Genomic DNA, 72,089 nt, shown 5'->3' with positions numbered 1-72,089 from the left:
CAATTTACTGTCTAGCAAATGAGAACCCTTCTAAAAGAGAAAGAGACGTGCATGTAAAGAGACCCAATCCAAGATATGTCTGTGTATGCCTGCTGTGTTTCTTGAAGGGAGGGGGTATGCAGGTCGAAAATCATTTCTCTGCGGCCAAAATTAGCTCAGATTTAATAGTATTCATCTCTGTTACACAAACAGCAGTGTGAACTGTATCAAAGCTCAACCACTCAAACTGAGTAGCTGTGGTCAACCCAATGAAATGTACAAAAGCAAAGCCAGAAAGGGGGACATCAGTGTTCTCAGATTGTGGATTGGCCAGTATGATTTACATTTACCTGACCTATATTAATATGAATAATAATAACTCATATATATTAATGTGTACATGATGAGTACTTCCTAGTTTTGACAAACGCCCAGGGCGAAGCACTTTGCAGCTCTTCTAAACCCTGCCTGGAGTTGGACTGGACATACTGTGCAAACTAATTCTCTTTTTTTCTTTCAGTGAAAGTCAAACTCAAAGCAATGTCAGCAGCCGGTTCAGATGTGTGTGCTTGTGTCCAGGCTGGACTTCTTTTTACACAATTGTAGACTAAAACTGGATATGGCAGTTTATTTTGTTACTGCCTCCCAGTGACTGTATGATATGGTTAAGATGGTACCATACAAGCAGACACAGCACAAGCCTGGGTTTATGCCTTTCTTGACTGGTACTGTTCTCCACTGATAAATGTCCAGGGTCCAAAATATATCCAACACCTCGCAAAGCCCAAACTTTATGCTTTCCAGGTGAACATTGTCGCCCAAATTCTACATTCTCATACACAAATAGGCTACATGAGCTTAAAATAGATGATCATTATGATATTCTAGGAAACAAACGACGTGAAGTTCAAGCAAGTAGAAAAGAAGAAAAGTTAACTCCAAGTTTATTTTTTTTAATATAGGTATGAATTAACTGTAGCATTAATTACAGTATAGGCTATCATTCCTGTTGATTTTCAGCATCCACATGCAAATGAATGGAAATTGCAAACCCAGTAGATGGTTTCTGAAGTAGAAATATGCATAATTTCACTTCCAAGAGAAACTAATAAGTGTATCAACCCCCATACATTCCCTGAGAATATCTCATTATCATGTGATTGGTGTGGAGGATGATTTCCTGGATGGCGGGCCGGGCGGGGAGTCTATTTATACTGGCAACATGATATTCAGATGCCAGGAGGCGCTTTAAGTTGAGCAGATGCAGAGTTTTTCGTGTGTGTTGTTGTGTGGCTCCCGGGAGGGGGATTTAGCTGTTGCTTGATGTTCGAGCAGACAGCTCTGCAACACCCCCCTCCCCAAAATAGAAACACAGCAATACGTCGTTTGACTCTCAGTCTTGGCCAAGGTCACGGCTATCGAGAGCCAGTCCATCAGGGTGCTGCTGTCCAAAAAGGCCATTTGAGGCCCATTTTGGTCTGGGCCATATGCCACAGGCCGCATCTCTGCGGGCGACTCAATCTACCCTGCTTATTTATTTAACAACCCCAATGTGAAAGAGTCACGAGTTCCCCCATTCTAAAAATGTGACAACCAAAAGACTGCATCTGATGTTTGCCATTAAAGGAACAGCTCATCCTAAAATCCAAAATACATATTTTCCCTCTCACCTGCACTGCTATTTCTCCATCTATATCATTTTGTGTTAGTTGCCTGAGTTTTGGAGCTATCGGCCGCAGAGTTTCTGCCTTCTCTCCAGTACAATGGAACTGGATGGCACTCGGCTTGTGGTGCTCAAAGTGCCAAAGAAATACATTTGATAAACTCAACAGCAATGTCTCTTTCCAGAAAGCATGACCCCGTTACTCAAGATAATCCACAGACCTTGTTATGAGCAGTTTCATGGAGGAACTATTTTCTTTTGACCGAACTACAGCTGCTAGCTGCAGCTAGCTAGTTGCTACATGAGACTGCGAAAGAAAATAGTCCCTATACATGAAACTGCTCACGACAAATTCTGTGCATTATATTGAGTAACCGGGTCATGATTTCTGGAAAGAGACAATGCTGTTGAGTTTTTCAAATGTATTTTTTGGTGCTTCGAGCACTACAATCCGAGTGCCATCCAGTTCCATTGTATTGGAGAGAAGGCAGCCATCTCTGCGGCTGATATCTCCAAAACTCAGGCAACTATCCCAAAACGATATAGATGGATAAATAGCACTACAGGTGAGAGGAAAAATATGTATTTTGGATTTTAGGGTGAGCTGTCCCTTTAAAACTTGCTTTCTGGCTGCTTCCTAAAAGAGGACTCAGTACTGGCACCTGTACAGTAGCTATAGGCTAGTACTGAACCTATATAATGTGTGTTCACTTCAGGGGACAGCAGATTGTTTGCAGGTAGATGTATTACCAAGGTGATTTGGGTAATTATGGAGGTAAATAGGTGCTGAGGTACCAGCCTGTACTGTAATTCTGCTCCACTTCCAGTTCATTTGCGTGAGGCCTGGATATGCCACGGTGAAATAATTGAACGCTCAGTTGTTGTTTCACCTTGAAGTGGAGAGCCAGCCACTCTCCAAATGATTTGGCTCGTGCGTCTCTACCTGCCTCAAGGACAGCAGGTTGCAGAGATTCGATGGGGGCAGCAGGCGGCCGAGGCAGGTGCCGATGTGAGAGAGACGATGTGATCTGATGAAAACAGCACAGCCAGGGCTGGCTGGCTGCTCCCATTTGTCAGCATTGCTCCCAGATTTCTGCAGGTGAGTGTGGGTTTCACTTTTCATTATTTTCTCCATCTGCTGTGTGATATTATGTTTTTGTCTGTCTGGGTAGTTTTCCAGAGGGCTTTCTGTCACGGTATCTCGGTAAAGCCTTGTGATCTTGTGTTTCTGTCTGTCTCTGTCTGGGTAGTTTTCTTTTCAAGCTTCTGGCATACTCTTCGCGCACGCGCTGGAGGCGGGGCTCCACGGAGGGCGCGCGCACTCTGCGCCGACCAAAACAGAACATAGTGAGTGCTCCGTTGTTAGCGCTCTCAGTAGCTGTAGAAATAAGGCTCGTTCCGAACCCACGACCGCAAAAGCGGCTGAGGTCTCAATATTGCCAGGCAGCAAGCTTACTCTCTGTGCCAGCAAGTCAGACTGATTTAATTAGGTTTTCTCAGGGCTTTAAATGACTCTTTCCTCTGGCTGTCGACATTCAAAACTGACTGAGGATCGAACCCACAACCTCAAAAGTCACTGGGGCTCAAACCCACAAAGCTCCAAACTGCTAGACAGCAATCCAACTCTCTGAGCTAGTGGGTCATAGTGATTAATGCTAGAAGATTAAAGTATAGTCTTTATGCATCTTAAATTATGTTTTGAAGGGACCTTTTAAGTTGAATAGTATTTGAATTATATTAATATGACGCCTTGCACAGAACACCTTTTACTTTTATACTTGAGTACATTTCAGAGCCTGTACTTTTTTCCTTTTACTTGAGTAATTAAGTTGAATCAGTACTTCTGCTTTACCAGTCTTTTTTTACACAAATAACTGTAGCCTACTTCTACTTAATCAGACTGATAGAGAATAGAATTCCTTAACCATTCTACATCCGCTAAATGTATATATAACAGCTGATAGCGTAAACCAAAATGAATTTGAAGCCAGGAGTCCAGGAAGATGTCTTAATGAAAGTATGTTTATTTACCATAACATTCTCCTATACACTGTGTTATAGGAGAGACTGAATCTCAATGTACCATCTGATCAATGTACAGAGTCCAAATATTCAGCCCCGATGTCACAATTTGAGATATGCTTTATAGGCAAAGGAAGAGGAAAGGCAGAGAGGAGGGGTGATGACTTGACTTGGAGCCTACAGGGCTGCCTGTCTATCAGCAAGTGTTCCTGTCTCATGGCCATTGTCATGCTGAGTTTCTGAAGGCCAGAGCAAAGGGGAGAAATCTCCTGCTTGATAAGCTAGTTATGTGTCATTATGTGTATGCAATTATAGCTTATAGCTTATTGATTAGGAAATGCCAATGGAACTTATATTTTTCTCCAACACAGACCAACACAATGTGATTACATTTGGAATGACAAGAAAAAAGTACATGTCTGTGCAATAGGCTAAGTAGGCCGAAATAACTCGGATATAGGGTTTGCTATTGTAACGTTCCATATAATGAAGTATCTCATGCTTGTTGATTTAATGATTGTTTTGCACCTGCTGCTCACGTTTGAGATACTTCTGGCTCGCCTGGAAAGAAGGTGGGAGGGGAGCAGTCGAGTACAGTCAGCCAATCAGAGGCAGAGAGGGGCGGGTCATGCCTTCGCCATCATGGGGGGAAAAAATATCGCGCACCCGAACGACACGGCTGTAGAGCAGAATGGCTCTGCTGTAAAATACTCATAGATGTTTTTTTTTGTCAAGTTAAAACAGTCTATTACAACGGAAGCGGAAGAAGCACCCATCAGGCATCAATGGCAGCTAGAAATAAGGTGGATAGATTTCATAAAGGAACTTTTTAACCTTTTTTCATTGAGAGAGTTGCCTTGGATTTGTTTGTTATAGACTAAATGTGTTTGAGGAAATCTGGAAATAAAGGTAACATTCTTATCACTTCTTGACAATAATAAAGCTAAATGATAAGTATCACCTTTACTTTACCACTGAATGTAGGCAAACTGTATTTTTCTTGTGTGTGTGTGTGTGTGTGTGTGTGTGTGTGTGTGTGTGTGTGTGTGTGTGTGTGTGTGTGTGTGTGTGCGTGTGTGTGTGTGTGTGTGTTTCTTTTCTTTGTGTATGTCACCCATCTGTCCCTTTGTTAGCAGGGTTTTCAGGGATTTCGGGCCAAATGAAAGGATATGATTGGGCCCCACCGATGAAAATGTTGGCCATTTGAAGCCCGATTTACAGGCATATCTAATTTTAAATGAATATACAGATTAATCTATGGTAATGTCATTGGTATGGTAATGTCAACATGAAATATTTTGCAAATGATGTTTTTTAATTGTAATTTGAGAAAATACTACTTGCATGGAATATTATGCAGCTATAGTATTAAAAACTCAAATTGGACGAGCAGACCACGAAACGACTATGAACAACTTGTAGACATCAATGTGTGGCCTATCAACACATCTCTTGAACAGTTGATGGTGAAAATGAAGTGCTAGAAACACTAAACTGGGTCCTGGTATTCCAGCGATGAATAATTCTCAAAACACAGCTGTGCCTAATCAAAGGCATGTTTTCCAAATCGAGTGCATTCACCCACCCATCCATTAAATCAAATCATCATGGGCTGTATTAAAAATGCTGTCATCATTATGATAAGCTATGCTCCCCACATTAGACATTAGTGCATCTCATTATTGTTCACCTAGAAGTGAACGGATTCAAAATGGACTAATTGTTAATTACAGGCTGTTCTCCAAAAATCGGATGGTGTTTTCACTCACTTCCATCGAATGAGACACACTGTAATCATTGTATAGAATATGCTGCTATCACATCATTGCCAGAGGAATTGTGATCAAATTGCAATGCATTCACTCATTTCCTAAAGAGGTGATAACTGACAGGGTAACTGACTTCCACCGATCAATTCTTATCTTACAATTGCGATGGTGCAGTGGGACATCAGACAGGCTTAATAACACAAAAGGGGACTGTGATAAGTAGCCTCGATCCAAAACCCTTTTGTTGTAAAATAGTTTCAGAAAGTAGTTTGAATGCCTTAGCGAAGACTTTCTCTCTGCCAAACCCCGGGGATGAGCAGCACGGTAATAGAACAATGGCCAGGCACCAGCTAGCTCAGCCATATCACAAGTCAACAGTCCCACACTGCAGGAACCCACACAAGAGTTTTCTCATTTGGCGCGACAGAACCGCTTGAATTTGCTCCGCTTTCAATTATTGACAGTAAAAGGAGTCACGGGGAGGAAGACATGGCTGAGAAAATCCTGTTTCACAAAATGACACTGTGGAGAGAGCCTCTTGAGATGCCTGCGTTGTCTTACAAAATAATGCATAAAGAGTCCGTTGAAGTCTTTCTTTCTTTCTGAATTTCAATCATTGCTTGAGTAGAGGATAACTTTTTTTTTATAGTATCAAAACCACATTAATACCACTGCCCATGTATCATGTTAAAGGCATATTCATTAGCGAAAGGCAGACATAAAAAAAACACTGTCTTTGTCTGTATTTCTATGATATAAAATGATGATCAATTATTGCTTCAGTGTGAGCATTTTGCAATGACTGAAGTCTGCCATCAATACTAAGATACCCCACATTTCCCCCCACAAGTATAAACAACAGAGACTTGCTGTGGGCGGGGTATGGAAAAAGAGAAAAGTGACTTGACCAATCAGAACAACACGTGGAAACTTAAAATCTTCAGGCAACCAATAACTTGTTTTTGTGGGTTAGTGTGCTTTGTCACTTTTAACAGCGATATAGTACGGTCGAGGAAACGGGATAAAATAAAATAAAATTGGAATGTCATCATCACTGAGTAGAATCTAAAGATCTATTACAGTTTGACAGATGTGTGTTTGTGTGTGTGTGTGTTTGTGTGTGTGTGTGTTTGTATGTACAGTATGTGTGTGTACTGTGTGTGTGTGTGTGTGTGTGTGAAGGAAATCATTCAATAAATTGTAACCAATTTTGAAGCAACCCTTACAACATGATTTATGCGACTCCAATAGTAGAAATGCATTACTTTCCATAGAGCACATATCGGCTATACATTACTGTGACAGCTATAAAAAATGATAATGAACTCATAATAGACCCTTTTCACGGGGGCCATTTTGTGTCGAAAAGGCAGAATAAACACAGGTGCAAGCAAAACACTAATGAGGGTTTCCAAATTCCAATCATGGAAGTTTGAAACCCTCATAGTGTTTTGCTTTCACCTGTGTTTGCCCTGCCTTTTTGACACAAAATGGCCCCCGTGAGAAGGGTCTATACTTAACAAACATGGACCAATAGAGACAGAGCACAATGCGTCTTGACTCCTGAACAATTCCCTACAGGGGGGATTCTCTATTCTAGTGTGAGCAGATGCCCTCCTCTCTCACCACAAGAAGAGGGGCATCTTACCACAGAGTCAAGCAGGGCCAGGCTCAGAAGAGAGTTTGTCTTTTCATATCTTTCTTTCTTTGGGGGGCTGGGGTGGAATCTAAGCTCGAGTTTGAGGTAGTGAGCACAAAAAACTTAAATGTACAATATGGATGCTTGGATAGTTTCTGTGGATGTACAATCACAGAGCCAAGTAACTGTGTGCCCCAGGATTTACATTTATACCCATGCCGTAAAAGTTGAATTGTGGTTTCTAGTAAAGCACAAGGGTACACAAAAGCAGCTCGTTCTCCATGCTGCGCACACGCACGCTATGCTACAAGCCGCTCACCAGTGCTTTGACCCTTGGCTCTCTGACTCAACTGAATGGAATATATCTTTTCCTGTATACCCTTGCTTTCATCTTGGATTTCCATTTGGCTTCCACCGAAATAGGGTTGCTTCCAGAAAAGAATGAATGTCCCCTTTTTCTATTCCACATAATTGACATTTTGCAGAGGTTTTGCACCTTGGGAAAGGACAACACCGAGTGTAGAACAAGCTACACACACATTTTGGCACGTTCCCTCATGCACAGAATTTGCATCCATATTGCTTGTGACCTGGGTGGATTTTGTGGCAGAGATATGCATGTAGCCTTCTACACTTGCAAATGCAAATTGTTGATTTAACCATTATAAATGTGCCTAAAGTAGAGCTACTCAAGCTCTTCCTCTTATTCAGCAACACCCTGCAGATTCATTGAGTTGCCAGCGATGCCTGTCAGCCACCCGGTACAACCAGTCATATACTGGTCATAATCAAACCAGCAACAGGTGTGTCTCCAGTAAACTGCTCTGTTTAGGTCACTGTTCCCTCTATGAGGCCATTTACACCTGGCGTTAACATGCATTTTCTGTGATCAGATTGCAATCAGATTGTGTTTTATCACTTGAAAGTACAGGTGTAAACACCCCCCAAAACGCATTGAAGAAGGATTGCAATCTGATCGGCCAAACCACCTCCGGAGGTGGTCAGGGATGCATTGTGTACACATTGAACACAAGTGTAAATGCAATGTGTCCTCTCAATCTGGATACACCAACTGTATGCGGATTGAGAGGACAACCATTTCTGCAATCTGATTGCAATCTGATGGCAGAAACCACATGTTAACGCCAGGTGTAAATGGAATCTATGTCTTTATATTGGACTTGAGGCTGGAAGAAGTAGCTGGTGCTATAACCCAGAATCATGAAAAGCCTAATTGCTAGAGCTTTGGATTTGTTACAGTTGCTTATAGCGACACAGTAGCTCACTTTCCTCATGGGGCTTATTTGGGACGGGAGTCTAATCATTAGAGAAACAGATTTTTGATTAGATGGTTTGAATAATTACCACAAGAGCGTCATGACAAGGTGCAACCAGCTTTTCCAGTTCAGTCGGTGGCTTCTATCAGTGATTCTGAACTCCTGGCACATTGATTTGAGGCTATACTGCTGGCACCTTCTGCTCAGTCTACTAGCTGTCACCTTCTGGTCATACTGCTGTCACCTTTCTGCTCAGTCGCTTGGCCGATATGCTCTCGTCTGACCAGATTCTCATTGGTCACAACAATCGCTAGTGTTACTTTCATAAGAGAAAATCAATTTCATCAGAGAAAAGTGCTCCGGGACAGAAGTAATGCACCGCGAAAGAAACACAGACCTTCTCTCGAAGCACACACAGGTGCAGAAGTGACCTGATGAAGTCAGGCTGCAGGTTACTGTACCACCACATCATATATATATATATATATATATATATATATATATATATATATATATATATATATATATATATATATGTATATGTATTTGTATATATACATATATATATATATATATATATATATGTATATATATATATATATATATATATATATATATATATATATATATATATATAATGTGTGCGTGCGTGCATGTATGTGTGTGTATATATATGTATATATGTATATGTATTTGTATATATACATATATATATATATATATATATATATACATATATATATATATATATATTGAGGACATGGGATCTTGAAGACATCAGACTGCAGAGACGAGTGCTCATGGGCAGAGGTTTCTTGAAGACTCTGAACATATAGAACGATACACTGAAAAGAGACTCAAAACACCATGATTGGGTTCTGAAACAACGAAAAAAGTACAGCCAAGCAGAGAGTTCATGTTTGCAGCCGTTTAAGGTCATGCCAAATGCAGGTGTGTTGGTCCACTACAGTGCTACTAACATAAGATGCAGGTGTGTTGGTACACTACAGTGCTACTAACATAAGATGCAGGTGTGTTGGTACACTACAGTGCTACTAACATAAGATGCAGGTGTGTTGGTACACTACAGTGCTACTAACATAAGATGCAGGTGTGTTGGTACACTACAGTGCTACTAACATAAGATGCAGGTGTGTTGGTACACTACAGTGCTACTAACATAAGATGCAGGTGTGTTGGTACACTACAGTGCTACTAACATAAGATACAGGTGTGTTGGTCCACTACAGTGCTACTAACATAAGATGCAGGTGTGTTGGTCCACTACAGTGCTACTAACATAAGATACAGGTGTGTTGGTCCACTACAGTGCTACTAACATAAGATACAGGTGTGTTGGTCCACTACAGTGCTACTAACATAAGATACAGGTGTGTTGGTCCACTACAGTGCTACTAACATAAGATGCAGGTGTGTTGGTCCACTACAGTGCTACTAACATAAGATACAGGTGTGTTGGTCCACTACAGTGCTACTAACATAAGATACAGGTGTGTTGGTCCACTACAGTGCTACTAACATAAGATACAGGTGTGTTGGTCCACTACAGTGCTACTAACATAAGATGCAGGTGTGTTGGTCCACTACAGTGCTACTAACATAAGATGCAGGTGTGTTGGTACACTACAGTGCTACTAACATAAGATGCAGGTGTGTTGGTACACTACAGTGCTACTAACATAAGATGCAGGTGTGTTGGTACACTACAGTGCTACTAACATAAGCAGGTGTGTTGGTACACTACAGTGCTACTAACATAAGATGCAGGTGTGTTGGTCCACTACAGTGCTACTAACATAAGATGCAGGTGTGTTGGTACACTACAGTGCTACTAACATAAGATGCAGGTGTGTTGGTACACTACAGTGCTACTAACATAAGATGCAGGTGTGTTGGTCCACTACAGTGCTACTAACATAAGATGCAGGTGTGTTGGTACACTACAGTGCTACTAACATAAGATGCAGGTGTGTTGGTACACTACAGTGCTACTAACATAAGATGCAGGTGTGTTGGTCCACTACAGTGCTACTAACATAAGATGCAGGTGTGTTGGTACACTACAGTGCTACTAACATAAGATGCAGGTGTGTTGGTCCACTACAGTGCTACTAACATAAGATGCAGGTGTGTTGGTACACTACAGTGCTACTAACATAAGATGCAGGTGTGTTGGTACACTACAGTGCTACTAACATAAGATGCAGGTGTGTTGGTACACTACAGTGCTACTAACATAAGATGCAGGTGTGTTGGTACACTACAGTGCTACTAACATAAGATGCAGGTGTGTTGGTACACTACAGTGCTACTAATATAAGATGCAGGTGTGTTGGTACACTACAGTGCTACTAACATAAGATGCAGGTGTGTTGGTACACTACAGTGCTACTAACATAAGCGTAGCCTGCTTGAGGCACAGTGCAAAAACAAATGCTGCCAAAGTTAGTCCCAAGCATGCAATATATTACTCAGACTTGGCAAGCATAGGTATGAGCGCACAAGCAGAGCATTCATCAGAATTCCGGTCCTGCCAATAAAACTGTATGCCAATATAACGGGAACAAAATCAAAAGCTGCCACGAGCAATATCTGCACATGCTACTGCCAGGGGTCCGCTGTAGCACGAGCCATCGCTCAGGGGTCCGCTGTAGAACGAGCCATCACTCAGGGGTCCGCTGTAGAACGAGCCATCACTCAGGGGTCTGCTGTAGAACCAGCCATCACTCAGGGGTCTGCTGTAGAACCAGCCATCACTCAGGGGTCTGCTGTAGAACCAGCCATCACTCAGGGGTCCTGCTGTAGAACGAGCCATCACTCAGGGGTCCGCTGTAGCACGAGCCATCGCTCAGGGGTCTGCTGTAGAACGAGCCATCACTCAGGGGTCTGCTGTAGAACCAGCCATCACTCAGGGGTCTGCTGTAGAACGAGCCATCACTCAGGGGTCCGCTGTAGCACGAGCCATCACTCAGGGGTCTGCTGTAGAACGAGCCATCACTCAGGGGTCCGCTGTAGCACGAGCCATCACTCAGGGGTCCGCTGTAGAACGAGCCATCACTCAGGAATCCGCTGTAGCATGAGCCATCACTCAGGGGTCCACTGTAGAACGAGCCATCACTCAGGGGTCCGCTGTAGAACGAGCCATCACTCAGGGGTCCGCTGTAGAACGAGCCATCACTCAGGGGTCTGCTGTAGAACGAGCCATCACTCAGGGGTCCGCTGTAGAACGAGCCATCACTCAGGGGTCTGCTGTAGAACGAGCCATCACTCAGGAATCCGCTGTAGCACGAGCCATCACTCAGGGGTCTGCTGTAGAACGAGCCATCACTCAGGGGTCCGCTGTAGAACGAGCCATCACTCAGGGGTCTGCTGTAGAACCAGCCATCACTCAGGGGTCCGCTGTAGCACGAGCCATCACTCAGGGGTCTGCTGTAGCACGAGCCATCACTCAGGGGACCGCTGTAGAACGAGCCATCACTCAGGGGTCTGCTGTAGAACGAGCCATCACTCAGGGGTCCGCTGTAGAACGAGCCATCACTCAGGGGTCTGCTGTAGAACGAGCCATCACTCAGGGGTCCGCTGTAGAACGAGCCATCACTCAGGAATCCGCTGTAGCACGAGCCATCACTCAGGGGTCCGCTGTAGCACGAGCCATCACTCAGGGGTCCACTGTAGAACGAGCCATCACTCAGGGGTCTGCTGTAGCACGAGCCATCGCTCAGGGGTCCTCTGTAGGACGAGCTATTACTCAGGGGTCCGCTGTAGAACCAGCCATCACTCAGGGGTCTGCTGTAGAACGAGCCATCACTCAGGGGTCTGCTGTAGAACGAGCCATCACTCAGGGGTCTGCTGTAGAACGAGCCATCACTCAGGGGTCTGCTGTAGAACCAGCCATCACTCAGGGGTCTGCTGTAGAATGAGCCATCACTCAGGGGTCCGCTGTAGCACGAGCCATCGCTCAGGGGTCCTCTGTAGGACGAGCTATTACTCAGGGGTCCGCTGTAGAACCAGCCATCACTCAGGGGTCTGCTGTAGAACGAGCCATCGCTCAGGGGTCTGCTGTAGCACGAGCCATCGCTCAGGGGTCCTCTGTAGCACGAGCCATCGCTCAGGGGTCTGCTGTAGAACGAGCCATCACTCAGGGGTCCGCTGTAGGATGAGCCATCACTCAGGGGTCCGCTGTAGGATGAGCCATCACTCAGGGGTCCGCTGTAGGATGAGCCATCACTCAGGGGTCCACTGTAGAGCGAGCCATCACTCAGGGGTCCGCTGTAGAACGAGCCATCACTCAGGGGTCCGCTGTAGAACGAGCCATCACTCAGGGGTCTGCTGTAGCACGAGCCATCGCTCAGGGGTCCTCTGTAGGACGAGCTATCACTCAGGGGTCCGCTGTAGGACAAGCCATCACTCAGGGGTCCTCTGTAGAACGAGCCATCACTCAGGGGTCCTCTGTAGAACGAGCCATCACTCAGGGGTCTGCTGTAGCACGAGCCATCGCTCAGGGGTCCACTGTAGCACGAGCCATCACTCAGGGGTCTGCTGTAGCACGAGCCATCGCTCAGGGGTCCACTGTAGCACGAGCCATCGCTCAGGGGTCTGCTGTAGCACGAGCCATCGCTCAGGGGTCCACTGTAGCACGAGCCATCGCTCAGGGGTCCTCTGTAGAACGAGCCATCGCTCAGGGGTCCGCTGTAGCACGAGCCATCGCTCAGGGGTCCGCTGTAGAACCAGCCATCGCTTGTGAGGTCTCATGTTTAAGTGAATTGCTTTGCGTTTTGAGTAGTCTGTGCCCGTTCTCTTTTAAAAACTATTGACATGTTGCGTTGTTCTTGGCGTGTGCAAAACACACTTTGTAAATGCCATTCTTAAAATGAATAAACAGCTGTTTGATACACTCTGGAGCGCACATGAAGAAATTATTTAGGTGATTTATGTGAAAATCATTAGGTGAAAATGTTTAATAATATATATATATATATTATAAATATATAATTTATAATACAAAAATAAGTATACGAGGAATCAGCGTGACGTCACGACACCGCAAATCCCCCGGAAATGCAACAGTTAACTAAGTATGAGTTGTGCCAAACAAATGTTCATATCTCAAAAACTATACATGACATCGATTATGTTTTTGAGAGCAGAAGTAGCTCAAGAGTTTGATGTATAATATATGCATGTTGTGTTAAAGTTGTGTGAACTGTCACAGTTTTTAAGATGTAAACAACATACCCGGGGCTAGAGTGAGCACTCAAGACTGGCTCCATAGGGTCCCATTGCCGTTTCCCCCCAGAAACAAGGTTTGTTTACCAAAATGCTGCTCGGTTGATCCCTCGTATAATATAAATGCATAAATATATAATATAAAAGGATTTAAAAAAATTACAAACGTAGGTAACTGTTTTTGCAAATTAACTCTTCAAATATACATATATTATTATTATTAATGGCCTTTTTAAGGGAGAACTTTTAACTGCACTGTCCTAAGCTTGTGTGTAGCATGTAGATCTGGTCAGATATCACAGAAGGATAACACATCAGAGGACTTTCTTGACACACAATGGACACTAGCAGATAGAGAGATGGATGGATGGATGTAAATGTCATCATCATCATCTTCAACCACTTAGCAGGGATCAGATTGCGGAGGTAGCAGTTCCAGCAGGGAACCCCAAACTTTCACACATTAGTCAGCTCTGACTGGGTGACCCCCAGGCCAGTGTGGAGATAATCATCTCTCCACCTAGCCCTCGGTCTGCCTCGTGGTCTCCTCCCAGTTGGACGTGCCTGGAACATCTCCCTAGAGAGGCCAGCGAGTGGCATCCTTACCAGAGTCCCGAACCACCTCAACCGGCTCCTTTCTATGCAAAGGAGCAGCAGCTCTACTGAGAGTCCCTCACGGATGACTGAGCTTCTCACCTAAGGGAGATGCCAGCCACCCTCCTGAGAAAACCCATTTCGGCCGCTTGTATCCGCAATCTTGTTCTTTATGACCCATCCTTCATGACCATAGGTGAGGGTAGGAACGAAGATCGACCGGTAGATCGAGAGCTTTTGCCTTCTGGCTCAGCTCATCACAACCGTGCGGCAAAGCGAACGCAATACCACTCCCGCTGCTCCGATTCTCCAGCTCCATCTCGCGCTCCACTGTCCCCTCACTCGAGAACAAGCCCCCGAGATAATTGAACTCCTTCACTTGGCGTAAGAACTCATTCCCTACCTGGAGTAGACAATCCACCGCTTTCCTGCTGAGAACCATGGCCTCAGATTTAGAGGTAAATGATGTGTAAATGTAAATGATGTGATGATAAATGTGTGGTTCTGAATTGACTAAATTAATAAATATAATAAGTAAAGGTATAATTAAGTGGTTACCGTTGCTGTAATACAACGGTGCACATGAGGTAGCACAGCATGCATTAACAATGACAACTATTTCTCAGCTGACAAGCTTATTGAGCATGAACACATTGGCCGAGTTTTCCTGGTCGCTCAGCTCTATAGGGAAGGAATGGGCTTCTGGTCACCTGTTCCTGGCAGTCTGCGCAGACCGTCAGGCTACTGGCATGTGGAGTAGTGCAGTCTGACACTTCATTAAGAATTGTTATACACTATTAGGCTCATCCCTGACCCCCTCTGGACAACATAGGTGAGATGAGAGGGAGGTGAGTGGGCTTGGTGGTGTTTTCTCTGATGTTTTTTTGTTTTGTTTTTTGTTCTCACAGTCAAAAAATCCCGGCCCTAACATGTATATTTAGTACAATCGGAAATATCTCATTCCTCGCCATTGACATGACACTGACACGTCAATCCGTGTTTTCACCGTCATGTGATAGATGGCGCTCTTGGCCACCTTATGAAATGCTATTGAACTTCATAAGATGCACAGAAGCAATGGTTACTGTCCACCAAAACCAGCAAGCAGAGAAAAGCAACAATCTACAGGTAAAAAGCTCCATAAAACAGCTCCAGCCTGGTGCCTCAAAGCGCTGCAACGAGCAGCTTTGCCCGGGCTCGACGCGCTGTCAGACGGACTCGTGACAGTCACTCAAAGCTGAAGGATTTTTTTTCACCAGACGCTGGTAAACGTACACAAATCACTTCTCCTATCAGGTAGATTAGTAATTAGTTTGTGAGCCCTCACATCATGTCAATTTCAGCCATCACTGCCAATGTCGATATTTCCCTCCCTCCCTATGTTGGGCTCCGCTCCAGCCTGAGAACATCCACAAAGTCATATGTGACTGAGGGCATTTGGAGAGCGCAGATCTCCGCCAATTGGCCGAATGTTTTTTCCTGAGTTGGATCCGGATCTGCTGCAACATTTCATGGGTTCTTCCTTCTTGGTCCATGCTGCAGCCTTCAGCCAAGTAAGGCTGTGCAATAAAATCGATACGGCAATATATCGCAATATTTTTTCCAGCAATACTGTATCGATATTTCAGAAAATATCAGTGACACAATAAGAATACTTTTTATTTCAGTGCGTTCAGTATAGTTTTGACTCAATTTGTCCACTAAGTTATCAATATAAAGTGATGTACATATTATTACACTACCTGGGTGGTACACAGCAAATTACATTTTCAGTAAATTATGTAGAGTATTGCAGTATATCGCAATATGTATTGTATCACAATGTATCATGATATAATCATATCGTGACCCATGTATCATGGTCCTTGCCAATACCCAGCCCTACAGCCAAGTTCCATGAAAATTTGGCCAGTAGTTTTTCCCTAATCTTGCTCACAGACAGACAATCAAAATACATAAGCACTAAATACATAACCACCTTGGTGGAAGGAATAAGGCAGAGGCACAAATACCCCATGTGCTGCTAGTCGATTTTTGTGTGTCCATTCATCCTGCCCTGTTTTACTGCCACTAGCCCAAACCTTTAATAATCTGAGCCTTAATATGGCTCACGAGATCATAAAACACCTTGATATGCCCATCATACTTTTTGCCCAGAATGTCATTGAAGATGGAATTGGACCAGCACAGCGACTGTGAGTGTTTAACCTTTTATTGTGGTGTCTCTCCAAAGTACAGTGATCTTGGCTCTATCATGTCATAGAATCACCCTACGGAGAAAGATATGGAACAGTTCTGCACACGTTATTAAAAGTGAGATTATTTGTGGCTTTATAAGTGGTATAAATAGGAGCCCCATGAGTGTAGACTGCAGACACCTGCAAAGGAAATCATCTTCTATAAAAATGAGAGATCTGGATCTACGAGTCTCATTGTACCATTTATGCTCGACTGTATATCTCAAAGACATCAGCAACAATATTGGTACACCCTGTGGCAATAATGCTTTCCTGAAGAATTCTGTTCTTCACGCAGATACTCCAGAGTCTGGCTCAGTACATGTGAAACCATACCCAACCCTATACTATATAAATGGTAAATATTGCTCTCATCATGTGCTAAGCTTCATTATTTAGGTTTTCTTTTATACTTAGCTTGTACAGCACAACAAACGCATTTCAGCGGGTAGCCTTCATCAGCGTTGTGCCGAGACTATTGACAGGAAGCACATCGTGCCTTACTTAATTTAATTATTTCTAATTGTAAATTCTACTAGAAGAATATAATATTATGCTATGTACATTTTCTGTATATTCTGTAATTTCTCCTGATGTCCTTATCTGTGTACGATTACCTGGTAACTGATTTGATTATTGAATGTAGTTCCGGTTTCCCTGTATATATACGCCATGTACGCTTGTCTCGTCACAACGCTGATGAAGGTTACTCGCTGAAACGCGTTCGTTGTTGCTGCTGTACAAGCTAAGTATTAAAAACACCTAAAGGACTTTTTTGAACGCCTTGACTGACTTCAATTTTGAAGTGTGCTCGCTACTGCTGTTGTTTTACAAGCTTCATTATTTACCAGCAAACCTAGTAGCACTCTGTGCCTTCAATATCATTTGTTCATGGATTTGTGGATTGGTTTGAGCATTTTAATGACTACTAGGCATCTTGCGCGCTACACGCGCTCGATTCCGCGCCCACCCTGCAGCTCACTGAGCTGGCCGTGCAGCTCGCATACGCAGCTCGCCCGCTGCGCGGCCTTGCCCTGGCTGCTCCTTGATGGCATACTTCAGGGATGCTGGATCAGCTGTCCTGGAGCTGGCCACATACAGCTGTCCATGGCTGAAGACAGGGGTCTTCAGCCATCCACAGGATCGATTCCAATCCTTAACGATCAATTATCGATTTTCGATAATTGATGAACATCCCTAGTATAAGTACAACTGCATGAATGTCATTGAACAAAATTTTGCCAGGTTCATACGTACAGAACAATATACAGGTTCATACGTACAGAACAATACACAGGTTCATACGTACAGAACAATACACACCAAAAGAGGCAACTGATATCCAGAACAGCTGTTTGTCTCCAAAAAAAAGAAAAAAAAGATGGCCAACACAACAAGAAATGTATCAGGTAATGTCTTGGTGCAGGGCAACATGCAGTAACCATGGTAACAGCAACAAGTTAAACTATGAGCGAACACCTTCCACAGATGTTTGTCATAAGACATGCATTGTTTTCTCCTGCGAGATCTTCTGTGCTTTGTGAAGATGGAATGCTAAATTTTCTATTAACAGTATCTCTAATCTCTAGGTGTTGTTTGTGTAAAGAGAGCTGTTGAGATCATGTCATCCTTAAATGACAAAGTCACTGAATATAAGCCCGTGCACAGATGTATACAGTAGATTCAATGCTTATAATTGCAAGAAAAACATGTTTGTATCTTTACTGTACATGTAGTTGTTTGCTATTTGTGTTTAGCCAGCTTTCTTCCCCGACACACCCTTACATCTGTTGTAGATTTATGATGTGATTTCTGAAAACGCATTGGCTCACTCTTGAAGGTGTGTGTGTGGTTATTAAACATTCCACCTAGCCTAATTGAAGTTGATTAGAATTAATGATTATTTTTTTTTTACTCAATGGAACTTACTTTCTCTACAGTTTTATCAAATAATACCACGCCAAAACCCCATTCTGTGTATTTCCATAAATGACAAAAGACAGTTACTAGCTTTAAGCACCACCTCCTACCCAGGCCCAACAGTATAATGAATTTATGAGGAATGGCCCTTGTTTCACAGGCAGATATGCAGGGCCTGACTTTGCCATTAAAGATAATTAAACTTGCTCAAAGAAATGACTTGCAGGGAGCTGCTGCTAAAGGTCTGATTGCTTAGACCCCATATTATATAAGTTTAATTGGAAACTAATCTGTGCAAGGTAAATGCATTTGCTCTAAACTTGAGGGCAAAGACAAAATGCTGCTTTCTACCATCAATTATACCTCGTCCACCAACAAGGCCTCTACAATAAGACAGAGGGAAATGTAAAATTGCAGCATATTGTTCACACTAAATGGTATGGAATATAAAGGACACACAAAGCATCCAGTGGATTATATTGGGATCTATAGTCATTATTGTTTGTCATTACCTTTGGTAATACGGTACGGTGGTGCAGTGGTAAGCGCTGTCGCCTCACAGCTCGAAGGTCCTGGGTTCGATTCCCACCTGGGACGCTGTGGGCGCTGGAGTTGTGACCCCCCCATATCTTCAGTGCCTACTGCCCAGGTGGGCTATCTCGTCGAAAGGGCCTTTCTGTGTGGAGTTTGCATGTTCTCCCCGTACCCCCCAGGGGGTTCCTCCGTACATAACCCCCCACTAAAAACATGCAGAAGATCGTCATCCGACCAGTGACGACAACATCTGAAGTTGGTCCAATGATGGTCCAATGAAGGTCCCCGGGCCTTGAAAGAAATCCCCGGGCCTGGAAAGAAATAGCGACCACTGCTCCTGGCCTGCCCCCTGGAGGAAAGGACAAGCCTGGATGGGTCAAATGCAGAGGACATATTTCACCGGCCACCATCAGCATGAGTGTGTGTAGTGGCCGCATGCATGTGTTGTAGTGTGTTCGTGTGACAATAAAGACGGGCTGCCGTCTGAAATCGTGTTTAATAATGGAAGCATTCTTCCAACACAAGACTACTACACTATACACTCAGTGACAGGTGCAACAGTCAGAGATAGTCTATCACTGTGTGTGTCGTTCGTATAATGCTATCTGACAATACATGAACCATTTATTGATAAAATGAGATGAAACAGGATTAAAGGTCCTATGTGTAAGTTCTAACTATTACTCACACCGGTGGCCGTTAGAGTAACTGCAGGCAGCGTGTGAACGAGCTGACGCGCGGGCACCATGCTCGCACGCAGTCGATTCATTATCATTATCCAGTATCCACACAAGACGGCAACGTTATTAGTGGAGCTGGGTGGTAATTTCTATAAATGTAAATCTATATTAGTTAGCCGTGTTTAGCATCAAGCTAACGTTATAATATTAGGCAGTCTCACCGCAGCTAACTGCAGTCAGTCAAACAATGTTCCATGACCATAAGCCTAACGGTAGTAATGTTAGGCATATTTGCGACTGTTGCATTACTCCACACAAGACGGTAAAGTTATTAGTGGAGCCGGTGGTAATCTATAGGCCTATATAGCGAGCGGACCCCTATTAGTTAGCATTAGCATCAAGCTGTGTTATAACCCGCAGTCTCACCCCAGCTAACTGCAGTCAGTCAAACAATGATCCATGACCATAAGCATAACGCTAGCAACGTTGGCCATATTTGCGACTGTTGCATTAGGCTACTTCACACAAGACGGTAATGTTATTAGCGGAGTTTCTGACCAGGTGCTAAATCCATTGGAAGCGGCTAACGTTATCTGGCCAAAACAACATTACAGCAGCTACAAGCACCAAGGTCCCTCCATGAACCGAAAACACACAGCCCCGACTCTAGTTGGCCCCCGATGTCGGTCACATTGCTGCTGTCTGGCCAGACGGGCTTGACTAGATAAATATTTATTTATTTTTCTGTGTGGACTTTTTACTGGAGTCTGTGTTGTTTTTGCTGCCATTAGCTAGCTACGAACATAATGTTAGCCACTGCCTGTTAGCCTTCTTCTTCGTTGGTATATTTCCGGCCGGAGCCAGGAGGACAAGAGGCAGGCTCGTGACCGGGCAGAACGTCACATCCGCCAAATTTTCCCGGGAAAGTATGACCTGTGACCAGCAGAAAATCCTGCAATATCTTTGCAATGGGTGAACACAGAGAGACGCGGCTGGGCTAATTTTTTAAGGTACGGAATGGCACATTCACTCATTGGTAATAGAAAACACTTTGTTGCACGTTTATTTTCCGCCAGAACCTAGATAGTACCTTTAAGTGAAGTGTATTATGATCTAGTGTTGTCGACACACACAGCACATCCATCCAATCTGGAAACAATTCAACACAATTGCCATCTTGTCAGCAATACAGAACATCTGTAAATGCAAACAGTGCACACACCATGCCGAAAATAAACACATAAGCACATATGGGCAATTGTGTGTGTAATTCTCACACACACACACACACACACACACACACACACGCGCACACACACGCACATCTGCAGCCAGCACCTATGCATAATTCAATCATGCAGAGACCACACAAGATTAACCTTGACCTGTCCTAGAACAATGCATCACTCTATTGCACAGATTCCATATTGGTTTGTTGCCACTGTGGGTTTTGGAGGACGTCTGTTTGATTTGTATTTTAGCGAGGCTCTATACCTTAACACCAACACATCAAGTACATCTCCAGACTGTGTGCAAAGGAAGTGGCAGAAGGAGTGTGTGTAGGTGGTTGTTTACATAAGAGATGCATGAGTAGGCCACATTGTAGATGGATGAGCCTCAGTACATGCCTTGTGTATAGGGGGAGTCAATGGGTGAGCTCAACACAGGAAATTGGAAATGGACAAGAACGATGAATAGCGTTGACTCTTGCAGTGGGAGATAGAGATCTCCATCACATTCAGCCATTTCTGTTTGAGGAATTACCCACTTCTAAATCCCCCCCGGATTTCATATGGATCAAATTAAATCAATAAAGTTTATGTAGAACACGACGAGGCGTTATTAGCTTTTAAGGACAGGCATTCACAGGGTATACTTGGAATAAACCCCAAGTGAATAAACACCCAAGGAGCCAATGTTTTTGTTCTCCAGTATTTTACTTTTAATTCCACAATTATTTTTGATTGCTTTCCAAATTGCTGCTTTAAACTTTGCCGTGTTGAGCATCTTTACTGTAGGGAGCCGTGTCGAGGATATCACATTATAAATTCTGATCTTGATTTATGTATTATGAATACAGTTGCGCTTGATTTTCAAATTATATTCGAACATTATTTTTTAAAGTTGAATTATATTTCATCTAATTTGCTGTGCCCATCATGAGAATTACTATGGAAATAAGTGTCTGGCTTGGTTTAGCCATCCTCACTGGTGGTGTAATTTATGCTTACAATAATATGTTTTTAAAGGGTTTAAATCAGTCAAAAGTAAAGAATCGCCATACTATCTTCGTTAATGAAGACAGGTCGTGAACCAACCACCATATACACACACACGTACATCCAGATGCTGTTCATAGACTAAAGCTCTGCTTTTAACACCATCATCCCCTCCAAGCTAATCACCCCTCTCAATCTCCTCGCCCTTGGACTCCCTCCCTTTGTAACTGGATCCTTGCCTTCCTAACCAACAGAGCCCAGTCTGTTAGGTAATTATGTAACCTCACCTCCTCCATCCTGGTCCTCAACACAGGTGCCCCTCAAGGCTGTGTCCTCCTCTACTCCCTTTTTACCCATGACTGCCTGCCAATCCACCACTCAAACCTCAGCGTAACGTTTGCTGACGACACCACAGTAGTTGGCCAAATCAGCAACGATGACGAGACGGCCTACAGGGAGGAGATCTTGCTCCTGACATACTGGTGCACCTCCAACAATCTTGTCCTGAATGTGCAGAATAGAAATGCACATGCCCACATTGTTGCTGTGATTGACAGGTGGGTCAAAATTCGCATCGCAATTTCGTGCTGTATATTCGCATCACTCTTGGTGTGTAACGACACTTACTCTCACACACACACACCACCCCTACAAACGGAGCCCCTCTTATTGCCTCCTAGCCTGGTAAACCAACCAGTCACGTGAACTCACATTTCATCTCGTTCTACCAGACCCTAAGCTTTCACGCAGTGGGCGGAAGTTGAGCGGGTGTACTTGCCTTGACAGAAGACTCCTTCAGCCAATCAGCATTGGATCCAGTCAAACCCAAATCCACTCAGGAGAACGGCAAAAACATATTTTCCGCTGAGAAACTCTGCGGTTGCGGCGATACTCCTGTACTTGTCTAATTGTTGTTATTGACTCTATTTCTGCAATAACTGCACTTTATGGCTGCTTAAACTCGACGAACGTTGATACTCCTCGAGGTGATGGACAAGCAAGGAGGAAGCCAGCCATTATTGTTTTGCTAGTGGCGTTCCTGATTGGCCGGTTACGATGTCACCTACGATTGGCTCGTACGCTTTGCAATTTCTGCAAATCCCCTCCCAGGGCTTGAGGCCAGGCGGTCTGGTAGAACAAAATGAAATGTGAGTTCACGTGACTGGCTGGTTTACCAGGCTAATTGCCTCCTCATTGACTTGATTGCACGTATGTATTTGCATCATTGTTGCAGCCCCCTGCTACTGTATGTGCCGCGCAATGCTTAATATGTGCTTAGCATTTGCACTTCCTCAGATAAGCTACTGGACCTCAGAAATGCTAAGCCTGTAAATATGCTGATGTTGTTGGTGAAACTACTGTCTTCTCCTATTATTATTGTTATTATTGCCGTGTCGGAGCCCTTGTCCCTTTTCATTACCATGTGCCTGCAGATGTTAATGACAATAACATTTGATTGCATTAATATGTTTCCAAGCCAAATGATCAATCATTACTCTCTGAGAGATCTCGCAAATGTTTATATTAAACTATGAAACTGACTTTATTTTCAACACTATTAAGTTGTTATTATTTGAAGCCCTGGCGGTAGTGTATGCTTCTTGCCTTCCACTCGGTTTCTCAGTCTGCAAAGGAGCCGTTGGCTTACTCGGAACTTCCTCAAACAGTCTCTCTTGGCGTTAGTTATAAAATGTTGTCTTCTCACCTCCAGTAAATGCCTCTGAATACCACTAAAAAATAAACAAGTCTACTAAGGCTACATATCGGGACTTCCTACAATTTGCATTTAAAGATGAGTCGACAGTTGCTAGCCTCTAGATATTGTAATGTCGAGAGAAAGCGTAAAGTGGAAAGACAGCTGTGCTCACCTCCTTAGCAGCACCGGGAAAACAGGGAAAACGAAAGGCTCTGGTGGAACTTGTTTCTTCTGCCCCCTGGGTTCTAACAACGTCTGGTAAAAGGCCTCCTCTAAGACCATTTGCATTCAACTTTATTGGAAATGTTCCCCCACAACCTTTTTAGACGCTACTGACACGCATGCATCTGTTGAGAAGCCTCTAGTGTAAAGTTTGACTCAGTCAGCAACATCTGGTATTGTTCTGTTCTTCCATAAAAGCTCCTCTTCAGGCGGCAAAATATCAATCGTTATAGTGGCGCTCCATCGTTGTTGCCACCGTTTCGCTGCAGCACGGCGCCATCCAGCAGATACAATCTCACACTGATGAGTCGATCCACAGCGAGTTGAGATATAGATTTGAACACAACTCGGACCATTACATACCGCTCAGATTGAATATTGTGTTGTGATTTTCTTTCGGTCTTTTTCATTGGAGTGCATTGGAAATGTTATTGTTGCCCTGCAGATTCAAAGGCGCGACTGTGTTCATTTGACGAGGCTTCTCTCAGGAGCCAAAGAACCTTCAATGATTGCGATAAAAAACGTCGCCCGGTCAGGAATGTGGCATTCAACGTACGTCTGAGCAGAAGGTGGAGGCGAACAAAGCGCTTTGAGAGAATGCGTGTGCCTATATTCTTGTTTTTGTGCGACGCTTCAATGGCAAGACAGTACATCTGGATTGCTGTATGTTCCAGACACATTCAACTCAAGGTGCTTTATGGACATGAAATACAAAAGTACATATTGCCAAAGCAAGGTCAACAAATTCAAAAATGAGTAATGAAACTTAGAGAAATACAATAGATATGTCAAAATATACAAATCAATAAAATCAATAAATAAAACATAAATAAGTCAATCAATTTCTATTATGTGTGGCAGTGCCAGTGTGTCTGCTCATGTCTGAGACAGTGAAAGGCTGAGACAGATTTGGATGCAGTAATGGCGCACACACACTCCTTTCTCTCCCCAATAATGTATTGGAGTTTTTCCATTTGATGGGAGGTTTTCAAAATCTGCGCATATTTTTTTCAATTTGGTGAGGTAGAGCTGATTCCTGCATAGTTTGCACAGTGCAAGAGGAAGTGCAGCTCTTAGCCATAGATGCGATATGACCTACGTCTGGAACACAACTGTGAAAAGCGGTTAACGCCCCCAAAAAAAAGAGCCGTGACAGACATATGAATTGACCGACCACGGACGGAATGCCGGACTTCCCGTAACAGCCCAGCCAATCAGATTTCGCCGCACGATTCCTGTCGGCGGAACGCGGAAATTTGACTTGTGATTCAGACCCTCCATCGCTGGAAGCGTTCTGACGTAAGACGTTGGGTCTGACCAGGTGAGACTATTGCAGCTCCATCTCCACCTCTGCCTGTGAGAGAGTGAACACACTCGCTCTTCTCTGCGTTGCCAGGTCTGACGGTGTCGGCCTGTTTCTACAGCCAGGCTGTGTTCACGGAGTCTGCGTCTTGTCAAGGATTTTCTCCGTTTTTTCTCAGTCACGTCACAGTAGTCAGGTAATCTGCCATTGTCTACTGTCTGTTTAGGGGCAAATGATCATGTGTATAGTTGCGTTACTCGCACGGGTAAAATTGAATCTAAATCGCTAAATCTAAACGCTGATTGGCTTTCGCAACACAGCGTCACATGAATTTCAACTCAAGCAAATATGCACGTCAGACGCACTGCCCGGGCCAAAACCGCGTCTGTTTGCATCTTTGCATTGACTTGGTACGTAATCGCACTGAGAAATCTGCATCGTGTTTGGTGTGAACACAGGGTAACAATGCTATCACCAGCAGCAAAGTATTATATCAGCCATCTGATCCCTATGCCTAACAATTGGGACAACACAGTCTAATACTACAATATTGTAGCATCTCAAAGTGAGCATATGGCATCCTCCATCTGAACGATTCATCACAGCTGCAGAAGAAACTCAAGCCCCGGGGTACATGATAAATAGAGAGGGTGTTGCTGATATTTCAATGCAGAATGCACGTTTGTGTGCTTACAACGCTATTTGTAGCTCTGAGTAGCAGCTAATAGTGGCTATCCCATAGTTCAGTCCCTACAGTATATCACTCCGCTTATCTTTGCCAATGTAATGCTCGTAGGTGTGGATCACTTTTCATGCTTGTAGGTCTGGATCACTTTTAATGCTTGTAGGACTGGATCACTTTAACACTTTGAGTGCCACGGCCCTTGGGCAAAAGGTGCTGTACTGTGCCACATAGGCCGCAATGCATTTTAATATAGCCATATAATTTTTTGTGTTCCTCTTATATGGACAACCAATAGCCTCAATGAAACTTTGAACCCTTCTGTTTCATAAAAAAAAAAACGGTGTTTATAAACCGTTCCATTTTGGAAATACACCCCTCTGAAAAAGAGTGTTTTCGACCGAAAAGAGCATGCTGAAATTAGTTTTTGAGATAATCACCTCTTTATGTTAGAAAGGCGACAGAATGAATTCTGCTTTGAGTTCGAGCCTGCTGCTTGCTGCCTGGGTGTGTGTGTGTCAATGGTTGTATGCTGTTAGTGCCCTGCGTGCCCACCCCCCTCCTCCCCCTCCTCCGTGATGGGAGGAGTCGAGTGTCTCTGCTCTGCGGTTTGCTCTGTTTGCTCTGAACTGAAAAGTCCGCTGCCTCCTGCATCCCCCGCTCCTTCACAGCGTGTCCTCGGCTCCCAGCCGAGAACAATGTAACCCCTCAGAAAGACGCCGCTGTCGCCGTGTCGGCAACTAAATCATATGGATGGACCATAGCAGCGGACACGGATGGGGCTCAACCGTGGCAGCAGATGACTGCTTTTCACAGGCACAGCCAAGTAACGTTATGCTTCAAGCATATCAATGGCGATTTCCGTTTCCTCATGACTTCTTCTCTCTTTTCTCCTGGCCTCTGTCTAATCGGGAGGGCACTGTCGCCACCTAAGGGTTCTGTAAAATAGGCTAGACACATTCAACAGCTCCCATATTGTAAGAGGCGATGTAAGAGGCTTAGATCGACATTCCCCCGTCAAAATATGAATTTGGAGTTATTGACGCCATTTGGCGTCGCTGGCAGTCTACGGTAAATTTCTCTTGACGCCATATGGCGTCGCTGGCACTCAATGTGTTAATGCTTGAAGGTCTGGATCACTTTTAATGTTTGTAGGTCTGGATCACTTTAATGCTCGTAGGACTGGATCACTTTAATGCTTGTAGGTCTGGATCACTTTGAATGTTTGTAGGTCTGGATCACTTTAATGCTCGTAGGACTGGATCACCGTGAATGCTCGTAGGTCTGGATCACTTTTAATGCTCGTAGGACTGGATCACTTTTAATGCTTGTAGGTCTGGATCACTTTAATGCTCATAGGTCTGGATCACTTTTAATGCTCGTAGGTCTGGATCACTTTTAATGCTCGTAGGTCTGGATCACTTTTAATGCTCGTAGGTCTGGATCACTTTTAATGCTCGTAGGTCTAGATCACTTTTAATGCTCGTAGGTCTGGATCACTTTTAATGCTCGTAGGTCTAGATCACTTTTAATGCTCGTAGGTCTGGATCACTTTAATGCTCATAGGTCTGGATCACTTTTAATGCTCGTAGGTCTGGATCACTTTTAATGCTCGTAGGTCTAGATCACTTTTAATGCTCGTAGGTCTGGATCACTTTGAATGCTCGTAGGACTGGATCACTTTTAATGCTCGTAGGTCTGGATCACTTTAATGCTCATAGGTCTGGATCACTTTTAATGCTCGTAGGTCTGGATCACTTTTAATGCTCGTAGGACTGGATCACTTTTAATGCTCGTAGGTCTGGATCACTTTTAATGCTCGTAGGTCTGGATCACTTTTAATGCTCGTAGGTCTGGATCACTTTAATGCTCGTAGGTCTGGATCACTTTGAATGCTCGTAGGACTGGATCACTTTGAATGCTCGTAGGTCTAGATCACTTTGAATGCTCTTAGGTCTGGATCACTTTTAATGCTCGTAGGTCTGGATCACTTTTAATGCTCGTAGGTCTGGCACTCGCTACATTTCACATCTGAAAACCCCGTGCTTTGACGTAATTGTTAATCTGGTATTGTCCTTATTCTTTGTTGTGTGCTTTGTTTCTCTCACTCTGTGTATATCATTATGATGATGATGATCATTATTATTATTCGTAGGAGTAGAGTATAAACATTATTATAAACAGTAATATTTATCACATGGGTGTGGAGAGAATAACATTGCAACTGTGATGGCCATGCGGCTGATGTGAGACCACACTATGACTAAGAGCTGTCACCTGCGCTTACTCATTTGAGTAGAAACATAAATCTGTCCAGAGGTTCTGTAGGCATCTGTCCAGAGGTTTCTGTAGGCATCTGTCCAGAGGTTCTGTAGGCATCTGTCCAGAGGTTTCTGTAGGCATCTGTCCAGAGGTTCTGTAGGCATCTGTCCAGAGGTTTCTGTAGGCATCTGTCCAGAGGTTCTGTAGGCATCTGTCCAGAGGTTTCTGGCCTTGTGCCTTGTTCAAGTGCATGGAGAGAAGTTGTTAGGAGAGGGCAATAGAGCTGAACAGTCACGTGACATCTTTTGCCCCGGAAGTGAGTTTGCCATTCATTTTCTCTATAGACGGAAAAACCCTTATGTAACAAGTTTTAACGCTGGAACCAAGCCAACCTGTGACCTACTGAATGGTGAGTGATAAAACATTTCAGTTGGAGCAAAAATAAAAAATGAAGCCTGCGTTAGTTCATTCAAGACATGATGTCATAGTCTACGCCCCAGCTGTACCAGCTGACAGCCTCTGTTTGGTTCACCGTTTAACCAATTCTCCAATCACAGTCATTCTCACAACAAGGCGGTCCGTTTAAATAGGGCAGCCTCTCACTCACTGATCTGTTCCCCACCTTGCTGGATCCTTGCTGGATCGTGCGGCTGCTGGCAACGCTTTGCCACCTCCACCCCAACCTCCACCTTTTAGATCAAATGCAAATGCTATCATGTATTGTAGCTCTGGAGTCTGCATGGCTCAAAAAATGAACATGTTTCCATGTCTTGCTTTTAGGCTCCCTCTTTTACTTTCTATGGTTTAAATGTATCTGGAATATTTTATTCCCATGGGGGATTCTGCTTGCTCTCCCTGCTCGGCGTAGCATGCTGCTGAGCCGAGTTCAGGGAGAATTAAATTAATTAAATATTAAATTAAATATTAAATTAATTCTAAGAGCGGAGCCTTCAACGCCAAACATAATTGTATGCATTATATTCATTTATGCAATAAATGGTTAATTCTATGACTTGAGTGTTCTTGAATGAAATAAACATTGGAGGAAAAAACTAATTTTCGATTGTCCCCCCGTCTTTATTTTTTGTTTTTGCTCCACAGTTCCACAGGAAACGGAAGTGGTGTCGCGCGTAAATTCAGCTCGAGCAGGAGCCTGGCCATTCACACCAGTTGGTTCTCTGTTTTGCTCTGCACCGGTGTGACCGGCCTGATCTCTTATTAACTCATTCACCGCCAATGACGTCTTTGACGTGTTATCAGAAATAGCCCTCCCCGCCAATGACGTGTTTGACGTGTTTTTGTTTTTATTACTGCAGGGCGTAGTTTAAACACTTCCCCAGCCTGTGACATGGTATCAGGTCCCTAGCATCTAAGACAACACGTGAACAAACACATACCGCAGCTGTTGTTTTGAAATTGAGCAGGAGGAAAAGCAGAAAACTGGTAACGCTTCCTTGTGCAGACAGGAGAAACGCCATTGAAACGCGCCTCGGCGCGCTGCACGAGCTGGAGTCGCCTTCCTCTGTGCCAGCCGGGAGAAAGTAATCAAGAGATGTGTTTGATCATCGGAGGAATGAGGAAATGATCGATCAGTTTGCGAGGGCGGTGAGGACGTGTTGAATAGCCGAGGGGAAAACGGGAACGATCAGATGACAGGGAGACATGGACGAGGATGGGTGCAAAATAAACACACAACAGCAAGGCACAAGGCAGAAGCGGGAGTCAGAGCAGCCCGCTGTCCTTTCTCAAGAGCTATTCAGTTGGTTCATGTAATCGCTGGGCTGCGTGCCCTCCAGTGTTGCTCCTGGCCAATCCCAGCGCCACAGGGCGTGGTTATTGCTTATCCTATGTGGGGTTAGAAATCTAAAAGGGGGATCGTGTGTGTGTGTGTGTGTGTGTGTGTGTGTGTGTGTGTGTGTCTGTCTGTCTGTCTGTCTGTCTGTCTGTCGGTGTGTCTGTCTGTCTGTCTGTCTGTCTGTCTGTCTGCACACTCACTCACACCGAGTAAACTGTATTGTTGAATGTAAAAAAAAAGCACTTCATGTGTATATATATATATATATATATTTTTTTTTTTGTCATTTGTGTCCTAACGAATAATATTTACATGTCTGATGTCAATACAGTTCAAAATAAAAGAATTGAGAGCGAGTTCTGCATGAGATTGTGTGCATAAATACATAAATGCCATTTTCTGCAATTTCTTTTCTCAGAGAGACATTTTGGGGGAAAACAGGGTGTATATAAATGGCTATAAGTAGAGTACAGAACATGCTAAAAGCTCACTTTTTTTTTCCTGGTGAACCCAGAGACGTACATCTTCATTTTGAGGTATTGCAAATCACTCTGGTGCTAATAGATAATTTACTGTGGGTCTTGAAAGATGACCAACAATTATGAAAATCTTTGGCCTGTGCTAAATATTGGCAGTCCTAAACTGGCGGTGAATGAGTTAACAAGGGTGCCAAAATGAAACTGCCTGCCTGCGCTTCCAGAGGCTTCGCCTCGCTTCCGTTTCCTGTGTGTTTTGCTTTGTAGGATCTACTGCTCATTTGTCAACAAGGAGTAAGAAAAGATGAATGTGCCTGAGGCAAGTGGCACCACTTTGAAATGTGAGTGCAAAGGTGTGTGCTGCTCCCCCTCCCTGGTGATCTGAGACACCTTCTCTGTCACTAATTTCTATGAAATGGTGGATGAGATGTGAAATCAGATGTGGCAAAAACCATTCCCTCATGAAACAGAAGATGGATGAGTTTAAGATTTAGGCTACATAGGCCATTGTTAAAGCATTATTCATTTCCATATTAAGGCCTATTTGAGGATCTCCTCTCTTCTCTTCTCCTCTCTTCTCCTCTCTTCTCTTCTCTTCTCTCTTCTCTTCTCTTCTCTCTTCTCCTCTCTCCTCTCCTCTCTTCTCTTCTCTCTTCTCTCCTCTTCTCTCCTCTCTTCTCAAACCTTGGGAAAACAGGGTTGCTTTGTTTCATGTCAGAAACACATCTGTCTGATAAGCCCCCCCCCACATTTGTTTTCTTCCGAGTCCGACACTCTCTTTAGCGTCCTTGAAGCTCTGCTAGCTCCAGCTGTCTAGCATTAGACAGGCAGAGAGACAAATGCTCAGTTATGCTGAGTTATTGCAGGTTATGTCTGTTTATCAAACCTAACACAATTGCAATGACATGCCACCTGTTATTTATTCTGTCCTATATTCTATGTCCCCTTCCGTAAGTGTGGTACCTGTACTGTATGTCAGGTTGCCTTTAGCATAGGCTATCCTGACTAACAGTACATGGAATGAAAGTGACAATGAAATGAAATATGACATTTTGAACTGGTTTGTCAATGCTTATGATAAAATATGCACCAATTTAGCAATACATGGCCGAAAAACAAAACACGTTACTATCACATTAAATGAGCTTTCTGGAAGAGCTATTTTTCGTGGTTACTTAATAATATTCCACCCAATAATACCATTACAGATTATTAACAACCCCCGTCCCTCTGCCCCTCCCCCCCACATCAAACTGCCTTTCTATTCCTAACTGCTATCCAAGTGGTTTAAGTGTTTTGGCCGCTTCAGAATCAGAATGAGTCCTCCGTGACTATAGAGACACTGCGTAACGCGTCATCATTCAGAAGCCACGCCCAAGATGGGGGAAAACAGAAAGCCCCCCTCCAATCCTGGCGTTCTCCTATGTCACGTGCATGGTTGCGTGTTGCACAAAAGATTGTATATACGGAAGATGAACACTCCAACTTACTTCCTTGACAGCTAGATCCACATTTTTCTTCTCGCCAATTCTCAATGGCTTCCTTGTTTTGCTCAGGAGTACAAAAAACTTTAACTGGCGATTTTTTACATTTGTTGTGTGCGCAGCCCCACCACACAACAGCTTTTAGCTATGTTTAAGGAAAATGACGCTGGTGTGTGGAAATGAACGGAGCGTTTCCCCCGTGATGGGCGTGGCCTATTACATGCAGTGGCTCTATAGTCCTGTTAGATGATGTCACCAATGATGATGACTGTTCGCAAAATAGATCATAAATGCAAACTCTAATTATATGCATTTGCAACATATACCATAATAAAATGTATTTCATAATACTTATACTTACTTGGATGGCTAAATGATGGAAGGGATGAGAAGTACATGCCAGAAAGAACTAAAGTACGGTTGGTATTGCCAGAGGACATGTTGTAGGTTGCTTACATGAAAATATTGTAACTCCAGTTGTAACAATCTTTACACAATAAGGGGAAAACAAAAAAGTGCTTCATTCCTACCTGTTCTCAGAAATCACTTTTATTGCCACAGTATGCAGCAAGTTACATAATGAGGAATTTGTCTTAGTGTCTGTATGCAGCGTGGCAGTCAGGTCAATATACAGAGATACTGTAAGAAGTAGGAATATAATAGACAAACACAACGTTGCAAGTGCAATCAAATCCAATTAAATCAAATATAGCTATACAATATGTACACGAGTGGTGGGAGTGTTCCGTGGATATTAAATATGTTACGTTGAATTTACATGAGGTTTACAGTCAGAGTTGAATAGGCTTTAAATAGGAAGTGGATTTACATGAATTTACAGTCCAAGTTAAATATGAGTTAACATGAATTTACATAAAATCTACAGTCAGAGTTAAATAGGCTTTTAAATAGGCGATGAATTTACATGAATTTACAGGATTTTACAGAATGTACAGTCTCCACTCCCCCTTTCCTTTTGTCTTTGTCTCCTGGGATGGCGTGTTTGACAAAGTCTGTATAGGACATCAGATCAGAGATCAGCAGAAATGTGGGCTCTGATCCGACAGAGCAGTAGCTGGCCCTGGAGACCCACTCACTGACCCCCAATTGAATGCTTCAAATCCCCAATCTGTACTCTCTGAATCTGCCCTCAGCCTACAGTGTCTCCTACCCCCTTAACCTCTTGAATCCCATACAGAGCAGGTCGCTCACAACGGGAAATTATTTGGAATTCCACTCACTCGATTTAGCAAGTAGGTAAACTGAAACAATACAGCATAACGTTTTGCTGATGCTAGTAGGGATCGGGCAATATATTTAAATGAAATGTTCTGCAATACAAAGATATGTCAATTTGTATCGTAGGGCAGAAATACTTATATTAGCAACATTTTATTCTGCTGTCGTAATCACAAATGAGACGTCTTGCCCATCACAATTTTACAAGCTCTCCATCCAAATTATACGATTTGCACTTTTTAGAATGGCATTTTTTTATTTGTTGTTTACATTCTAGCAAGCCAATGCCATCGTTAGAATGTTACAGAAATAAACATAATTCTGCACAATCATACTTTGTTGTTAGTGAGGTTTTATTCATTACATTGTATCGAATCGCAAACCCCATAATCACGTATTGAATTGTATCTTAAAGGAACACTCTGCCCATTTTCAACCAGCTTTGTATCATTAGAACATCAGTAGTATATCAGAAAACTGTAAACTGTTTTGAAGTCTGTCATTTAATTTGACAGTTATTGAGTGTTAAAGTGTGGACCAGTGACATCACTTGACAGTTATTGAGTGTTAAAGTGTGGACCAGTGACATCACTGGTCCACACTAACTCAAATTAATAACTCATTAACTCAAATCAACTCTCAATAACTGTCAAACTATTCATCATTCATCTAGTTTGACAGTTATTGAGAGTTGATTTGAGTTAATGAGTTATTAATTTGAGTTAGTGTGGACCAGTGATGTCACTGGTCCACACTTTAACACTCAATAACTGTCAAATTAAATGACAGACTTCAAAACAGTTTACAGTTTTCTGATATACTACTGATGTTCTAATGATACAAAGCTGGTTGAAAATGGGCAGAGTGTTCCTTTAAGGTAAGCATCCCTGCTTGGTATAGTGCTAGTGGTAGTGTGGCAAGTGGAATGTGAGCCAGTGACTGGAGGCCAGCTAGCTTTACACACGCTCTCCATCACTGTTAGAAACGCCTTTAAGCAGCAAGGCACCGGATGTCAAGTGGGTTCACTGCACCAGGCAGGGCGGATTTACACGCAAATGGGCCATGAAGAACTATCTTATTCTAATGTAGCTTCAGACCATGAAGATGACACATGGCCCCTGCTGGCAAGACCAATGCAGCAAAGCACTTTTCAGCATCTGACCGGACACAGTGGGTACTCCAAATACTGTTTACAGTCTAATGTATCACGCACACGCCAAGAACTGGGAGAGAACTTACCGAGGGAAGTGTGTGTGTGTGTGTGTGTGTGTGTGTGTGTGTGTGTGTCACCCTGTAGCGTAGGAGGACTCAAGTGTGCCAGCTCATGCCAGGCTGAGGATTACTCCTCCGCTGCATACGCACGCTAATTCACAGCTCAAACGCTCTCTATTCGATTAAAATGGACTTTCTGTGTCATCGCGAGCCAGATTTTTTTTTTTTTTTTTTTTTGCCTCTGCTGACCAGATCCTCTTCAGATCCCCCAATGTATGGGCCGATGTTGTCACGCCTCTCGTTACTGCTCTCTGTTCACGGTGGTTTGAGAAATGATCCCAAGCCAGCAGTGCATCAAAGATGGACAGGAGAGACTAATGCCCCGTTCACACTAGACACTCCCAAGCCCTCGACGAGCAGTTTTTGGAGCTCAGCAACAAGCCCCCCCCCCGCCCCCTGATAAGGGGCAAATCAGCATTGGCCCGGCGTTTTCGCAAATCGACGCTCGCTCTTAAAGCCCCATTAAGTAACTCCTTTGCCTTAATAGAACAGCTTTTTAATCATTTTGATGGTACAGTGGCTTCTAATAGGAAGAAATGGCGCCTCAGTCTTTTTTTAAATAACGAAAAGGACAGCAGTCCTCAGTCTTTCCCACACTGCCCTCCGAAGTATGCATTGTTGGTGTCCTCATCCGCGGGAGCTTGATTGGAGAAATATGAGCGGATGTCCCGCCCAACTCGTGTTTCTCCAATCACCTGCATCGGTTCGAACTTCCTCCAGTCTGAAGCGTTTTTCCCCCCCAACTTCCGTTGACCAGGCTCTGTTGGCGTGAAGTACAGACTGTATATGATGTAGAAGAGAAAGTCTGGCTTGAGAGACTAGCGACGCAAGGTTACGTGAGAAGAGATGTGTAAACGCCTCTTTTACTATCTATGTAAACACCTAAGATCCATATTTTACTATCCAATAGCATTACATGGACTGATCTGGGACTGATTACAATTAGCCTAGTAATAAGTGTTGCAAAATCATCAAATTCTGAGAAGGGTTACTGCCCCCTAGTGCCCGCTCGTGGCACCGACACTGGCTCTCCTTATTTTAGCAACTTTCTCGCTAACCCCACCCCACAGTTGTTTACACACTTTTCAGATCTGCTAGTTACGTAGGTTAAAACAGTTTGCGACAGCTTAGTTAGCAGGTGGTGTGACGGCTTCTTCTCTCTCCATCTCAGTTTAATTTTTCTATCAAGGAAAATGTTACCCAGCCCTATCACACGTCTAATACGTCTCATACGACACAGCAAATAAACAAACTCACGTTTCCCAGTGTCCCCATCATCATGCTGGGCATCAACAGTAGTGTGAAATGTCTCCCACTCCAGCAAATATGTTACATATTATAATTCATGCCTTGATTTTCTTATATAAAATGTTTGAAACATTCTTCTAACACTAACTATGGACTTTTCCCCCGCAGTCTTGAAACATTCAAGTTTTATACATCTGGCCCCAAGCATCATTTGCTAATTAATAATGAATTCATAATTATGCTAATAGGACATTGAGGCACAACATGTGGACTATATCTGATTATGTAAGAGACGTAGCCTACAAAGTTTGTTGAAGTCTGTGGTTACTATTGTCTTGTCTTTTTTTTAAGCACACAGCCGCACAGTAGTTGTCATGAATGAAATACTTAATTTAATCAGAACCACCCCCCAACATGTTTATCATCATCACCATCTGTACACAACATTATCCGTTTGGATTACATAAAACCCACAGAAAGATAAACACATAGCAAACAACAACTTATTATGCAAGTGAAACATCATTTGAGGCTTTCGTCGCTGGTGTTCACGCAACTGTTTGCCGAACGGATCTGTTAGTCTGAGCGCTACGAGATACAGTAGCTCAGCGAGGTGTAAAATGCATTGGTTGATCAAGATTTGCCGATATGCGTTGAGCTTGACGACTGAGGTCCTTCAACGTCTGCCGGACCATGCTGAGGATGTTCTATGAGTCGGTAGTGCCTAGTGCCTTCCTGTATGCCATTGTGTGCTGGGGCAGCAGGCTGAAGGCAGCGGACGCCAACAGACTCAACAAACTGATCCGTAAGGCCAGGGACATTGTGGGGCTGGATCTGGGCTCTCTGACTGCGGTGTCAGAGAAGAGAACGTTGTCCAGGCTACGCTCCATCATGAACAATGACTCGCACCCACTCCACGACGTGCTAGTCAAACACAGGAGTACGTTCAGTGAGAGACTGATTCCACCTAGATGCAATACGGAGAGGCACAGGAAATCATCCCTGCCTGTGGCCATTGGTCTATTTAATGCCTCTCTTAAAAGAGCACCTCGGAGACGGTCAGTCTCCCTGAGACTGAGCCAGCCGATAGGTTAACTGTGCCTGGCTGAGCCACGTGTAACGTATAGGGCAAGCCGACTTAATATAAGTCCGGTGTGCAATAAAGATAATTGCACGTAATGTATACTTACTCTACGTATTTTGCTCACATAGACGTATTCTATATATATATTTACTACTGTTTATTCTATGCTATGTTGTGTTCTTATTCTTCTTATTCTGCTCATTTTGCATTTACTATTGTTTACTTCATGCTATGTGTGTTCTGTGAGCGAGCTACTGTAACTTGTCCCAATTTCCCCCCGGGGATCATTAAAGTCTTTCTGATTCTGATTCTGATTCTGATTCTGATTCTGATTCTGATTCTGATCTGATAAATTTAGTACAACCTAAACTAAGGTATTTGCTTTTCTTCCATCGTCAAAGGATCCCACTTGTGATTGTGGGTTAGTGAAGGATCTGACAAAGTATTTTCAAGTTGTCATGTTTTGAGCCTTTCAGACAGCTTACTACTGTAATGGTTCTCTGGTGCAGGAGTACTGTGCCATCACAAACACAAATAACATTGGTAAATGTCTTTTCTTCTGATAGGTTCTGGTTTTGTCACTTTTGGTACTTTCAAACCGTGCCTGGCTGCACCACTCCATCGGTATACCGTATGAACAAAACGTACGTACAAACAGTATCTGTCCAGGGTTTCTCCACATTTGACCGACATCTTAAATATTTGTGTTACCTTTCGGAATTCATGTGATCATCTAAATTTTGTATATTCAATTTAACCCAGTTACTACAAACCATTTTACAGCCTCAAAAACACCTGTAAACCTATCCTTCGTATTGTGGCAGATCTGGTACAGAACGTTTACACAAATTGCAGAGTGAAAAATATCTTCAATCCCACAAAGCGCTACATAAACAAAAGTCAGCGGTGTTTAAATAAAAGCTATATTCTTTGTGCATGGCAAGATGGATACAATTTAAGCCTCCTAAATACTTGCTATTTCTTTTTCTAAAGGAAGCTTAAGTGTATCATTCCATATTTATTTCGTTTGAGTTCAATGTGACAATGTGCGGTTTTTGCTGCCTTAAGGCCAGCAATGAACGGATAGTGGTTAAAAAAAGAAAGAAAAAAATAACCTAATGAAACAAAAACCGCCTGATAAAAAAGAGGAAAGAGAAAAAAAAGGAGAGGAAAAACCCTTTTACACCGTCTTGTGTAGGCCTCTATGCAATCTACCTGTTAAACAATGAGTGTCTGTCTCCTGGTCACGCCCGAGACCCAGTGACATTCCCCAGCTGGGTCTTCAATGAGAAAACTGCAATCAATTTCCCCCTGATGAGAGCAGAGGAGGTTGGCAACCTTGGCACCACAATAAATAAATACATGCTCATCAACACAGAGGCTTTCCCCCATAAACAACAAGCCTTGCTCAAATGCTTTGTCCTTAGGAGAAGAGACCAAAAACCAAAAGACCAAAAATAAGTATGGCAATTTGGACTGAATTTCCACTTGATATTTGGAAGGATGACAGACTGGCAACATTTATCTGGGGTTCAGATTGTTAGTCGGAGCCTCCTGTGATTTCCCCCCTCCCCTTCTCCCAGTTAATAATGCAGCACATTATTTGCCATGCAGATAGCCACAGAGCGTGAAATCAATTTAAGAGCAGAGGAGGGTGAGAACAAACTCAACTGGAGAGAAACGCCTGCATTTCAATATTTTCTCATTTAATAAAGCGTCCATCTTTGATTGAATAAACGTTGTGCAGAGCGGTGGGTGGAAGGTTCAAGGTAGAGCAAGGGGTGTGTCTCCGCCTCTTCTATTGTCAAGGCCGTGCGAAAGAAAATACAGTAAATGGTTGGGAATTCACCCCGCTTCTGTCTGTGCCTGGCATTGATGCGGACATTCACACCCATTTAGCTTTCTCCAATGCGGATTTCTTTTCATTTTGCATTCATATACAATAGAAAATAATTCAATAGCATGGAATGAGTAGGAAGTATAGCAAAGAATGAGAGAAACTCCATATGTGGGGAAAGGAATTGTACATAAAATAAGGCGTCTCTGGTGCGTCGATTTTAACATAAAAAATGGGATGGGAGAGTGCTGCTGGAAGTGGTGTTTGAGGACCAGTAGGAGGTGCTATTCCCTCTGGTCTCATGAATAATCTCCCCAATGCCCCAGGGCAGAGACAGGGACTCTGTCCTGTGAGTGAGCACCCTGCTTCGGATGAGACGTTAAACCGAGGTCCTGACTCTAGGGCTTTGGGCGATATGGACCAAAATCAAATCTTGCTATTTTTAGGCTGAATTGCGATACATGATATACAGTATATCTCTGTATTTTCTACACATTGTGCTAAATGTTCACTTGTACCTCATTACTTAATTGGCTCAGTCAGTCCTCAACTCTCCACCGTGATAGGCCGATGTGTGGTGAGCTGCCAACTGGCTGCCGTGCACGCGCATCACCCAGGTGAGTGCTAAGAGAGCAAGCAGCATGAAAGAGAAAGGAAGAGAATCATATTTTTTTTGTGTAAGGGATAGTATAGCAAAATCCATTGTTCCTTGTTCTTTACAGACAAGTTCAACCGTGGTCCAAAACTAGTTATGCGCATGTTGCACACACAGTAGCTACCCTCTAGGAAGTAGTGACAGAATGAATAGGAAAACTGAAATGCAAGATGTTGGAGGAGGGTTAAAACGTCAAGTCATTGAGATGTGCTCACAACAGCTACTGTACATTGACCATAAATAAACCACCTTGACAAGACAGTAGTGTGATTTGTCAGCATTAGAGCCGAAGCAGGCAGTCGAGCAGACATCTTTGCTGAGTGTGAAATAAATCGTCTGCTAGCTGTGCGAGATGGGATACTGTGTTCATAATGTAAACACCATGTTTTTATGATATGGAAATGACGAGCTGTGAGGGACGCTCACAAAGCAGCAGCGCATAAAACATAGTTCTTGTAACAACGACATGGACTTATAGAGAGGACTTTGAGTCCAGGATTATTAGTAATGCACACTCTGAAAATGGTGTTGTTAGAATAAATAATCTCTCAATTTAATATTTGGTTGTATATATCCAGGGTTTTTCCTGGCTCAAAATGAGGCAGAGGTGGCACTAGAGCCCGACCGAAACATACAGGCGGTGTCTCGTCGTAATAATAATAATAATAATAATAATAATAATGATTGGATTTATATAGCGCCTTTCCAAGTGCTCAAAGCGCTTCACAGAATCATTATTCGTTCACACCATTCGTACCGGTGGCTCGAAAGCGTGGCAGCCACACATCGGCGCTCAACGGCCCCTCCGACCACCATCATTCATGTCTACATTCATACCAATCATACGAGGCAAGGAGGGTTAAGTGTCTTGCCCAAGGACACAACGACAGCAGCTGGGAGGGAGCGGGGATCGAACCGCCAACCCTTGCGTCATTGGCCGACCCGCTCTACCTCCTGAGCTAAAGCTGCCCGTCGTAGACGCATGGTCAATGGGTCAGCATGGGGGACATCCTCCCATTCTCCCCATTCAGCAGAGTTAGCATTTAGCTGCTAGCCCAGCCCAGGCAGACAGGATCGGGGATTCAACCCCTGCAGTAAACGCACATCTGAACAGACGTCCATGTACCCTCTCTTGAATCCCCAATCCTGTAGTGTAGAGCCACAGCACCTTCTGCTGATGAGTCAGCACATTGAGATATATGGCGGGTTTCCCCCCACCGTCTTACTATTCGTCCTACTAACACAACGATACTGGAAGTAACGTTTCTCCCCGACTCTATCTATGGGATTTTTGAGATACAGATTTTTAGTGGGGAAAATTCACCGATTAACGATAGGTGGCTGATATAGATATATTTTATTTAAAGCTGGAAACAAAATAGACGTTTAGTCCCACGCTTTAGAAAAGTACTATCCAGGAAGTAGTACTGTCTGAACATAACCAAACACAGAAAACATGACATTAAATGTGCATCAGCATTTGTGCTTTTGAGATTGAATTGAATTGCACACTGCTAAGTGACGAGGGATTTTGTCAAACAATTTCTAAAGTGATTGATGATTTCCTTAGAACAAATCGCTCTGATCTTATATCCCCACTGTGTGAGAATTTAAAGGTGACAGTCCGAGGAGAGATTATTTCTTATTCTGCAATCGGCTAAATAAATGAAGAAAACAAAAACAGGGACATCTTAGGGAGAGTATAACAGAATTGGACAGTAAAGTTGTCAGTGTCCCCATCCCCTGAATTAGATAAAGAAAGGCAAAATCTCCAGATGAATTACAACTTACTTTCAACACAAGAGAGACCGAAAGGTTACTCTTACGTTCACGCAGATTTCTTTATGAGCACGGTGAGAAGGTATAGGACATCTCTTGGCACACCAAATTAAGAGCCAGTCAACATCCCAGCAAATTAACCAGATAAGGACCCCCTCAGGCGAACTCGCAGTAATCCCATCTGTCATTAACAACTCTTTTAAATCGTTCTACATGTTGAGGTCTCTCCATAACCTCGAATTTCCGACCATAACTCCTATTGTTGATAGTGAGATGGATCAGCTGTAAGTGGGCCAGACGAATAAGTGATCATCTTGGCTCAGTTTCACCATGTGGGAAGTGGATTATCTAGCTAGCATTGCTGGACAGTTTTACCAAGACTCGGCGCACCAAAATGACATTTGTCCTTCCTTTTGGAGTGTATTACCCCTACGGCAGGCAGAGAGTGCTGTCAATACTTTACATGGAATGAACAGGTAGAGAACGATCAATCCTCTTTGTTCTTGTCCTCCTCTGATTTGGACTGTACTGAAATCTGTGTCGGCTGACTCTGGACAGTGCTTTATGGTGCAAATGCTGCGAGCTTTGTCTTCCTCACTGACGGTGAAAAAATGTCACAACGAGGAAGGTATGCTGGCGTGTGTGGTGTGGTGTGGTGGCTGCCTGTCTCGGTGCTGTGGTTGTGCGCGCACATTAGGGATGGGCATTTCTAGCAAAAACACTATTCGAAATTCGCTGGCCAAAGTCGACTTTTATTCGAAATTCGAACATTAAAAAAAAAAATGTAAAAAAAAAAAAAAAAAAAAAATTTTTTTAATTTTTTTAATTTTTTTTACATTGACATTTTCGAAAATAAAAAACTGTTTTGACAATCATGAGTGGTTCATTAAATATTTAGTAGGCTCAGGTCTGAGTGCCAAAGGGGTGCCAAAGTCACCCCCTCTCCCTCTTCATGGGATTTCATCTGCCATTCATTTTTCCAGAAACCTTGCTTAAAATGGTTATACAAATTGTTTTACTTGCTCAAACCAAGCGATTCGACTATACTTAGAATCAGGGGAGACAATGCAACATTTCACTAAAAAATTTTTTTTTTTTTTTTTTTTTTTTTCGAATTTCGATTTTCCATAATAAAAGTCGACCTTGATAATAACAACGATTATTCGAAAATTCGAAATTCGATGCCCATCCCTAGCGCACATCACGTGAAAAAGGGGCGGAGCCAACCGGCACACAGAATCGGCTATGTAGACTGACCGGCGCAGGTCACCGGTCACGGCCAATCAGCTGAAAATTGGCCATTTCCGGTCACGTGCCGATCGATCGGTGCATCTCTAATATATATATATATATATATATACCGTAAAACTTCTAATAGGGGCCCTCCCCCCAATTGCCGCCTGGTCTCCTTTAACCGCCTGGGGTCAAACTCGATTCTGCATAATAAACGCCCGGGCCCTTTTTGGCAGTTTTACGGTATATATACACACACACACACACACACACACACACACACACACACACACACACACACACACACACACACACACACACACACACACACACACACACACACACACACACACACACACACACACACACACACACACACACACACACACACACACACACATGGGGGACATGAAGCCAGTTTACATGCATGCCTGTGGGTGGGTGTGTGGAGTGTAATTTTAGCTCCTGTGGTGGAAAATTAACTTGATGGCAAATTTTGGGTGAGCGTTCCAAAGGGTACAAAAGTGTCATCATCATGTATAAGCCAACTGCTCTATACAGCAGATCATGACATTGCCCCCTGCCGGGAATACGAACGGGAATTTGAATATTTGCCCCATCAGGCAGGGTTTGGCTTTCATGCACACATTGTTGTAATTTCACCCTGATGATCGCAGCTCATTTTCTGGGTTTCATGATGTGACCCAGTAGAAAGGTTTTGGCATATTGCTCTGAGTCTGGGCCAGATGCTCTCTCTAGGAACGTTCTGCAACCTGAGTCAACAAGTAGTACTGTACTGTGTGATGAAATGAATATTGCATAGGCATAAAGATTTCTGCCAGAATTGTCTTGTTTTACGAGCTAAGCCCACTCACTGAGTTTAATCCTCCCACTAAATTCCACTTCAAAATACATGCGGAATCCCACCTGTGAAGTGATCCTGAATAATTGAAGAGTTGTGTTCCAAAATTAATATTATATTATCCACAGGGCTATTTGAAAAATAAGTGACACCTAAAAAAATTCAAAAAAGTTAAGATTTAAGATTCACTTAGTCATTAGAGTACAAACAAGGAATTTGACTTAAAGCCTTTACATGGTTGTGCGCGTCAAAGCCCTCGCCGAATGCGCTGAGGGGTGCTGCGCTGAGGGGTGCTGCGCTGAGGGGTGCGCCGCGGCTGGCGAGCCTGCAAGCACATGCAGCTCCTCAAAAATGTGACTAGTAGGGGTGGGAATCACCAGATGCCCACGATACAATACTAAAACGATACTTGAGTCACGATACGATAGTATTGCGATATTGCGATATCGCAGATATTGCGATATATTGAATATTGCGCTATATTGAATATTTCGATATTTCGATATAATGTCTAACTCCTTTTCCTAGTAGGTCTTCCTTTCGCGGTCTTAAAGGGATACACACACAAATGCTGCATCAGGTATCAATGGGTTAAGAGCAGCAAGTTTGTCCATGTGACGTTGCCGTAGTTGCTGCGCACTCACTCACGCAAGGACGCTAACAATGCTAACGTGGCTAACGTAGTCTGGCTTAGGTCTGTGAACGTCAATAGAACGCCAAAGTCACGCCCTCTCCCTCTCCATGGGATTTCATCCGCCATTCATTTGACCATATAGACCTTGTGTAAAAGGCTTCTACAAATTGTTTTACTTGGTCAAACCAAGCGATTAAACTATACTTAGAATCAGGGGAGACCGTGTAAAACCTGACTCGCAAAAAAAGTCTAGTCGACGAAAAGTCGACTAGTGTTTTTGCTACAAAAATGCCCATCCCTAGCAGTAATGCAACATAAAGGATGCCAACTGCCATAAAACACAGCAGAAGAAGAAGAAGAGAAATAAGTGTAGTGTGGCAACTACCCCCCCTCTCTTTCCTTGCACTTGTGAAAATATGAACAGATGGAGTGTGAATATGTTTTGACACGTTTGCTGATGGCAGATCACAGATTCAGTGTCTACAGGCATGCAGTGCAAAAACGTCCATCTTAACCCATTGATACCTGATGCAGCATTTGTGTGTATATCCCTCATTTGTGTGTGTATCCCTTTAAGACCGTGAACCGTGTTAATGCGGTTCGCGCTCTTAAAGGGATACACACACAAATGCTGCACCCATGCATCAAATGCTGCATGGGTTAAAAAGTAATTTGTCTTTAAGTCTTATCTTTCCATCCTCACTATACTAGTACTTCACCTTATACTCGTACTTCACAATAGGTGCAAAGTCAATTGCTTACTTTACTAGAATTGGCTTCTCTCAGTTCAGTAATAAATTAACAGTTCATAACGTGGTGGGAAAACAGCCTCCGATAGAGAATTTGTGATGTTCTTTGGCTAACATTTTGGTAAACATTCGATTCAATACTAAAATCACAGGGTACAAAGATCAGGAAATGAACTAGACGCACTCAAAAAAGCCAAAGACATATAAAAAAGAGTGCAAGTCCCCCCCCCCCCATGTAGCAAACACATAAGGATTTTAAGCCCTTCGACAAGTGAGACATGGAGGCAAAAGTCGAGATTACTATAGAAAGTTGTTACTAATATTTTGTGTTTCAAGGCTCTAACCTTAAATCTATTTTCGTCACTCTCCCTTTCTTTTCCTACATTTCATTTCCTTCTCAACGTGATTGGCCCTCTGATAAGGTTGAACATTGATTGGTTTAGCTTGCAGATATCTAATAGCCTTAGCAAACCCTACACCATTGACCTTTGCAGAATGAACCCTACAGTTCAGTAGAGAGTGGTATTGAATGTGCAATGGTCTGTGTGGTGATTATCCCAAGGTGTGTGTGTGTACAGAGTTACGTTACCCAGCAGCACTCGAGACGTTTAAGATGTGCACTCCACACTGGAATACTTCCCCCAAAACATTCTTACATCCAATTTCATGCCTCCCCAGACAACACTTTGATCATGGACCACTTTTATGAAATCCTTCCTGTTTGCAGATTTGAGTGTTTCAGCATTTGAGCATCATTGCTAGCTCCTTTCCTTTTTCCAAAAATACAGCTCTGCTTTGCTGAATTTCACAGTTATCAATAAGTGCTGGATATTTAAGGCCACCATGATGACTTGAATATGGATAAGCAAACTTCACCAATAAAGTTTGGATACAGTTTCATCGAACAACTGACACATGCCGTCAACATGATTGACCTGTGACCTGTGCCCTTCGATTGGTCGTACATGAATAAGTCCACTGGACGGTGACCAGATTTCTCAAATTAAAATCGGGGACAATTTCCAGTCCGGCAATCAATATATCATTAAAATATCCAATGTTATTCCCTTATTCCCTATGAAATAAAAAAGGGGGATGATTCCGGTTTCATTTATTTTGTCCATGGCTGTTGTACTGTAATAAACAGTGTCGGTTTCACAAAGAGGCCCCCCCCCCCCCCCCCCACCCCCCACACACACACACACACACACACACACACACACACACACACACACACACACACACACACACACACACCTTCATTCACTGTGACCCTTTACAAAATGTCACTGTGTTCTCCAGCGGCATTAGGCCTGGCCGTCCAAACCTACAGCGCCGAATGCTTAATGAAAAGCCTCAGATCTCAACAAGTATTTTCAGTGTCGTCCTATATAAGTGCTTTTTCATTGTTCAATATCTCCTGAAAGAGCTGCAGCGGAACATGTAAACACTTGTTGGATGTCTGGATCAATGGGCTACATAGACGTGATGCTGTGATATGCTTTTAACCTGCCCGTAAGCCTCCTGCAACCTTTCTGCTTGAGTGGTTGACCAGTGGGCACGTCTGTAAAGGGGAGACTCGTGGGCACTCATAGAATCCATTCTCACTCAGATATCTTGAGGTGAGAGCGGTCAAGGGTCCCCTTTGAAATTGACCATGCCGGTTTTTCAAAATGCATTATTTAACCCCTTCCTACCCTGCAAGGTAGCATGGCATTGTTGGTCCCAATGTGATGCTGTAGTTTTACAGTGTCATACCCTGTAAGTATCTTCAGTCTAGATTTAAGAATGAGCCCGCAGACGCCAGTAGAAAATCGGGGAGGACAGCTCCAGCCGGGCACAGGTCACCAAAAACGGGGACTGTCCCCGAAAATCGGGGATGTCTGGTCACCTTACGCTGGAGTCTCCTGCATCTTATCATCTGCAGTTAAAGGAACACTCCGCCCATTTTCAACCAGCTTTGTATCATTAGAACATCAGTAGCATATCAGAAAACTGTAAACGGTTTTGAAGTCTGTCATTTAATTTGACAGTTATTGAGTGTTAAAGTGTGGACCAGTGACATCACTGGTCCACACTAACTCAAATTAATAACTCATTAACTCAAATCAACTCTCAATAACTGTCAAAACTATTCATCATTCATCTAGTTTGACAGTTATTGAGAGTTGATTTGAGTTAATGAGTTATTAATTTGAGTTAGTGTGGACCAGTGATGTCACTGGTCCACACTTTAACACTCAATAACTGTCAAATTAAATGACAGACTTCAAAACAGTTGACAGTTTTCTGATATACTACTGATGTTCTAATGATACAAAGCTGGTTGAAAATGGGCAGAGTGTTCCTTTAAGTGATGGAATAGAGGTCAGGCCACACAGCAAGCAGGACGTGAGATGTTTCTATGGAAAGGGATAATAAACACAATTGAGTCCCGCTGTTGCCTTCCTCTGGATAACAGGAAGGGACCACACCTCCCTCCAGGGCAGCGAGGCAGGCCAGTTTAACATCGTTCTCTAAAATCTATTCCCAGAAGCTCACCTGATACCAACGTGTTCTTCAAGGTCAGGAGACAACAGAGAATTTGACTCACATTTTCATGAACTGATTGCCGACATCATTAGTGTTTAAAAAGCTAGGGGACTTTATTGTCTTAAAATATCACAATATCAATTTTGCATCCGTTTATTTGTATCCAGCACCTGGCCTCAAAGCAGCTTGGATGTGCACACAAACTACTTTTTATTGAATGGCGTGATCCTCCCACGTGCTACGTCCTGCCGGTGAAGCTCAGGTGAAAATAAGCAGCTGGCAAATGCGCATGTGTCGGTGGAAGCGTGGTGCTAGTCTACGGCTCTCCCCAGATCGGCAGAGGGGGTGGAGCAGCGACGGGGCAGCAGGGGGAAGAATTGAACTGAAGCTGTTTTTCTCAATCGCTAGTCTTTAAATTCTAGTCATTAGTGAGTCATTCATAAATGGCACCGGGGGAGCAATTTCTTCTGCAGCATCTAATCACAAATCTTGAACGACAATAAGAATACTGTAATATAATCAGATTTATTTATATAGCACTTTTCAAAACAGTTACACAGTGGTTTACAGTCAAAATAAAAGAAAGTCCAAAGACAACAGCTACTAAAAGAGAAGAAGTACAACAATAAGATGGAACAATAAAAGAAAAAACAAACGAAGAATAAAAAAAAAAATGCATTGTCATTGTGGCCTATCCATCTCTTTTTAGACTAAGGCGAGGGATGGCAAGTGCTTAAAAAGTGTCATTCCTCATTGTAGGTGTTTTGTACACAGTCGAGGAAAAGGAATTGCTGACAGAAAATGCATGCTTGACTATTACTTTTACACAGGCAAAGGGTTTGTCAAATTGGGGGGAATGAACATAATAATGAGAAATATTTGCAACCAAATACATGTTCATGAATTCTTGGCTTACTTGTGAAAGCAGGTTCTGCAGTGTTGCCTCATGTTTTTGTGTTTGTGGCCACCGGGCATCTTCAGGCAGACTTGTGGATCATTACTCCTCACAGTCACAAATGAGCAGGAGCTGGGAGGTGGGAGTGAGTATTTATATCTCTCCGTCATCACACAGGTACACTGTCAATAACCTAATCATACCAATTTGTCCCCCCCCACCCCCCCTTATTCGGTCTGGTTTCTCTCTGCCGTGTAGATTTCAGTAAGAGCACACCCACATACAGAAGAGACTGAAATAATCATAATTTCACCTCCAACCACTAGGACCATCACCACACATACACACACACACACACACCTACAGAGACACACACAGACACACACACACACACACACACACACACACACACGCACTGTTCCGCAGGCATCTGTGTTGCAGAATGGAAGGTTCTCCATCTGGTACCTTTGCTCCGTGCGCACAGCGTCACATTGTAGCACCTCTCCTGTTAAACATGCCGGGGGCGCTGTTGCTCAGAAATCAATTGCATTACATTTCCATTTCATTGAGTCCACCGTTGCATTGCAACGACCACCCGCGGCTCCTCCCCTTCGTCCTTCGTAGATACAAATGGATAAGTCTCCTCAGGACCCCTGCAGGTAAACTTAGTGCCCTGGGACATGTCGGTCCCATCACACTGTGCGGATGGATTATAATAATTATAAGCTCCTCTTCACTGCAGTAATAACTTGTTGACCTATATGACAAAGGATGAACCTATCATTGTATTTCCAATTGAAATTCTGCTTTGGGTGCCAAAAGATCCATGCATTATGCACACACCGCGTATTACCGCAATATTTACACAATCTTTTCTGACGTGGTTTAGTTATAGAAACATTTTAAATACTGTAAACTGTGTGTGTGTGTGCGTGTGTGTGTCTGTGTGTGTGTGTGTGTGTTTTCCACATGCTTATGCATTCGTCTGTTTGTGTTCATGCTTGTATGCACATGCTTCTGACATTCTGATCATTTGCATGGCGCTGCGCTGCACTATGGCTCAAAGCAACAAACATTTGTGTGCCTGGCTCTGCATAAATAACACACGGAGGTGATCGTTCTCCTGGGACGGCCAAGCATAAGGCAGCCTGCTATGCCCGAGGCAAATTAAACCACTCCATTAATTCACAAGCCTGAACTGATCCAGAACTTTCAATTGTGTTTTCATGCAACACCGCTGAGATGAGAGTCTTCCAGGTCTATACACAAGACAACACCGGTGAGATGAGAGTCTTCCAGGTCTATACACAAGACAACACCAGTGAGACGAGAGTCTTCCAGGTCTATACACAAGACAACACCAGTGAGACGAGAGTCTTCCAGGTCTATACACAAGACAACACCAGTGAGACGAGAGTCTTCCAGGTCTATACACAAGACAACACCAGTGAGACGAGAGTCTTCCAGGTCTATACACAAGACAACACCGCTGAGATGAGTCTTCCAGGTCTATACACAAGACAACACCAGTGAGACGAGAGTCTTCCAGGTCTATACACAAGACAACACCAGTGAGACGAGTGTCTTCCAGGTCTATACACAAGACAACACCGGTGAGACGAGAGTCTTCCAGGTCTATACACAAGACAACACCGGTGAGACGAGAGTCTTCCAGGTCTATACAGTACACAAGACAACACCAGTGAGACGAGAGTCTTCCAGGTCTATCCACAAGACAACACCGGTGAGACGAGAGTCTTCCAGGTCTTTACACAAGACAACACCAGTGAGATGAGAGTCTTCCAGGTCTATACACAAGACAACACCAGTGAGATGAGAGTCTTCCAGGTCTATACACAAGACAACACCAGTGAGACGAGAGTCTTCCAGGTCTATACACAAGACAACACCAGTGAGATGAGTCTTCCAGGTCTATACACAAGACAACACCAGTGAGATGAGTCTTCCAGGTCTATACACAAGACAACACCAGTGAGATGAGAGTCTTCCAGGTCTATACACAAGACAACACCAGTGAGACGAGAGTCTTCCAGGTCTATACACAAGACAACACCAGTGAGACGAGAGTCTTCCAGGTCTATACACAAGACAACACCGGTGAGATGAGTCTTCCAGGTCTATACACAAGACAACACCAGTGAGACGAGTGTCTTCCAGGTCTATACACAAGACAACACCGGTGAGACGAGAGTCTTCCAGGTCTATACACAAGACAACACCGGTGAGACGAGTCTTCCAGGTCTATACACAAGACAACACCGGTGAGACGAGAGTCTTCCAGGTCTATACACAAGACAACACCGGTGAGATGAGTCTTCCAGGTCTATACACAAGTCAACACCGGTGAGATGAGTCTTCCAGGTCTATACGCAAGACAACACCGGTGAGACGAGAGTCTTCCAGGTCTATACACAAGACAACACCGGTGAGACGAGAGTCTTCCAGGTCTATACACAAGACAACACCGGTGAGACGAGAGTCTTCCAGGTCTATACACAAGACAACACCGCTGAGATGAGAGTCTTCCAGGTCTATACACAAGACAACACCAGTGAGATGAGAGTCTTCCAGGTCTATACACAAGACAACACCGGTGAGACGAGAGTCTTCCAGGTCTATACACAAGACAACACCGGTGAGACGAGAGTCTTCCAGGTCTATACACAAGACAACACCGGTGAGACGAGAGTCTTCCAGGTCTATACACAAGACAACACCGGTGAGACGAGAGTCTTCCAGGTCTATACACAAGACAACACCGGTGAGACGAGAGTCTTCCAGGTTTATACACAAGACAACACCGGTGAGATGAGTCTTCCAGGTCTATACACAAGACAACACCAGTGAGACGAGAGTCTTCCAGGTCTATACACAAGACAACACCGGTGAGATGAGAGTCTTCCAGGTCTATACACAAGACAACACCAGTGAGACGAGAGTCTTCCAGGTCTATACACAAGACAACACCGGTGAGATGAGAGTCTTCCAGGTCTATACACAAGACAACACCGGTGAGACGAGAGTCTTCCAGGTCTATACACAAGACAACACCGGTGAGATGAGAGTCTTCCAGGTCTATACACAAGACAACACCAGTGAGATGAGTCTTCCAGGTCTATACACAAGACAACACCGGTGAGACGAGAGTCTTCCAGGTCTATACACAAGACAACACCAGTGAGATGAGAGTCTTCCAGGTCTATACACAAGACAACACCGGTGAGACGAGAGTCTTCCAGGTCTATACACAAGACAACACCGGTGAGATGAGAGTCTTCCAGGTCTATACACAAGACAACACCAGTGAGACGAGTCTTCCAGGTCTATACACAAGACAATGGCACATGCCAACACAATAAATGGCCTTGAGGAAAACGAGACACATGTTCAGGAAAAGTATCTTGAATACAAATACACCGATGCACCTATGAAATGATATGTACAAACATTTTCATACATTCTAAACAATATGACCTGAAAGATGAGATGTTAATTGTTGATTGTGCCATGTAGTGCCAATTCCTTGAGATCAGTGATTGTTTGTGATTGGTACTTTTTCCCATTTGATTATACCGGGGGCGAAACACACACTACTTTTGTTTTTGCCCCTATTTTTCACACGTTGAAAATAAAAGATCTGAGACTTTACCGTAACCATCTCACGAGTTCCATTCGAAGGCAGCATAATACATTGGAGACGGCTTATGGCAGTGAAATGAACATTCAATCCACAGGCAACAGATCTGAGGGACATTCCTGCAGTCAGCATGCCAATTGCACGCTCCCTAGAAAACCTCCAACATCTGTGGCATTGCGTTTGTGGGATAAAAACTATCTTGACATAAGGCAAGTGTCCACTAACAAAGAAAGTGCAAAGAAAGTCTTAGATCTTTTATTTCAACTCGTGAAAAATGGGAGCAAAAACAAACATTTGCCTTTGTATTATTGCTCAGGATATAGGCTATATATGACATTTATTTATTTCAAGTGAGATGTGTTTCCACTCTCAGCTCATTTAGCTGCTGGAGAAAATCCCCCCCTCGCTCCGTAGAGGACTGGACAGCCGTGTTAGTGAGCCTTATTGATTTGTGGACATGCACTGGTCATTAGCTTCCCACCGGGTGCTCTCCCAAGCAGCCAGAAAACACTACCGCCTCCATCCCTCAGGAGGCAGTGCTCGGCACACACCATGCAAATCCCCGCCGCAATTCATGTATTCAAGCCAATTGCGCCGCTGCCTGTAGTGCAATATGGAGGCAGAGCTGAGCCATCGAGGTTCCCCCCTGTAACTCTCTGTTGCTTTGCTAGGCCTCTCTGTTCGTTATCAACTTCCGTTGTTGCACTAACGAGAATGAATGGAATTTAGCTGCTAAATTGATTCCACACTCCCTGCCTGCTGTTTGAAGAAAGTTTGGGAAATATTTGCCGCTCCCAGGTGTTATTTGAAATCCCCGGCAGAAGATTGCATCAGCATATTCAAGAGCAGTGAATGTGGGAAACTAGGCCCACGTCGGTTTTAAACTGGCTTTCTCTGAGTTAGATCTCATCCTCGCTTCGACAAGAGTTAACCATTAACGGTAACGCTTTAGAATACAGCCCGCAAATAAGCATGTAGTTATAGTATAACAACAGGGTACCAGGAGTGTAGTTACAGTATAACTACGGGGTATAAGGAGTGAATTAATACTTTAACTAGAGGGTAACAAGATCTGTACTTATAGTATAACTACGGGTACCAGGAGTGTAGTTATAGTATAACTACGGGGTATAAGGAGTGAATTAATACTTTAACTAGAGGGTAACAGCAGAGCAGTGGAGAGCAGAGCAGTGGAGAGCAGAGCAGTGGAGAGCAGAGCAGTGGAGAGCAGAGCAGAGCAGTGGAGAGCAGAGCAGTGGAGAGGGGGCAGCATGTCAGGAGCAGAGAATAGTAGGAGAACATGTATTTGGAAGCTGAATAAGCAGCGTCAATATCGATGTGTCACCAGGTCTGTCATGAATAAAATCAAGGGGAAATAGAGCTCGGCAATCTGATTTAAGATCAGATCAGAGATTTCTTACATGGCTGTAATGGTATAATGAGTAGAATCAATAAAAAATAAAAAACAGTCAGGCATTCAGAAATGGCGGGAGGTGGACCGTGCCCCGTCCAGGGACCCTCATCCTGAGTTGGTAGAGTTCCTAGAGTTAAACCTGGCCATTGCCACCACTGCTGGTAACCATTAACAGGCATGCACATGTCCTTCTGATCATTAGAAATAGTCTGTCTTTAGGATGGGAAGTTGAAACTGACTTTGGATGCAAGAGGGTATAGTGTTATTCTTCACTGTGACAACCGTTCCCTCTGGTTGAAGCTAGCCAGTCAAAGCAGTGTATTAATATTCACACTCTCATGTGATATTCATGGGGAGGATCAACATTGTTTGGCTGAAATCCAGTATGAACGTGGGAAACACACAATGCAAAATTAGGGCAACACAATGTTAGCAACACATTAATAGAAAATACATTTGGACAGCTGTGGAGGTAGATTCGGGTTGGGGTACATCCAAAATCCTATATGGACAGATTTGAGTTAATAAGACACCAGTTTACAATTTACAAGTCACTTGTTCTCTCCACATTACTCTATGGCTGTGAGAGCTGGACACTCACAGTGGACACGGAGCGTAGGATACAGTCCTTTGAAAGCAAATGCTACAGAAGAATGCTACATATTTCATATAAAGAACACCGGACAAATGACTATGTTAGACAGCTAGTGACCTCCCATGCTGGAGACCCAACACAGTCTCTTAGAAAATTGTATAATACCAACGATATGGACCAACGTTGCTATTTTACAATTTCGGCTCGAAAAATGTAAAATAGTAACGTTCGGAGTGGTTAGGGTGAGGATTAGAGTAGGGGGAGGGGTTAGAAACACAAAATCTCCATAAAACACGCCCAAACCCCGCCCACCGCTGTAGACGCATACGTTCCCATTTTACAATTTCTTAGCCGACATCGTAAAATACCAACGTTTGTCCACGAACGTTGCTATTTTACAATTTTTTTGGAGATCGGGTTGGGAGACCAGGAACCTCTATTGTCAATAGTAAAACGTCGCAAACTGGCCTGGTATGGCCATGTCACAAGGCACACCTCCCTGTCAAAGACCATCCTGCAGGGGACAGTAGAGGGAAAGCGGAGAAGAGGCAGGCAGAGAAAGTCCTGGATGGACAACATCAAAGAATGGACTGGCCGCAGCTTCCAAACCCTGCTAAGAACAGCTGAAGACCGTGAGCGATGGAGATCCTTGACTGCCCAAGCATCCACCATGACACCCCTACGGCCCTCTAGGCCATGGGATGAGTGAGTGAGAAGACACAAGACCACCAAACCTGAATTTTAATTGAAAAGTTTATTGGAAAAGTTTAGCCTAATTGATATGGCTGACTCGGTTAACAGCATTCATGCAACTAAGTTTTGTCTCACTTTGGTTAGTGTAAACATTTCTGACACAATGGAACAGAAGTGGGAGGTTTTCTGTGTGTGCTTAATTATATTTCCAAGAAGCTATTATGGCTGTTTGCAATAACGATAAAGAAAAAACCTTGAATGCCAATTCCAGCGGGTCAGCGTTTGAATGTTCATGAGGTCACATTGAGAGGAGTGTACTGGAAAATTAAAATGTTTTTCCCAAAAATAAATATTCGTCTAAAGAGAGTCGAATGTAATCTCTTGACCTGAAATTAGCGCTTTTCATTAAGCTTGATAGCTCTGCCATGGAGATAATGTATTCAGTGCCGTTTGTATGTTTGTCAGCAGGACAACAGAAAAACTACTGGCCCAAGTTTCACGTGGAACAGTTTAGCATGGGCCAAGGAAGAACCCATTACATTTTTGGAGCGGAGCCGACTCACGAATAAGCCTCATGAACAAGCGAGAATAGCACAAACTATTGACCTTGGTTGGCAGAGGTGTGCCCTTCTAGTTTTTGAAATGGCAATAGCCCCGCCCTTGAGAGTGACAACAATATAAGTAGTATTCACTCAGTAGTGTCAGAGAGGGAGGGTTCTTTCTATGAAAATTCATAAGACGACTCAAGGCTGTTTCTTACAAGCTTTCACATTTTTGCACAGGATCTTACTTTACTGTTGTATAAAATGTAGTAAACTAAATTTGCCTTTAATAGACCATGTCTAGAATTTGCTGTACCACCTTATATTTGTCTACGGTAATTGATTGTTACACAGCAGATGCTACAATCCTGGCATTAAACAAAATCATTGATGGAGACATCGCCTATGTAAAATAATGGTTGTACTTGCTTAAAGCAGCTACGAGGAACTTTTCACTGGTTATGAAACAGCCAAAAAGTCTCTTGATGCCTCACATCTTACAGTACCTACATCAGCAAATGAGCATCAGCGAGGAGATCGGCGATTTCTATATAGTGTTTCTAAATGCCTCTGGTCAGGGTATTGTATAGCGTCTGTCAGGTGTTGTGTCTGTAATTTCTGTTTCCAGCCAGCGAGTGAAGCAGTGACTTATGCAGTAAATAAAACAGCTGACTCGGAGAAGGACTGCACGACTTAAAACGGCCACTCTGGGTTTGATCCCCAATGCCTGTAAGACAATACAATACAATACAATAGACCTTTATGTTGTTATGCATCATAGTTGAAGATCCGTTCTGGACAAGTGTCACCCAAGAACTTAGTTACCTATAAGTAAGTTACCTATTGTCATTTACCAACATTTTATTTCTTCCATTTGTTTCAAATAATGGCTAGTCTCATTTTGGAGCAAAACTCGTACTAGCCCACCATGTTAAGTCATATTAGCCCACTTATAAAGAAAAAAAACATCGCATGGATGCAACTGGGACGTATCCTCAGTGAGGTACCCTGGGGTCATAGGATGTTTCGGGTCTCGCAACATCATACACCCTCGCCCAGGTGACCCAGCCGGGGCTGGCCAAGCCCCAACTTACGTCCCAGTAGCTACCCACGGTCAGCCCTCCAGGAAGGGTCGAAGGTGGTCACGTGGTCAGGGCCACTCAATCCGCTGCCCCGGAACTACTCTGCTGGGACCGGGGGAGGGAGAGGGCTCTGGTACGTACTAGAGGGACCGGGCTCTGTGGGTTGCCACCTGGCCGGGCTCCTCCCTCGTCTCACCAGGTCTACGACCTGTGCTCTGCACCAGACTCCCCCGCTCCAAACATCTCATTCCGAGGTGATGGTATCTTAGTGGACACCATGCAGTACCAGTACTTGGTGGCACTGCAGACTCCACTTGCGGCTTGAATGGCCCTCCTAAAAGGCCTCTCGTGGGTTGTTGGGCTTCTTCCTCACGGAAGACGCAGGCTGTGGCGCTAACCCATACTGCTCCCGGGTGCCGTCCCTGTTCCGGCTGTCAACTGTCTCTCCAGTGGAAAGTCCACCATGTAAAGTCATATTAGCCCAAATGTAAAAGTCAATGGTTTAAGCTGGTGGCTGTTGGACTTTACGACTGTGGTAAAATGACTATACTAACGTAATAATAACCGATAAACTAGAAGTTAAAAAGTACGAAAAGGATTGATTTACAAACAGCAAAGAGCTCTGGTCCTAGAGTAGAGCAGCTAACTGTAGATAGGGCCCCCTAGATCTTGAGGGAGGTATTACAACAACTCTAAAAATTCTCTCCACACGACCTCATTGCTCCCCTGGTGAGGAGATCACAGCGGAGCGCATGAGAAGAACACAAACAAAATAATAGTGCCTGCAGTATGGGGCACTGCAAAGTTTGGTCCCAACTCGCTATCATCAAAGCGTGATATGATTATCAGTCTCTTGAACGAAACGAAACACGGCGCCATTTAGTTTTTATTGGTTATCGTTTTTCAAATCGCGATCATATTAATGAAAGCGTCTCCTCTGGGCCGGAGCTACTGTCTCTCGCACCATGCTTTTTAATAGGGCTGTTGTTCTTGTGTATCCAATAAGTGAAGTAAGCCGTAGCTCAGCGTGTGCCGCAGCCTTGAGCTACACTGTAGATGTGCTGTACAAACAACAGTTTAATGAAGAACATCTGTTGGTGAACGTCAATAGCCCACCTTGATAGATTGAGGAGAGCAGGCAAATGAAAACAAATGGGCAGCAATCCCTCTATTTTCACGTGTCTCCGTGAGATTCCACTCGTTTAATATAAATTACTGTGTGTGAGGCGTGGATTTCACTCGTGCATGCAGCCACTGTGCAATATTATGTATAATATATTCATATATTTCTCTCTCTCTTTCCCTCTCACGGGCTGGCTCTCTTCCTCCTCAAGCATGCAAATACACGCATACAGAGACTGTGTATTTGCATCTCCCTCCCTCTCTCACACACACTCTCTCTCTCTCACACACACACACACACACACACACACACACACACACACACACACACACACACACACACACACGTGTTGAAACCATTCATTGCATTCCCAACTAAATAACTATGGTACATCTGATCATAAATCATGCGTTTCCCAGGCTAGCCTCAGCGTCTATATGAGTGCACATGGCTATCATGGAGACAACTGTAATGCAGATTACAATTTTGACCTTCTACAGCTTATTACTGTACATCTGCCAGCGCACTGCGTGCATGCTGCTGACATGATATGAATGGCTTCAGGGCCTGCGTGCCGGCTCTAAATACTCAATGATAATAATAAATAATAATAATAATCATAATACTAATCATAATCATAAAGCAGAGTGAGGCTCTAAATCTGAGGATCGCAGGATTTGAAACGATCAATTACGTATTCCCAGGCTGGAGATCCAATATGGCCGATGCACCACTGCCATGCACATCTACACCCTGATCCAATATGGCCGATGCACCACTGCCATGCACATCTACACCCTGATCCAATATGGCCGATGCACCACTGCCATGCACATCTACACCCTGAATGATTGATGCCAACCGGCCGCCAGCCAAGGACCTTACCCAGAAACTTAACTTAATATTTAAGCTTAACGTTAACTTAACATAACATAACTTGAACCAATTCAACCTCTTAATAAACCGTACTGTATACTGTGTAGATAGTTTCTCTCTAAAGCAATGTCCCATTCTGGTGTAATAAAGCTTAGTTGTTTGGTAAGGCTGAAAGAGTAAATGGCCTAAAATGGTAAATGGCCTGCATTTATATAGCACTTTTATCCAAAGCGCTTTACAGTCAGTAGGTACATTCACCCATTCACACACCGATGGCGGCAGGCTACCACGCAGGGTGCTGGCACACCATCAGGAGCAATTTGGGGTTCAGTGTCTTGCCCAAGGACACTTTGACATGCAGACTGGAGGAGCCGGGAATCGAACCACCGACCTCTTTTATCCAAAGCGATTAGTGGACGACCCGCTCTACCTCCTGAGCTACAGCCGCCCCCGAAAGAGTACCTGAAGAGCTGCCACTGTAAAAGCTCTGGGATACTAACAGTGTTATCACCAGGGTTAGGATGAATGATCGAAGCATGTGTTGACAATAAAGAAATCTAATTAGAACAACTGTAAATGGTACTCTGATACTTACTATCATAAACAAACAGCCATCAGAGGACACACAGTAATGTAATATTGGTTCACACAGTGATTGCAAATGATAGCAATTACATTGAAATTACAGTATCTAAATTTAAATGTTCATTGAAGTGCATATTTGATGAATTTTGGAGGCAAAATAACCCCAAATTAAATGAGAATAATCAAATGAGGGTTATTGAGTTCATTCCAGTCGATTTCATTACTGATTGCAATTTTTAAAATGACCAAAAAACTGGAATGAATTATAGTTTGAAATGAACATGTCTGTCTGTCTGCCTGCCTGTCTGTCTGTCTGTCTGTCTGTCTGTCTGTCTGTCTGTCTGTCTGTCTGTCTGTCTGTCTGCCTGCCTCTCTGCCTGTCTGCCTGCCTGTCTGTCTGTCTGTCTGTCTGTCTGTCTGTAAAGCTGAAAGTGCCAATGTAGCCTTCTCTGTCACAGGAGCGATTGTAACACTTTCTGTGTGACTCTACTGTATAAAGCCGCCTACAGACTGTAACATTTTAGCAATATAGCAGTATAGACTTTCTCCAGAGAGCCTGTGTTAAGCCTCTTTTTCTTTCTTTCTTAATTTCTTTCTTTCTTTCTTTAACAAATGATTCCATGACACAATTGCGAAATCTGTTCATAACTAATCCTTATAATAGCCGCTGCGCTCGGTAAAATGAGCATAAAGGGGCGAGTTGAGGTCTGGTTCTGGTTATTCAGGTATTGAAATGTGCTTGTCTCCAGAGGTTTAAAAGAATATGTACATTTACTTTATTTTTAACCAATGGATCCCCAGAATGGGTCATTCAATAATGTACCCCAACCCCTTTTCAATCCTTCCTATAATATAGAATTGCCTAACTGGGTGGGTGGCGGGCGGTGTAAGTCACGGAAGTGACGGAAGCAACACAGTCTCACAGAAAATTGTAAAATAGCAACGTTTTGGACCAACGTTGCTATGTTACAATTTCAGCTCGAAAATTGTAAAATGGTAACGTTCTGAGATCTTAGGGTTAGGGTTAGGGTCGGGGGAGGGGTTAGAAACAGAACATCTCCGTAAACTAGGGCTGGGTATTGGCAAGGATCTCACGATACGATACGTATCACGATACTTGGGTCACGATACGATTGTATCACGATATATTGCGATGCGATACATATTGCGATATTCTACAGAATTTACTCAAAATTAAATAATAGAGCTAAAGATACCACACACTGTGTACCACCCAGGTAGTGTAATAATATGTACATCACTTTATACTGATAAGTTAGTGGACAAATTTAGTCAAAACTACTAAGTGTTGAGTGTTACTGAACGCATCGATATGGGAAATATCGATACAGTATCGATTAGGGGTCGGAATCACCAGATGCAGAGGCCTGGCATGGCATGGCCTGCCATTTTAATATCGCGATACTTGGCGTCCAAGTATCGATACAGTATCAGGAAATAAAATATCACGATATATTGCCGTATCGATTATATTGCCCAGGCCTACCGTAAACCACGCCCAAACCACGCCCACCCCTGTAGAAACGTACATTACCATTTTACAATTTCTGAGCCGAAATTGTAACATAGCAACGTTGGTCCACAAACGTTGCTATTTTACAATTTTTTGGGAGATCGGACGGAAGTGACATCATCAGTGATGTCATATAGTCTCCAAAGTCTCCACCCTGGAAATCGAGCGAGATTGCTAGTGGATGAAATTACCATCCACCTTCATTTCACTGCTTTTGTGATGTCATCAGCCAACTCCCAGCGGTGTTGTAAACGTGCTTTACTTCATTAGATATGCGTGAGTATAATAGTGCGGCGGGCAGGGTTATCAACATGAGTGGATGTGAGTGACTGAGAACAAGCAGTTTCCTCAAGACGTTCTTGTCAAACACCTCAAGCTCCCAATGCTGCATGCCAGCCAGAGTGGTGCTTGATTTAATTTGGGGATGAAACAATCCATTAATGCAGTCATGAATGCTGAGCAGTGGACTGAGACCCTGCAAATGGAAGGAGTTGGGGGAAAAAATGAAGTGGGGGGGGAGGCATGGTTTTGTGGGTTGGGGTCATAGACTGTATGAATCTGGACGTAGCTAATCGTAACGTAATCCATCACTCATTGGATTTTGGTCTGGTCTTTTGAAGCCTCGAGTCATTTTCACCGTCGCCCGTTATTTGATGACAGATCGTGACGGAAATTTGGACGAGAAGAGCCGCAGCGCAGCCTGCTATTGGTCCGTGATCGGAAAGCTGCGAGATCACTGGACAGGCAACCTGTCAATCATGCCCCAAAAGCTGTTTTTATCATCTATTTCACTCTAAATGGGGCCATCATCATCATCATCATCATCTAAAATTGTGTGTTGGGTGGTGTTTGGTGTTAGTCACGATTTTGCGGTCGGTGTTAGTGTGACATCATCAGTGAGATCATCAGTGATTTGTGATACAAGTCGTCACAGCGTCAGTGACATCACCATTGATGTCATAAATCCCACAAGATGTTTCTCATCTCATGTTTCTCATCTTCTCTCATCATCAAATACAGTATGTAGCCTAATTATTGTTAACTAGAAATATCTCATTTCTACGTGTCCCTACCAATGTCAAAGTGAACCCTGACTGTACTTCTTACTGCTCAGACTGTTGGATCTGGTGACACCTTGTGAAAAAAAGACTCATTCACAGTTTCTGCATCCCATTTCCAGCATCTGAGATTTACTTTCTGCATAAGAAGCAATTTTGCCCTTCCAAAAAAAAGCACTGTGTAATAAATGTGCTTTAATAATGTGCATAATTTTGTGCCTAATGTACATATTCTTCTTACTTCCTACTGTTTGGTGTTTTGTGTGTGTGTGTGTGTGTGTGTGTGTGTGTGTGTGTGTGTGTGTGTGTGTGTGTGTGTGTGTGTGTGTGTGCGTGCGTGCGTGTGTGTGTGTGTGTGTGCGTGTGTGTGCGCGTGCGTGCGTGTGTGTGTGTGTTTTTACCTCAGATAACCTCACTTCCTGCTTTTGAGCAGTGCCACTGCCAAGGGATGCTACTGATTAAACTTTGGGCCATTGCTTTTCTTCCTTTGTGTTGAGCGATGCTGAATGTTAGCCTGGAATCAGACTGAATTGTCATCCTGTTCCATTGCCTTCTTTGGTCTGACATTGCCCCCTTCACTGTAACCAATCTCCATGGGGAGGGGGGGTTCAATTTTCCCTAGAGGCCTACTGGGGCCCTGACGAATCAGCCAGAGCATATTTTATTTGCTCTGGTGAAAATGTGCTCTGCTGATGTCAGGCTATTCACCTTATTCACCACGCCCACTTTTTCTCTCTTCCGTGTTCAACGCAAACGTATTTGTTCTTCCGGTTCAGTGCTAGTTGCCTTCTGTGGCTAATATTAGCCACTAGTTAGTTATGTTATATGGCAGTAAAATGCCACTGAATGACCAAATTGATATAACTTTTAACCATTTCGAGTAACACTGTTTCCATACGGATCACCAGCGTTACGTTTGTTGTTTATAACGTGGCTATATTCATAACGTTTCTATCTCGGATGCGTTATTTCGAATCGCACATAGGTTACGCCAAACCACACATAGGTTACGCCTCGAATCGCACGCAACCTATGTGGGTTTCAGGACGCAACAGCCTCGACTCCACTAACGTCATCTTAAGAGCACAATATTCCTGGAATGCAAGTTTAACTAAACAGTTACATGTCCTCTGCATTCTACATAAAATTAAGATATTATGGGTTGTTTTATTTTGTATGTTACATACGTATTGGCCAAGATATGTTAGTTTATGGGGGAGTAATTTTGCCACTTTAGGAGCGGAGTGTGCGCGGCCATTTTGCCTGCGGGGTTTTTGGCAAGTCAAAACGGAAATACTATTACGAAATGATGTAATGCGGAAGCGTCCATGTGTTGGCAAAGAATAAGGTGAATACTAGAGACCAACGTATCCGCCTGAATCTAATCCAGTGGGGAGAACACAAAAAACAGCTCCCGGTTGAGTAGTTTGAATTAAAGTCTACAACGCAGAGTTCTGTTCTGATTTCTGAAGTAATTGGTCCTTCTAATTGATTTAGAAACAGCCTCGATAGCTATCTCGTCTATAGCGGTGGCCATTGTTGTTATTACTCCTCGGCACACTTGACAAGCCCCCCCCCCCCCCCCCCCCCTCCCATTCCGCTGTCTATTGGTGCTGATTGGTTAATCGTTAGTCCAACCTACCCCCCCCCCCCCCACACACACACACACACACACACACCCCCTGGCCCTCATTGGACGTCTTCTTCAACTGAGGAAATGACTGTTGCATGTCACGATGCCAGAGCAGAAGCTGCCAACTCTGTGGGGAGTGGTGGGTCTGGACCCAGGCAAGCTGAATGTGCCCCCCCCCCCAGCCCCTTGGCAGTTGGCACATCTTGGGAGTGAAGGGACTTGATAAGTTCTCAAGCAGAATTCACAAGTCTTTAACCCCCTCCCTCCCGCCTCACAGATGAACCACACATTGGCCTCAGTAAGACAGGCAGTGACACCGCTGAGTCTCCTGAGGGGCTGTGGTTGCCCCACGTGGCCCTGGGAGTACATGTACACTGTGTGTTAATGGGAATCTATTGTGTTAAAGGCTGAAAAAGGGGGGCAGTTGAATTGGACCCCCGAGACGGAGCAGGAAAAGGTCATTTCAGACAAGAAGCGATCACTGTTATTGACGTATGGCATGCCAGCCTCTGATCCGTCTGGCCAGTAATGTAAAGGCTATGGCTGCATTTCATTGAAAGAGATTTCACAGCAAATTGGAAGCTGACAAACTCGGAACATGAAAGCCCGCACTTGTTTTTTTTTTACGGAATCACTATTTCAGTGTCAAGTTATGGAACGGGAAAGGACGCTTTTCACTCTCGGGGACGCTGGATGAGTTTCACTCTCGTTTCCCGAAGGGGTGGTGCGTTTCAATACGCCCGCTTGGGAGGGAGCGTCAATTACAACGAGCACACCTACATAGCCTACATACACACACACACACACACACACAACATACACACACACACACACACACACACACACACACACATATTTGAAGATGTGTAATTCGCTTTTGGTTTTCAGAAAAATGGTTTCTGAAGCTATTTTTGAGCGTTATACGTGTGAATACATTTTCTGATGCCGTTTAATTTTTTTCTTTTCTGTGTTGTAAACATTGACTGTTGCAAATTACTTTTCTGTTGTTGTTTTTATTTTATTTTGGAGGAGAGCTTAATTGAGTAGAAATTAGGTCAGGCATAATATAAGCATTTTGCTTCTGCCTGAGCCTGTTCAGTCTCTGGTTGATTTGACTTTGTTTATACTGTGATTTTGTTATTTATAATGACTGAATAAAAATTACATTACAAAAATTACATTACATTACATTACACACACACACACACACACACACACGGACACACTGCAACATATACCCCATCTAGCCACAACCCAGGAAAGCCTGCCCCCGCGGTTGCCACACGCTGCACGTGGTCCAGGGCCGAATTTGCCCTTGTATTCCCTCCAGACCTGCTGTTGAATTTTTCCATGAGTTGTTTGCTGTGCGTGTTGTCTGGCTCGCCTGTCTGTCACCGCGGCCACTGAAATCCTGCCTCTCTGCTAGCAGGCTATCATCACGTTTAAGATGATCTGTGCGCCGGTTATTCTCTTTGTGCCGTTGGAGTGGCAGGCACTGAGCTGCGTGACCCTTGTTAGGTAAAAGTGAATAGAAGATGATCTATCACTAATCCTTCATAATGGCTGCAATGTTGACAGAGGCTATTTATGGTTTCTTTATTGAAGCGGTAAACACATGGATCGGTGACGTTAAGCACATCATTCATAGCGGATTTCAGCTCATTCTCATGAGATTATTATACTCATGACAGCTGCAAGCAGATCGGTTATGATGGATATCAATTTGTGCCAAGCATTTGTCCAGTGATGTAGCCCAGAGATAGATAGATAGATGATTGATAGATAGATAGATAGATAGATAGATAGATAGATAGATAGATAGATAGATAGATAGATAGATAGATAGATAGATAGATAGATAGATGATTGATAGCAGAAGCGTCATGCCCATTGTAACTAGAGTTTTGAGTAGTATTTTTTTTTTTAATAAACATAGGCTATAATATTATAGGCTGTGTATGGTAGTTGAAACATAGTTTCAAGTTTACGTTTATGTATGTTTGTAGTTGAAACAAAAACATAAATACTGTATAGGCTACATACAGTACAACACAAAAGGCTGTTATTTACCCTTTGTCGTCACCTGGTGAGTAAATATATATAACTAAAACCATTAAAATTGACAACCGGTCCGCAACTTTTTTTCCCATCTATCTACCTTGGCACAAAAAAGGTTGGGAACCCCTGCTCTAGAGGAAAGATGTCTACCTTCTGAAAAGGCGATACCAGCCAAAATAAACATTGTGTTACATTGCTTTGAAACGTGTGGTCTCCCTTTTTTGTCAAGTCCATTGAGCCTGGGCAGTGGCAATGTACTTAGTCTGGTGATTATGGATCTTTCCAGGAGGCTGAGCAGTTTGGAAAATAGCCTTATGGTTACACCTGCTCAGTCTGTTAATTTAAAATGAGATATTCCTCTAAATCTGGCTTCCAACCCCCCAAATTTTTGCCAGAGTTCGCCCCCTCAGATTGTTGGCTTGCATGAAGTAGATGTTAGATAGATAGATGATAGATAGGTAGATAGGTAGGTAGATATAGATAGATAGGTAGATACTGTAGATAGATAGATACAGTAGCTAGATAGATAGATAGGTAGATAGATAGATGATAGATAGATAGATAGATAGATAGATAGATAGATAGATGATAGATAGGTAGGTAGATATAGATAGATAGGTAGATACTGTAGATAGATAGATACAGTAGCTAGATAGATAGATAGATAGATAGGTAGATAGATAGATGAATGGACGGATAGAGACTTGACACATTTTGAATCGCAAAGACCGATTGAAATACAGGACTGAAGTTCACTACTGTACTTCACGCTGAAGTTCAGTACTTTGAAATGAAACAGAAATCGCAGAGCAGTCGATGCTCAAAATCACCTTTCCAGAGAAAGAGGTAGCAGATGATTGCCTCGACATCACACACACGACGACACGGCATGAGATGAGCGCTGCCAGCAGCTCTCACTAGCCTAAAGGTCCTTGCACACAGAGTCCGAATTGTTCGCTGCGTTTTTTTAATCCGTCATCCGGGAAAAAAACGTCACGCACAGATACCTTGCCCACTGAGTCCGATGCGTTAATTATACAATATTCGTTGCGAAGATTCGCAACGAAAAGAAAACTACCGCGATCCTATTGATCCACAACTGGCAGTGTGTCTGATGGGCTCTCTGTCTCTCTCCTCCCCCCCCCCCCCTTCCCCATACACACACACACACACACACACACCGCGTCCCGCATTCCAAGCTGGTCTGCAATCACCCGGCACATTCTGTCTTTTAATTCCGAATCTCTGTATTCCTGCTTTGTCATAAAATGCTTTGTGCTGGGAGACGAACTGAATTAACTTCTCAGATGCCATTTTTCATTGTGAATAGCAACACTACGGCAGCTCTGGGTGGTCAAACACCTGTCAAAACGATTTCATGGATGCGGAAAAACGCAGAAAATCGAACCTCGTCCGAAAACTTAAATGACGGACGTAATTGTCGGACTCGGTGTGTCAATGATGATTGACACAAATGAGGTCGTATTTTTATTTTTTTCGTGCGTCAATTTCGGACGAAAAAACGGACTCTATGTGCAAGGACCTTAAGACTAGACCTGGCTCCACTCCAGCTCAATCCCTTTGCACCATCATCAGAGATACCTTTTGGAAAATGGCTTTGCTGCGTACAGCTGCTCACCTGCAGCTCCACAGTGCAAAGATATGGGGGTTGTTAGGCACTGAGCAGGAACCATGCACAGATGTAGCAGCGTTTATCCTCAGGTTCCAAACACCTCCATCCTGGGTGGAAAGTAGGCCATGGAGAAAAAAAGAGGCTAACAGCTGACTAGCCTGTGGCTGAACACGGAGCACATGGCGGGGCTGCACTTTGTACTGTAGGAGGGGCGACACAAGGAGCAGAAACGCTCCGTGTGCCAAGTGATTTTTCAATGCGCTTTCCTGGCCTTGGTGCTGCTGTGAGGGAGAATTGTCTGACTAGCACAACTGAGAAACGGGTCATTTATAAAAGCCGAGTTTAGACGTGAAATATTGATATATGTTGAAGTGTAGCAGAAAGACCGGGGGGAAGTTTCTGCAAGATTAATTTCCACGTCATTCATGAAAAGGCCGAGCCGACATCGGGGCTCAATTATAAAAAAAAAGACACGGATGCTTGTATGGAGAGCAAAGATGATCATATTCAGCAAAGACTGCGTTTGTCTGTCAAATAAAGAAATACAGATTAGCTGGTCACTAGGGACATGCTACATGCTTGTGAGCAATTTCCCCCCCACATATCATCAATGTCAACACTTTGAACAAAAATAAATCAAACTCAGTGATTATTCAGCGATGCATGAAGTGAGATCATGAGGTTGCACTGCATGTATTTATTCTAATCGGGTATATATCATGCACACGATTAGTGGCAGGGCTGCTGCAGGGAGACCATCCTTCAGCTCCACTGTGTCAGTCCTTACTTACCAGCTCCAAGGCTGCTGCTGTTTGAGCCTGCTCTCCCAAAATGTCATTATATCTTAAAATGCAAATGCACACTCCATCCATGCACAAAAAGTCAGATAAATATGTTTCTGCTCATAAAATGGATTATGAGGAGGCAATTCTAAAAACAGTTAGTGGTCTGAGATTGAACGTGCAGCGGAAATTAAGAATGTTGCCGATGAGCTATGGTTATGGGTTAAGTTGTAAAATGAACTTGGTGTCGTGGAGACCTTTTGCATCGAGCGGGCGAGGCTGAATGGCCTCGGCCGTAGCTCGGCCGCGCCCGACCGCGCGCACGTGTGTGTGTGTTGCTCACTAAATGTTATTGCATCAGTGATGTCACAATACCTCCTATCTCATTATCTCCCTGTGGTGTCTAAGTGCCAAAGACTATTAACAATACCTAATTCTCATTCTGTAATGCATCATTCATTAGCTATTGTAATACATTTCATTTGATTCATTCACTGGTCTCTAGTCTCTCCTGATTGAAACAAACATCGCCCACATACTAAATTTTATATATACCGGTAGATAGATAAAATGCACATTTTGCGATGAGTTGTTTTTAAGCAAAGTAACTTAAAATACATGGTGGGCCACTATTGAATCAACAATCTCCTCAGGCATAGATAGACAATCTTTGGCAGTAACCTGTAACAAGTGAATCTGGAAATTTGTGTTCCTTCTCAGGGAGCAACTGTATCGCACTTTTCATGTTGTATCTTAAAGCCAGAACCTTAAAATCTCCACGATGAGGAAAAACGTCATTGCTTTTCTATCTTGGATATGCGATGGTGTGCTATTTGTCCTTGCTTTTATGTTTGGCGTGCCTTTTTGTAATAGCTTTACTGATGTGAAAATAAGTTATCTCTCAACAGCAGAACATTTCTCTTGGGCGTACTTGGCGTCTGGGAAAAATGCACTTTGATAAGAATGCAAGAAAAAATATTGTTATTGCACAGCAGCAAGGAACATTATAGGCTGTATTTCACTGATGACGTGATGAGTCAAGAAATGCTTCAGTCATAACTGGCATCATAAACGTCATTAAATTTTCTCTATGAAATATTACAGGCTTCAGTGCTTCTGTGAATTAGCTAAATTTTTGTAACCTGCATTGGATAAATAACTTTGCCATTATTATTATTATTATTATTATTATTATTATTATTATTATTATTAAGGCAGCGATTCCCAAAGTGTTGTGGGGTGTGTGAGCTGCCTCTAGTGTAGGTGGTGCGTGAGAGGAAAATTGTAATACAAAGAGAGAAAATTTTGACTCTGAGGAAGACACTGTTTTGGGTTGTTTGCACCTTTATTAAATTGCTCAAGTTTGACCGTGTGCTCCAGATTGCTTCTTTCATTCAGGAAAATTGTAATGTTGGTGGCTAATAATAATAATAATGGTAACCCTTTGGGAATTTTCACGTATAAAAACATGAAATGAAAACAAGAATATTTTACTTTGCTTCCTTTGCGTTTCCTTTGCCCAAAATTAAAAATGTAAATTTTAAGGCATAAAGACATAAATAAATGTACCCAAAATGCACCGGTCAGGCTATGGCGGCAGCTATCTAGCTTAGTTCATTCATGCAAATATGCACAACTGGCTAAAATCAGGGAAACCATCAGTCGGACGTCTACCGGTAATAATAATAATAATGATTGGATTTATATAGCGCTTTTCTAGACACCCAAAGCGCTTCACAGGAATCAGTATTCATTCACACCATTCGTACCAGTGGTGGTAAGCTACGGGTGATGTAGCCACAGCTGCCCTGGGGAAGACTGACGGAAGCGTGGCAGCCATTTCGCGCCTACGGCCCCTCCGACCACCACCAACATTCATAGACATTCATACCCATTCATACGAGGCAATGAGGGTTAAGTGTCTTGCCCAAGGACACAACGACAACAGCTGGGAGGGAGCGGGATTCGAACCGCCAACCCTTGAGTCATTGGCCGACCTGCTCTACCTCCCGAGCTAATGCCGTCCCGAAAGTCCCTAAAGTTATCAGTCATGAAAGAGGAGACGAGGGAGAGTGAGGAATTGGAGGCGAGAGAAACGGAGAGATGTGTTGTTGCAGTGAGGTTCTGGCTAACAGCTGTCTGAAGCCCTCCATCTTCGTTGCCACCCGGACACGAAGTATGCCAATGTAAGTTAAAAGCCGCTGACATTTTTAGATCAAAATCGGACGAAACTAAAAAGTTGGACATGATCCGGGTGTCCAACAACGCTGTGTCACACCGTATCGACACGGTGTCTGTACACAGTTATGTACAAGATCTAGTTATTCTCTGCAAGTAGACGATTCTACAGATGTGGCAAATCTGGCCAATCATCTGTTACATGCATTTCCCTCTCGAAGGCACTGTGCACAAAGTTTTCTTGTTTGCTCTGTTGACCCCAAAACGACAGGAGAAGAAATCTTCCATTTAATTGACATCTTTGTGAGGACCAGTGGTATCGACTGGACACGCTGCATGGGATTGTGCGCTGACGGGGTAGAATCGATGACGGTCAAAAGCACACAGGGCTCACATCAAGTCTGTCCATCTATTCTTACACTTGCAGTGTTCACAGGGAGGCCCTGGCAGCCCAGAACGTGACAGCTGATCTGCCTTCAGTCCTCAGTGAACTTCATTCAAGCTCGTAAGCTCAATTCAAGGCTGTTGGGGGCAGCAAACACAAAGCACCTGCTGCTGCTGCTGCTGCTGCTGCTGCACACTGAAGTGTCACGACGCAAAGTGTTGACATGGCTTTTTGAACTGCCATGCTAACTTCAGCAGTTTGTGTTTTGAAGACGAGCCACTTCATTTGGCCTCCAATATGAATGGCGAGGACTTTCTCCAGAAGCCCGCCTTATCTGTCTGACATCTTTTCTGTTTGAAAGTAACTGAATTGAAGTCTGCCAGGGAGTCAGTGTTACCTTGTTCAACTCACACGACGAGAGAGAAGCTGTGAGAAAGAACCTGCAGTTCTGGAAAAGCTGTGCGAGTGGGAATACACTCCTGCGTTCACGGGTGAAGATGTGAAAACCTCAACCGACTCCCCGAGGACACGAGCGGCTCCGGGAAAAACGTCGCACCTACGGACACATCTCAGATGTGGATCCGCAACCCATTTGATGCTTCCCTCCTGCTGTCTGTCATTTCCAGAGCAGCTGATTGACCCGTCACCTGACGACTGCGGTTGCAGTCCAGATGATAGCCGCTTGTGGACTTTTGGACCGAGGAAATGACAGCACACCCGGTCCTGGCCGAGCAAGCCTCGAGGGTTTTGATGCCCTTCACCACAACATATCTATCTATTAGGGGTGGGGGGGAAAATCGATTCACCTAAGTATCGCGATTTTTAATGTCACGATTTTTTGAATCGATCTTTTATTCCAGAATCGATAATGGGTGCTTGCAGTCAGGCCACTCACTGAACAGCAGGCCAGACGCCGCCTACTGGTTTACTAGTGGTTTGATTACTTTATTAGTTAGTCTGAAGTAATAATTACACTTCAGGGTTAAAGTGGGTGCATGTCATTGTAAAATTGGACTTCAAACGGCCCAAATCTGGCTTCAAACGGCCCAAATTGGGCTTCAAACAGCCCAAATTTCACGCGCGTCGGCCCATATCGGCCTGGCCTGCTTGGTATCTAATGCCCGGCCTGAATTATGATCCCAGTCCGCCCCTGTTTTTAACTATATCGCCCAGCCCTACTCATGATATAATATACAGTCTCTAGTGTATGATTCAACTTTTCCCATGTTCTAATCTAGTGTAAAAAAGCAAACAAACTGAAAAAATAAAAGAAAAAAATAAACAAAAATCGCAATAAATCGTAATATCGAATCGCAATAATCGTAGAATCGCAATACTTAAGAATCTCAATATAAATCGAATCGGCACCCAAGAATCGTGATAGTATCGAATCAGGAGATACGTGAATCGCCACAGCCCTACTATCTATGCCTAGGCTGGTTTCTCTGCTCTGACAGCAGTGAAGACAACATATTGAAGACTGAATGCTGTTGAGAAAGATTTGAGGCTTAAACTGTCTCCAATTGCGTCATGAAATCTGCGAGGTCTGTGCAAAGATGCAGGTCTACCTGTCACATTAATATGGGTAAGTATTTGGCCAGTATTAGTTATTATTGCACTAGGTTACTGGGAATACTCACACATCTCTCTCCGAGGCTGCAGTGTGAAGAGGGGAGCTATCCGTGGTTCTGAATTCTGCATGTGTGTGTGTGTGTCTCTCTCCCTCCCTCTCAGGCTGAGCCACCTGTGCTGCAGTTGAAAACACTCGAACCAGAAGGGCACTCATAGACCTCTGCCAAGGCCCATGATGTGTTATTATTCCTTATCATTGCTTCATGCTATTATTGCTTGTTCGTGAGTCAGATCTGTATCCGCTCCAACATGTAACGGCTTCTTCCTTGGCCCATGCTACACCCTTCGTGCTACACCCTTCGTGCTACACCCTTCATGCTATAGGGCTGTGAATCTTCACTGGCCTCACAATTCGATTCAATTACGATTCAGAGGGCTACGATTCAGAGAGCAATCTCCGATTCACACGGCTTTGGTCTCAGCTACTATTATAGGTAAGATGTGATGCATCAATATTGTAATTATACTGTTTAATAACAATCGAAAATCTTGCTCGTAGCTGCTTTAAGGTGTGGGGGTTGGCCTGTGCTAATCTGTTCGGGATGTCAAAGTTGCCTAAAAAGCTTGTGAACTGCTGTTCTAGGGTCACAGAAATACTGTAAGGCAATATGGCTCTGAATCTTCCAAGTTATTATTATTATTATTATTATTATTATTATTATTATTATTATTATTATTATTATTATTATCATTATGTTTTGTCTTGGCTCAGTTTTAATGAAGGTTGTCCAGAAGCGGACGATGTTAGATATGAAATAAAGGGATTATTCTGGTTTCTTTGCAGCAAGGTCAGATAATACTGCAAGTACAATAGGATTTCCTCTCTCCCAGACTCCCACATCGTCTTCCTTTTCATATTCAATTCATAAGTCATGATAATCACATTTCGAGGACAAAGATGGCACAGTA

Source organism: Poromitra crassiceps (assembly GCF_964638095.1).
Source record: "Poromitra crassiceps genome assembly, chromosome: 30".
Lineage (NCBI taxonomy): Eukaryota > Metazoa > Chordata > Actinopteri > Beryciformes > Melamphaidae > Poromitra > Poromitra crassiceps.
The sequence above is the reverse complement of the archived record's forward strand: the minus strand, read 5'-3'. Positions refer to the sequence as shown.